Here is a 72,089-nt window from a genome sequence, read left to right on the forward strand (position 1 = left end):
ATCCAGACATTCTGGAAGGATGTGAGTGAGGCCTTGTCTAGTATTCCGGAGATCAATATCAAGGTAAGCATCTTGCTTGTTATCTTTGGATGATTAGACCCACAGCTAAAAACCACCAAGAATCAGGCAAGGTTGATCTTTTATTCCATATTATTGGCATGCAGAGAGATATGTAAACAATGGGTGGCCTTGGCCCCTCCCAGATATGATGACCGGATACCTTCTGTTAAGCATATAACCAGCTTGGATATGTCAGAGTTTGGAAAACATGATTTCTGGCTACCCATGCTCAGATGGTGTGAGCAACAAGAAAGAGAACCGAAACAGGGGTCTAATGATTAAGCCTACCCTGCCTCGGCTGGCACTTTCCTAAAAAAAGCAGGATGGTTTATAGAGAAAGTGTGAAACTGAAGATGGGGGAGTTTATAACCGAGGGCGGCAAAGTGTGCAAGCCCCCCATCTTCTTCTTTTGTTTCCAGCAAAAAGGTCAGGATACCCCACTCAAGGTGCAAGTGGAATTGTGTTAAGAGGCAAATGAGGACAAAAAAAAAAAGGAAACAAGACACGCCACCATGGACACAAAGGGAACATGACCAGGTATTACTGGTCTGTTTTGAAAGAGCTACAAGGAAACCAGGATATAATAGTCAAACCTTCAGATAAAGGCGGGAATATCATGATAAATGATAAGAACAAGTATATAGTAGAGGCAACAAGGCAGTTAAACAATTGCGATCATTATGGAATGTTAACAAAAGATCCAACTAAAGCAATAATGCAGATTTTTCATGACAGATTAAGAAAATGGCATAACTGAAAACTCCTTGATGATGATGAATAGAAGTATTTAAGAAATATGCTTTCAATATTACTCACCATTTACTTTATTCTGAAAGTGCATAATTACACCAACAACCCACCATGTCATTCCATTGTTAGTTCCTGTGAATCACTGTTAGAGAACACCTCCAGATCTGTGTATGTGTTTTTATTTCCATACGTGTCCAGCCTTACGTCCTATATTAGATATTCAATTGACTTTTTAAACAGAATAAATGACATTCCTTGGAAACAAGACTATATCATGGCAACTGTAGATGTTGCATCTTTATACACATTTATAAAACATGAAGATGGACGGGCGGCAAGCAGACATTATTAGAGATCAAGATCTTTAAGCCTGATGGAACACTCAGAAATGTTGCTTGAGATCATGGAATTCTGTCTCAACAACAACATCTTAATATTTGAAGGCAAATTCTATATTCAGGAACAAGGAACAGCCATGGGCATATGGTTCGCCCCAACATATGCAAATCTAGCTATGGGCTTCTTGGAACCCAAAACTATTTTGACAGAAAGAAATGCTGAACAATTGAAAAAAGTAGTTCTATGACTAGGATTCATTGATGATTTGTTTTTAATCTGGGAGGGAGTTCAAAAGGAATTGGAAGGTTTTTTTTTTACAGTCTTTGAATGAAAATCCCTAAGATGTGAGGTTCATGTATATAACGAGCAACAGTGTCCTTACTTTTTTAGACATTGACCTATATATTGAGGAAGATAACATCTGTACAAAAATCTTTGGAAAACCTCCAAGTGGAAATAGCCTTCTTTTTGCGAACAGTGAACACCCAGCTTCCTTGAAATGGAGCATACTGCATGGACAAATCTGAAGAGTGAAAAGGAATTGCTTGGAGGATAAAGACTTTGATCAACAGTCAAGAGAGATGACACAAAGGTTCATAAGATTTTGCTGCATTATTTCAGTTCTAGCTGAGGCCCTACAAAGAGCAAAACAAAATAATAGACATGATCTTTTGATACCAAAATAGAAAAAGGATTCAAAGGAAAATAGAAAAAACAAACACATCATGGATTTCAATTAATCTGAAAAGGAGATAAAGACACTGATTAAGAGGAACTGGAAGATATTTGAACAGGATGAAGATCTAAAAAATCACTTTCAGACTCATCCAAATATAACATATCGAAAAATGGCATAATTGGGAGACATTTTGGTTCCAAGCTTCATGACCAACCAGAGGAAAACATCTAATTGGTTACCCTCAAGAAACATGGCTTTTACAAATTTAAAAAATGCAAAGCCTGCAAATGGGGTGACAACAGAACCACCATCAATTTAGTAGATGGAAGGACTAAAGATATCAAGGAATACATACACTGTGAAAGCACACATGTGATTTACATACCAGAATGTGAATGCGGCTTGAAATACATAGGAAGAACCATTAATAAATTGAAGCTTCAGATTCTGGGCAATTAAGAACAAAGACTTTATCTATGCTATTGAAAAACACATGTGGGACAAACACAATGGTGACATGAGTACATTTGTATTTTATAACATCAAACAATTGTCTTGAAACCAAGAGATGTAGGCCGTGAATTGAGTATATAAAGATCAGACTCAAAGTGGATTATAATGACTGCCACATAAAATCCAAGGAGTTTAAATACAGATGCTGAACTCCATTTCCAGGTAGAAAAATTAACTGAAAAGTATTTCAATATAATAACACCTCACATTTTAAAGGATGACTCCAACCAGTTTTGTATTATATTTTAATATGGCATTGTAAGATTTTATCGTTTTAGGGCAATATTAGGCAATGGTCAATTTGCATAAAGTTCCTGCACATTAAAATAAGGGAACTATATTAAGAACAACGGAAAATAGTAATTAAGTGAGTCAAGGACTTGCAAGACCTGTACAAATGCAAATTCTGAATAAAACTAAGTATATACCACCTTTTATGATGTAAATTAAGGAATGTACTTTTGTGTATTGATTTTTATTGATTATATACCTAAAATAAATAAATACAAATAAATGTCCATCTTTAGTTTGCAGAGCCACCAGATGACAGGAACAATTGCCCTTCCTTTTAGAAATTTGAACTGATCAATGGATAATAGAGATGAAGATGCGGCATGTGATATAGATACTTGCATTCAGTGGTCCTCTTGAATGGTGTTTTAGCAATATTTTCATGAATGTTTTATATCGTCGAGTCTTTTCCTTATCGAGTCAGCTTTTTTTAATTGAGTCCGTATTTTTATGATCGACTTTGGATTGATTATAATTAAGTATTGCGAATTTGGTTTTTTTTTGCGTGTTCGCAAGGGTTTTTGCCAATTCGCGAGGGTTTTTTACAATTCGGGAATGCGAACTTACATGTGTGGTCGCAATGGTCACGACCATGTTTTTTCTACGTGTCCAGCCTGTTTGCGACCCTGTGGTTCATCGCGGCCACCCTCCGGTTCATCACTGCCACCCTCTGGTTCACCACTGCCACCCTCTTGTTCACCATTGCCACCCTCTGGTTCATCACTATCACCCTCTGGTTCACCACTGCCACCCTCTGGTTCATCACTGCCACCCTCTGATTCATTACTGCCACCCTCTGGTTCATCACTGCTATCCTCTGGTTCATCACCCTCTGGTTCACCACTGCCACCCTCTGGTTCATCACTGCCACCCTCTGGTTCATTACTGCGACCCTCTGGTTCACCACTGCCACCCTCTGGATCATCACTGCCACCCTCTGGTTCATCACTGCCACCCTCTGGTTTGCCACTGCCACCCTCTGGATTATCACTGTCCCCCTCTGGTTCATCACTGCCACCCTCTGGTTCATCACTGCCACCCTCTGGTTCATTACTGCCACCCTCTGGTTCGCCACTGCCACCCTCTGGTTCATTATGCGTTTGCGAGTGTTTTTGCGTACTCGCGGGGGGAAAATCATGCAAACTTACCCACGCGGTCCTCAATGGGCGTGGCCATCTTGTTTTTCATTCATTGCTAAGGTTCTGTGCATGCTTTCTAATCCTCCTTTCATCTGTGCAATCCTTTGTTTCTTTGGACTTTTTTAAAAATCTTTTCTACTCTATATCTATCCCTCTTTTTTTCTAGATCTATATTTCGTGTTTTTTTCAACTTTTCGTTACTTTTAAAGCTACTTTTTTAAAAAAAAATGTTACTTTACTTTTTCCCTATTCTTTCGTTTTTTTTTCTTTCTGCTGTACAGGACCATGGCAAAGGGAGCCGGGAAGGAGAAGGGGAAGGGTCCTGCACCCCGTACCCGGCTCCCATGCGGGCGATTGCGGGGGGAGCAAGTCACAGTCCGGGAGATCTTCAGCGCGGAGGAGGTCGCCACACTGGTTTACTATGGGCAGATCCGCCTCCCCAAGACCATTGCGGCATCCGGTAGGATCGCTAGCTGGTACGGGCTCCTGGAGCGTCGGATGCTGTGGGAGAAGGCGTCCCGGGCCATGTACAAACACTCTCGGGTCCGGCGCACCTACAACCAGGCCACCCACCGGTGGTCCGACCTCCTGGACCGTGAACACGACCTGCTTGACCTGCTAGGCGTCGAGATCCCCGGGCTTGGTGAGTAGTAGTAGCTGTTTAATCACTACTCTGTTTTCTCCTGCTCTATGTGTTATCTTATTGCAATGTTTTTTTTCTGAAGAGCAATAATGCTGCTGATTACATTGTAGGTAAATTATGTTTCAAAATGTTCTGTGATTGCATTTCAGGTGCACTGCTCTCCTGCTCAGTGGCGGTGCTACTGTGCTTATTTGTTTTCGATTTTTTGTGCTCATTTCATTGGCCTGACTAATTATGTATGAGTGTACTTTACAGAACTGCGTAATGCTAGACACTAAGGGGCAGATCTACAATTACTGGCGCATCCCTGCAAATTAGCAGGGATGCGCCAGTAATTGTGTGCCACGCCTTCACCACCCATGGTGCACCGCATTTACAATGCGGCGCACCATGGGGCAAAAACGACACAGAAGCGTATAGCATCTGTGCCCTAACGGAAGCACATTGCTGGAGTTGCGTCGCCCCCTTGATCTGCATTCCTCAGCGCCGGGACACCCCCGTTGGGGGTAGCTGTGCGCTTAATAAATGTCTTAAATAAATAATAATAACCACGACGCAGCTCCAGCAATGCTCTGGGGTGCCCTATCTCCCCAATGCTGCGTCAAGTCGTACGTCTGCTTCAAGCAGCCGCAGGGTTTCGAGTGACGCAGCATTGGCCTAAAAGTGACTGAGTGAAATCTTGTAGATTTCACTCAGCCACTTTTAGGATGCGTTCCTGCGCAGGAACGCCCTCCCTTGTGCCTGAACGCCCCCTGATGGCGCTGGGCTTTACAACGTGATGCATCTCCCAGACGCCTCAGATTGTTAATATACCCCGCACCATGGCGCCTCTTTTGCGCTGCCGCTGCGTTACAAAAGTCACGCAACGACGGAGCAAAAGAGCCACAAGGGACTTGTAAATCTGCCCCTAGAGACTCAAGTCCAGTCCTTCCTTTTTACACCTGCCACTAAGAAGAGATAGTGGTGGTGGATTGATAGTTTGAGTATTTTAATGACTGGTTATGTTTAAGAAACTTACTTTTTAGTGTTCTCACTGGTCTGAAATCACGATGGACTTTGTCTGTCACTTCGCGTGCTGCGTAGTGCTGCCTGCCAGTCCTAGTCGAACCTTTTTGTAGTTGGTTTAGTGAGTTACATAACTTTTCAAGTCGACGGTCCGCGAATCCAGTAATACTAATATCCTAGTAGACCACATCAGATAGGTCAATAAATGTAGTGCAATTGTTGTCTATTTGCTATTTCCCCGAAATAATTTGTTATTGTTCTTTTGAAATGTTTGATTTGGTTGACAACAATCATCCATGTTTGGGTCTTTCTTTCATGTTGTACATCAGGTTCCCCCAGGGGCAAGAGGACAGAGGAGGAGGTAGCGGCGCCGGTGGAGGAGGACCAGGAAGGCCAGGATCGGTCCGGCGAGGGCTCCTGTGCTGGCCCCAGTAGGTTTTTATGTTAATATTAATAATTATACTTCCCTATCTTTTAGAGTACCTATTTTTTTAGTAACGTTCCTCATTCAATTTTTTCTAAATCGTCTTTGATCTCCTTGTAGACAGTTTCTAAATTCTTATCCTGCCTCTCCTATGACTCCCTGTGGTACTACTAGATTATTATTATTAGTCTGTCTGTGTAGCTAACTAAGCTTGCACAGTTGGCAAAAGGTGTTAAACGAAACTCCCATTCTATTCAGCAATAGCTCTATGCACTGAGTGCAGTCCTCTGGGCTGTCCATAATGTCTTTTGAGGTCTTCTAAATGTTTATGCTTTGACAATTCCCAACAATAAACTGTCAATAACCACCAAGAAAGAATAAGATACTATTTTACTTTTTGATTGGATAGGAGGACAATCCATACTACTATTGTTGCAGGGACAATTCTGCACAAACAGAACTATGGACACTAAATAGTGCATTGTTCATCAATTATAATAGGCGCAGTTAGACTTTCCACATACCTCAGTCATAACAGAATTTGAACCCCCAATCTCCTTACTGACTAGCTAGTGTAACAGAGTCAATCAATTCAATTCAATTCAAAAGACCTTTATTCGAATTTCATAAAATCCATAAAAGTACAGAGTCATTTAGCTCCCTAATTCATCAATGATTGATCCCCAATGATGATTATCCAACCCAGGACATAAGACTACAGAGTCAGAGTCCAGAACTGTCAGAGCCACGGACTCATGCTTGCAAATTGCAAACCCTTTCGCTCACTCACTCATGACTAAAAACCACAGAGTCTATGTAAGTTTTAAAGCTTTATTAAAAGTAAAAACATTTACTAAAATCAAGTTCATCATACAACATAAATGGTGGATTGAAAATGGAAAAGTGCTTAGTGATTTCAAACATTAATTGTGGGCGAGCCCTCACCTGGTTGGAACTTCAAATCTTCTTTGTGGTGCTGAATCGTTGCTGACTCCGTCTTAGTGATGATGATCTGATCTTGCTCTGGTTCTTAGAAGGGAATCTTCTGTCTGTTATGAGAAAAACTGTGCCTGTTAAAAAGTAAGCATTCATCAGTTGTGCCAAAAAGTGTAGCAAGACAACACCCATCCCTGAAAAAAGTGCAATTTTTAGTTTTGACTAGACAGTCAAAAATGATTAAATTTGTTTGTGTAGTCGTAGTGAAATTTTTTCATTCCTAGACAAAATACTAGGGAGTGGTGTATATAGCATCTAAGAATCTGAAATGTATTTTCTAGGCGGAACATCGGCACAACCATCCACCAGTGCCGGGGCCAGCGCGGAGGTGGTCACTCCTGGGGCGGAGGTGGTGCAACAGCCAGCGGAAGCTGTTGTGGGGGATGCCACGGTAGTGGCGGACAGTTGTAAGCTATTATATTCCTTACTTATTGAGATTGCAGACTGCAGAGTGTGCTCTCTGCACGGGTTTATATGTTGTACAGTACAAGTATACTATACTGTTAAGAAGACTTACAAATTTAGAACTAAGTTTTTATCAACCAGGTAGTAGCCTCCTCTAAATTGACTTCAACTCAGCTGTGAAAGTTTTTTTGAGAATCCAAGTCAGATCAGAGATGAACTTAATGGATGGGATTAACGAAAAGGGAAAGAAGGGTGTAAGTAAGTGTGGAAGGACGAGCAAGTTAAAAGTAATGATGACTGGCAAAGAATGATACGTGTTTTTGAATGCTGCCCGAGGTGGCTGGGAATATGATGCATGGCCGGTTGAAGGATGAAGCAAGGATGGGTGGAAGGAGAAAGGGAAGTGGACTGCCTGGGTGGGTGAAACAGAAACTCTATGTGTGCGCAATATATCCTTTGGTTGAAATTCAAATGCAAGTCAAGCACGGATGCATGGCTTGCGGTTTACAAAATAAAATGAAAATGTTGTTTTCCCGTGAGAAAAAGTAAGGTTTGTCCAGTTGAGACATTAAGAAGAATGATTGACATTTACTTTGAATGGATGGATGCCTGGATCATGGTACTATCTGACTCATAGATAGCATATGTGTATGTTGAGAGAGTAGACGGTCACTGGATGAACTAAGTATTACTTTGAAGAGCATGTAACACCGCACCCGCACGTCCGTTCCAGTGTAGGAAAGGCAAAGAAAAGAAGTTGTAATTTTTCCGAATACTACCATGAATAGTAGCAGTAGTTTGTATTGCAAGCACAGCATATATCCGGCGATTACGGGGGCCACTCAATACCTCTGTTAATAATGTTAGTACAACTCTGTCATTCATGTGTGGCCTATCAGTGTTCACTCAATAAAAAACAAAGCACCTAAAGTCATCCCATATGTAATCAAATGTATATCCTGTGAAGGGATAGATAATCATATTATTTATCTTCTTCATTTTCATTTTCTAGTAGTCATTGGCACTGTAGGGTGAAAGTTAAATTAATTAAGCAGTAGCCCTTGTAACAGAGTATTCTCAGTGCCACCGGTAATAGAAAAGTAAGAGCTTCACCACCTGCATGTACTGGACGGGTACAGTAACGCAAGCCTGTGTCATCATGGCGTGCGTCTGTTTTTCTCAGGTGCAAGTTGAGTGCGCTGGCATTATGCCGGCTTCCAGAAGTTTACGTACCAATTTCGCTAAACAAGAGAGAAGAAGAAGAATAAGACTGGTGTACTGTCATAGTCGACTCTAATGTAGTGAGTCCATAGTGCTCGTAGAATTGATTGCTGAAACTCCTCCCACTAATGTTAGAGCAAGGCTGAAGAAGTGGGAGGTTAGATAGATACAGGCCACAAATGTTATGTACGGTGCTTGCGAGTTGCTAGTTCTACTGTGACACAACTTTCTGCTGAATTATTTTGTGTTAATCTTAAAGGGCATTGGTTACAGACTATGTTTTTCTTTCTTCATATAGATGCTCCTTTCAAACTGTCACGGAAGGAGCTGGCTAGACGGGCCCGGCAACGGAAACTGGAAGCGACTGTCGCCAAATATCGGCGGCTGGTGGCCCAGGAGGAAGAGGACACGCAGTCGACCTCCACAACATCCACAGCGCCAGCTGCATCCCCCTCCGCGCTCCCTGGGTCAGCCAGTCAGCGCAGGCCTCCAGCGATACGGAGCCGTGGTACCGCAGCCACCCGCCACCGCCAAACAGCCAAAAAATCAGCTGCCCCCCACAGCAGGTGCAAGGCACGTGTGCACCGCCTAACCCTCAGGGTGTCCTACCTTGAGCAGGAGCAGAAGAAAATGATAAGCATGACCAGCTGGCCCAAAAAGTAGGAGAGACTGTCCCTTGCCCCTTTTTTAAAGACTTTTGGGGGTGGGAATTGGGAGTTGGGTTTTTTGGACTTTGGGGACTTTTTATTTCACGGTACATTCTTTGGGGTTAGGTAGGGGGGGTGGGTCGGGTCTTGCGACATAGTTTATTTTTGTTAGGGATATAAATAATTATTACTTTCAACTTAAACATAGCGTGCGTGTTTTTTCTGCAGTTGAGGCTGGAGGGGGGGTTTAACTGTAAGTTTGTTTTCCTGAAACTTAAGTGGCTTCTTGATTCAAATTGTGTAAGTAATTGCCCAAATGTTTACAAAAGTAAGTGCCTCTCACAGAGTTAGTGAATTCAATTGTCCTAGGACTTTACTGGTACTACCGCCAGTCTCTTGTCTCCCCCCAAATGCTTCTCTTACCTGTAATTCGTGTTTGAAAATAGGGCTAGGCATAGGGCTGGCTGCATGGCAAATGGCGATTAAGGTTGGCAATCCTGGGCGGTTGAAATGTCATCATTGTGGTGGTACTAGTGGTGGTACACAGTGGCAGTTGCAGCATATGAAAAAAAAGAAATTGAAACCTTGATTGGCCTAAGCGGAGCATGTGAGAAGTTGGCCTGATAGGTGATGTTTCCAATTCTGGAACCACCTGTTATCAGACCAAACAATCCCTTATGGTGTCTGGTTGTAAGTCAACCTTATTAGACAAGCTATCCTAGGGGTAGCATGGACTAAGCAGCCTAAAGGCTTAACTTAAGAGGTCGTGTTAAGCGAGCTGTTTTACCACATACAATCCTGTAATATCAAATGAAAGGACACCACACAAGTATATATTATAAAAATATATGTATTTATTACTAAAAACAATCCCCAGTATTCTTTATGAATAAAGGGGCACAAGCGTTAAATCAAAAGCACAGTATAACATACAAACTTGCACAAATATGGATGAGGGCGAGGGGCCACTCAGACCATATACTAAAAAAATGGTATAAGAGATACCAATCGATCAGTGGTTAGGCCTAGGGCCTAGGGAATCGCTGGGAGCAGTCGGGACAAGCAATGCTGAAGTCGGGAAAAGCCCGCGGGGTTCGGGTGCAGTGCAGAAAGTGCACGCATGCATCAATGTTAACCAATGGTGCGTAAAAGTTACAAAGTTAAAGTTTAAGGACACTTCCGCTGAACCTAGAGGAACAAAACTTAAGACACAGACCCTAGAGGTGTGTACCAGTGTGGGAACACCGGCGTTGCAATGTTACCTCACCCACAGGAAGCGGGTGCACAGGGTCGAAGTTGAGTCGGGTTTCGTCACGCAGGCTCTTGGTCCTTGAAGCTGAAAGGGCTGTAGGCAGGGTGAAAGAGAAGTGTCCGGTGGAGTCCAAGGGTGGACCCAAGTCGAAAAGTACCTGAAAGCAGAGGGGACAGAGTCTGGGTCACTCAGCAGTGACCAGGGTGGAACCAGGACGGAACCAGGCAATGTCGGGGGCAATCAGGTGGTTGTCGAGGAGCTTCTCTCCATTGTCACGTGGGCTCTGGGGCATCTGCGACGTCCAGGAGCGGGTCACGATCTGTCCCACGCAGGTTCTCGCTGTCGGCGCTGTCGGCTTCAAGATTGGAGCAAACAACACTTGGCAAAAGCAATCCACGTGGAACCGGGAGATTGCTTCTCACTGGAACCAGGAGGGTCAGAGTGGGGGCTCCTTTTCAGGGGAGCTGGTGCAGATCTGGAGCAACCAGAATCGCAAGTCGATTTTCAAGTTTCGTCGGCACAGGGGCCACTAGCCGGCTGGCAAGTGACCGGGCCAACGCGTTGAGCCAAAAGAAGCAGAAGGGCCCCACGCAGCACTCGTCAAGTGTGGAGGGCTGAACTTTGGTGCAAGAGTGGCTCGGGGTTGGGGATTCTCAAACCCCGGTGTACAGCTTCGAGGGTCACTTGTGGGCTGCACGTTCAGCGTCTCGTGGTCTTTTCAAGATGGCGTGCCCCACGCTTTCGGTCGCCTCCACGGGTCTCAGCTCTGCAGGGACTGTGGATTGGGCTGTGGGAAGGCAGGCAAGCTTAATCTCGTGGATCTCTGTCGCTCGAGTTCTGGCGGGAACTGCAACAAAGCAGACATTGATGGCTGGATGGTGCCTGTTTGCACAGGGTGGTCACTCCTTGACCACAAGGGAGATTCTTCGGGCTTCTACATCGAGTAAGATGTCGGAGGGTCCAGAGTTTCGTTTCTTATGTTTCATCAGGATAATCTGAAGTGCATTGGCACTGCTCCCAGTCTTATACTAATTTTGGGGGCTGGATTACATGCTAGGTCCCCTCCTACGGGTGGGACCCAGGAAGTGGGTGGATACACCCCCTTCCTTTGATCCAGGCCACCCTGGCACGAGGGCCGGAGTGCCCCAGAACCGGTTTGGCCGGATTATGCAAGGGGCAGCCTTGTGCTCCCCATGCAGTGTCTGGTTTCTTTCAAACCTCCCTGCTACAATCCACTATCTCCTGTCTGGGGGGGTGTAACACCTCCCTGCGACAGGAAACCCTTTGTCCAGGCCCCATTTGGCTGAGTTTCGGTCAGCTTCAGGGGGTCAGACTAGTGTCTGTGGCAGAGGCATCCATTTTGTGGATCCAAGGTCCTTTTAGAAATTAACCGCATTTAAGTAAAGTAACATGTCTTACCCCTCTAGAGAGGTGGAATGCTATCCCCGTCGCCAGAACTGGCGAGGGGATAGTATTCCAAATCGTATGACACCTTACACGACATGTTTTGATAAAGCCAAACCAAAGTTGCTATATAACCGCAAGGATTATAATGCACTTAAGAGTATATGGTATGGCATTATCCTGAAACAGCTTAGGGAGTTGTTCCCGACAGCTGCAGACAGGCTCAGCTCATGCTAGAGCTCCATCTCACATTAAACCACGCACTCTGCCTCCAGGATTGATGAGGCCTTCCATAGGAGTGGCTCACAGGTTTATATGTGTCCAGATATAGGTTTAGATATAGGTATACTATATCTAAGCAAGGGGTGGTTACACCACCTTACCCCAGCTGAGTGATCAGCCAGTTGTGTCAATTTAAGAACCAGCCAGGGGTGGCAAAAGATATGCTGCAGCCCCTGGTAGGCATTGGTGGCCCCTATGCCCTGGGCACCTATAGTGCATTATACAGGGGCTGACAAGGAGTCCATTTCCAATTGTGGTATGTGCCTATAGCACATGTATCATTAATTTAGTGAGAGAACAGCAGGCTGTGGGTCTGATCAGCAGGCCCACAGCCTCAGTAGTCGAAAACCAGTGAAGCAAAAAGCAAAAATTTGGGGTGACCATAGGATAGCAGACCCTACTCTCCTACAGAGCATTAGAACGGTACGATAGATACTATAGCATGTGACAGTACACTAGAACAGTGCCATAATGTAGCCTTACAGATGCTAAAGTATTGAAAGTATAACTACTACTTGCGTGGAATTTGACATTGGCTACTACTACAAGAAATAGTACTGAAGGTGAAGGACACAGCAGCGTAATCATTTGCCACGTGTAGGAGGAGGATGTTCTTCATGATCAATCCAGTTGACGGCGCCCATGAAAATCTGCTTTGATTTGCCAATAGTCATGGGTCTGTGTCAAGCTGAGTAAGAATATATCCTCAGATTCCTTCACCAGCCTTGAAATGTAATTCATTTTCAGTTGCTATGACCTTATCCTCCCCAGCAAGTATGTGGAATTATTGCTGTCATTTACTCACACATCAATGAAAACCACATAGCCCGGGGGAAGAGGGTTAGGGTTTGGAAATTGGATGGGAATGGGGTTTTTTGGGAAAGTTTTGTTGAGGGAGGAAAAAAAACACAGCATGGACAAACAACAAATGAAGATAAACAAATCTTTGGATACGAAGATATCCATAAATATTTGAAGGGACATAAAGGAAGTGCATGCACTGCTGCAGGCATGAAGTTGATTGCTAAATGGATTGTTACGTTACTTCAACTAAGTAGTACGTTCTAATGAATGAAAGAATGCGACAGTACAGGGCTGCAGTAATTACGCGTTTTCACTTGCCTCTCTCTGCACTCAGAGAAACACTTTGTCCATTAAATTAGTTTGAAAAAATAGCAAAGTAAAACTATACAATGGCTGGAGGGATGAATTTAGAAGCAGACAGCAAAGAAATGCAGAGTCACACTCATAGTTCACAGCAATAACATTACTTAAAAGATAAGTAGAAATGAATGGATACTGTTACTGTATGTTGTTGTACTTGTCTTGTTGAATTTGGGAAGTTGCATGCATCCAGCCATTCCTCTTATTTGCGGTACTCCTCGGTTCCATCTGACGCTCCATCGATCAATGTTGGTGACCAGAAGACACCCTGTCCACTGCCTGCCTGGCGGATGCTGAATTGCGGCTCGCTAATGTGAAGCCTGACTTCATCCTTTTCTCCATTGCACAGGGTGAAAGCCGCCCTGTAAATGTTGATGGAAAAACAGGAAGTGATATTAAAACACCACTGAGAAAAAAATATAAGGTACGTACGCTGTGTAGTGCAAAAAGTCACACTTTCAGTTTCAGAATCAACAGTACAATAGTTTCGAAAGGGCGTACTGTGAGTCTCCTTTTGAAGGATAAATAAGTATGGGTGAATTTTGCGGATCTTTCCCCTCAAGCTAGGTGTACTGTAAACTACAATTTTAGAACAACATTAGACCTTCCCAGCAGTGCTCCCAGACCCTTAAACACAGACACTAAAATGTAGAATACCCCCAATCAGACCCAAAAAACGTGCGATACTGCTACCTGTCTGAGGCCTAGTGGAAAATGGTGACAAAATGTACTTTTAAAGTAAAGTAGGCCCAAATCCCCCCTTTCCCACCATGGATTTTCTTCAAACCACTTGCAACAAAAATTAGACATTTCTCGACAAGTGCTCCAAGAGTAGACCCCAGAACATAGTTGCCAAAATCTCGAACACCCCCAAACACATGCAATACTGCTAACCCTAACGAGCCCTAATTTAAAAATAGTGTCAAACGCTTTCTTCAACTAGGCCCTAACTCCCCTTTGCCACCATGGATTTTCTCAAAACCACTTGCAATCAAAAGTATCCATACCCAGTGGTGCTCCAAGACTCCCCAAACAACCCCCCCCAAACACCAGGAACCCCCCCAAGCAGGCCCCCGAAAACACAAAAGTGAGCGAAAACTCTGAAAAGTGAAAAACTTTTCCACCATGGATTTTTTCCAAAACACTTTTATCTGGAGAGACCATCTGCATTACCATGGTCAGTCCCTGGGCGGTGCTCCACTGTAAAGTCCATCCCCTGTAGGGAAATGGACCACCTGAGCAGTTTGGGATTTTCACCCTTCATCTGATTGAGCCACAAGAGGGGCTTATGGTCTGTCTGAACTAGGAAGTGAGTTCCAAACAAGTAGGACCTCAGCTTCTTCAGGGCCCAAACCACAGCAAAGGCCTCCCTCTCAATGGCTGACCAACGTTTCTCTCTGGGGGTCAGCCTTCTGCTAATAAAAGCAATGGGCTGGTCTTGACCATCTTGATTAAGTTGTGAAAGCACAGCTCCCACCCCCAACTCAGAAGCATCTGTCTGTACAATGAACTGTTTGGAGTAGTCAGGACTCTTCAGGATAGGTGCAGAGCACATGACCTTCTTCAGGTCCTCAAATGCCTTTTGACAGCTAACTGTCCACTGAACCTTTTTTGGCATCTTCTTGGATGTCAAGTCATTTAATGGTGTCACAATGGACCCATAGTTTTTCAAAAACTTTCTGTAATACCCAGTCAGGCCCAAGAAGGCTCTGACTTGTGTCTGGGTAACTGGAGGAGCCCAGTCCTGGATGGTCTGGATTTTGCTCTCCAATGGTTGAACCTGACCCCCACCTACTAGGTGGCCCAGGTACACAACCTTACTCTGCCCTATCTGGCACTTAGTAGCCTTGATAGTTAGGCCTGCCTTTTGCAGAGCCTCCAAAACATTCTTCAGGTGATCAGGTGATCCTCCCAGGTGGAGCTAAAGACAGCAATATCATCTAGATATGCTGCACAAAAGTCATCCAACCCAGCAAGGACTTGATTCACCAACCTTTGGAAGGTGGCAGGTGCATTCTTCAAACCAAAGGGCATCACCACAAACTGATAATGCCCACTGGGGGTAGAGAATGCTGTCTTGGCTTTTGACTCCTCAGCTAGTCTGATTTGCCAGTAGCCAGCTGTCAAATCAAATGTGCTCAGAAACTTGGCAGAAGCCAATCTGTCAATGAGCTCATCTGCTCTTGGAATGGGATGTGCATCTGTCCTAGTGACAGCATTGAGACCTCTGTAGTCCACACAAAACCTCATTTCTCTCTTTCCATCTTGGGTATGAGGTTTTGGCACAAGGACTACTGGGCTGGCCCATGGGCTCTCTGATGGCTCAATCACTCCAAGCTCCAACATCTTTTGCACCTCAGCCTTGATGCAATCCCTGACATGATCAGGTTGCCTGTAGATCTTATTCTTCACAGGCAGACTGTCACCAGTGTCCACCTCATGGGTGCACCAGTTAGTCTGGCTGGGTGTGAGTGAAAACAAATGCCTGTGTGCCTGCAAAACTTGTCTGCAGTCCATCTGTTGCTGGTCAGTGAGGCTGCCTGCCAAGGCTACTCCATCAACTGAACCATCATCAGGGTTCTGAGAAAGCAGGTCTGGGAGAGGGTCACTCTCTTGATCCTGTTCCCCATCTGTGGCCATGAGCAAGCTCATGTCCTCCCTGTCCACAAATGCTTTCAAACGATTCACATGGAGTACCCTGTGGGGGCTCCTAGGGGTTCCAAAGTCAACCAAGTAGGTGACTTCTCCCTTTTTCTCAATGATAGGATAGGGTCCACTCCATATGTCCTGGAGTGCTGCTGGGGCCACTGGCTCCAGTACCCACACCTTCTGTCCTGGCTGGAACTCGACCAGAACAGCCTTTTGGTCATGCCAAGCTTTTTGTAATTCTTGGCTGGCCTCCAGGTTTTTGGATGCTCTTTCCATATACTCAGCCATCCGGGAGCGGAGACCAAGTACATAGTCCACTATATCTAGCTTAGGCTTTTTGAGAGGTAACTCCCATCCTTCCTTCACCAAACATAAGGGACCCCTCACAGGGTAGCCAAACAAAAGTTCAAAAGGGCTGTAGCCAACCCCCTTCTGTGGGACCTCTCTGTAAGCAAAGAGCAAGCAGGGTAAAAGAATGTCCCATTTCCGCCTAAGCTTCTCTGGTAATCCTTTTATCATTCCCTTGAGGGTCTTGTTGAATCTCTCCACAAGCCCATGGCACTGTGGGTGATAGGGTGTGGTAAACTTGTAGTTTACTCCACACTCCTTCCACATTGCTTTCAAATAGCTAGACATGAAGTTAGTACCTCTGTCTGACAATACCTCCTTTGGAAAGCCCACTCTTGAAAAAACTGCAATGAGGGCTTTTGCCACCACAGGTGCTGTGGTGGTCCTCAGGGGAATAGCTTCTGGATACCTGGTGGCATGATCCACTACCACCAGTATAAATCTGTTCCCAGATGCTGTTTGAGGATCTATGGGACCCACAATATCTATTCCAACTCTTTCAAAGGGTACCCCCACCACAGGTAGTGGTATGAGGGGGGTCTTTGTTGTGCCACCTGACTTACCACTGGCTTGGCAAGTGACACAGGAGCGACAAAACTCCTTGACATTTTCTGACATATGAGGCCAGTGAAAGTGTGAAACAAGCCTGTCCCACGTCTTGTTCTGGCCTAAGTGTCCTGCAAGGGGAATATCATGGGCCAAGGTAAGAAGGAAACCCCTAAACTTCAAAGGTATGTACCAGGCTTGGGGTCTCTAGCCTCTGAATAAAGGGTCCATCCTCCCAATACACAGTATGGGTACCTTGGGCATCCCCAGCAGCCTCAGCAGCAGCCTGCTGTCTGAGGGGTTCAAGGGAAGGGAAATCTAATTGAGCCTGCCTCAGGTCTGCCCTTGAGGGTCCCCCTGTCCCCAGAAACTCAACCAGGTCAGGTTCAAGCTCCTCAGAGACAGTCTCCTCTTGGACTGCAGAATCAGTTTCCTGTGAAACCTGATCCTCAACCTGGGGCAAGGTGGAAGGCTCAGCCTTTCCTCTCTTGCTCCTTCTCTTGGGTTGTGGTTGGTCTATTGTTCCAAGATCCACCGCTGGTTCAGGAAGGCACTTCTTAGCCTGAGTCCTTGTCACTGCAAGGACATGTGCTGAAATCCCTAGCATTTCTGCATGAGTCCTGTACTCCACTTCTGACCAAACTGAGCTTTCAAGATCATTGCCTAACAGACAGTCGACTGGGAGGTCTGCACTCACAACAACTTTCTTTAGGCCATCTACCCCTCCCCAGGAGAAGTTCACAACTGCCACACTATGGGAAGTAGTGGAGTTGCTTGCATTGGTCACTAGGTAACTTTCACCTAGTACAATCTGTCCAGGGTCCACAAAGTCAGGTGTCACCATTGTGACACTGGCACATGTGTCCCTGTAGGCCTGAGCCAGTTTCTCATTGATTAAAGGCGTCTGCTAATATTTGCCCAGGTTACTGGGACTCACTGTAGTGGACAAAGCTAGGTCCACATCATATAGGAGAACTGCCTGAGTAGGGATTCTGACTAGGCCAGATCCTACTTCAGTACCCAGGGTTAACCCTACTACACCCTTTGGCTGTGTTCCACCACTGCTTACTGAACTAGGGGGTGCAGGTGCTTTAGGAGCTGCAGTGGTGGGGACTGGATTTGTCTTGGTGCATTCACTGCCCCAGTGTGAAACTGATTTGCAGGTATTACACCAAGGCTTCTTTGGGCCATTATTCTTCTTTTTCTTGTTTCCATTTTGGGAACCACCCTCCTTATTACTAGTTTGGGGGCCTGAAGACTTCTGGTCCTTTTCTTTATCTTTCTGATTTCCACCCTTCTGGTCTGTTTTCTTCTGGTCACCACCTTGGTTCTGGGGTTTCTGCTTAATCCTTGTTCTGACCCATTTGTCCGCCTTCTTTCCCAATTCTTGGGGAGAGGTCAGATCAGAGTCAATAAGGTATTGATGCAACAGCTGGTTTGTACAGTTATTAAGGATCTGTTCTCTCATGATAAGAAAGTACAATCCTGTATAGTCTGAAACTTTACTTCCCTGCAACCAACCCTCCAGAGCCTTAGTGGCACAATCTACAAAATCAGTCCTGTCTTGAGTCTGTGCTTTTTGGGTGTCTCTGAACAACAACCTGTATTGCTCAGTGGTTAGGCCAAACCCTTCAATAAGAGCACTCTTCAAGACAGAGTAGTTTTTGGCATTCTCAGGTCTAACTGTGAGGAGCCCGTCCCTCCCTTTCTCTGAAAAGGAGTACCATAAAATTGCAGCCCACTGATCCTGAGGAACCTGCTGTACCATGCAGGCTCTCTCAAGAGTAGTCATCCATTTGTGGATGTCATCCCCTTCCTTGTAGGGGGCCACCATTTTTGTCAGGTTTCTATTATCATAGCTCCTGTCTTTTTCTCTAGGAATATTGCTGCCACCAGTGGCATCTAAGCCACACAATTTCTGCTCTCTTGCCAAGGCAAGTCTAGCTTGAGCCAAGGCTACCTCCTCCCTCTCTATTTGGAGTTTGACAGCCCTCATTCTGGCCTTATGCTCTATCTTTTGAGAGGCAGTCATACCTCTCTGAGATTCCCTCGAGGCACTAGAAATATGAGAGTCCCCTGAGGGAGATCTCACTCTTCTGTTGCCTGGGAGAATGCTCTGGTGTGATCTGGGGAGGTGCTGCCCCTCTCCATTCCCAAGTAGGTCTAAGTTGGCCTGGTTAAGCCTGGCAACTAAGACGTGGCTACCCCTCTGATCCTGTTTTTCTGGGTCCTCTATATCTGAGTCCTCCTCCTCCTCCACTTCCTCCTCTTCTTCTTCCTCTGGAGGGGTATCAGTTACAGGGGGGTTCACTCCATCTCCTGACTCTAAGGGAACTGCATTCGCCTTTTCTAAGTCATCCTGTTCTAGAATGGCTATCAGGGAAGGACTGGTGAGACTTCTGCCCCTTTTTAACCCTCTTGAGATGCACAAGGCAACCAAGTCTTTGTGGGTTAGTTTGTCATAGCTGGAAGTTGCCTGGGTAAGGTCAACTGTCACAGGAGCAGACCCTGAGGCTTTTCCTGTGTCAGACATGACTCTAGTGTGGTGTAAGTGATGCACCTACCTACACTAAGTGTTTCCCTACTGTACCTTGCTAGTGAGTTGTAGTCAGGGTGTGCTAATCCCTTTAATCTACAACTACTAAATTCAGTAGAACTTAAATATGCTAAGCTTTTGATTTATATGTACCTAAGGTACTTGATGTGATCTTTCAATTTGATAAAAAAGATTGCAATGGTAAAACAAACAGCAAGCTCAAATCCGCACCGCTGCTCACCAATGTGAGAAGTTGGCCTGATAGGTGATGTTTCCAATTCTGGAACCACCTGTTATCAGACCAAACAATCCCTTATGGTGTCTGGTTCTAAGTCAACCTTATTAGACAAGCTATCCTAGGGGTAGCATGGACTAAGCAGCCTAAAGGCTTAACTTAAGAGGTCGTGTTAAGCGAGCTGTTTTACCACATACAATCCTGTAATATCAAATGAAAGGACACCACACAAGTATATATTATAAAAATATATGTATTTATTACTAAAAACAATCCCCAGTATTCTTTATGAATAAAGGGGCACAAGCGTTAAATCAAAAGCACAGTATAACATACAAAGCTGCACAAATATGGATGAGGGCGAGGGGCCACTCAGACTATATACTAAAAAAATGGTATAAGAGATACCAATCGATCAGTGGTTAGGCCTAGGGCCTAGGGAATCGCTGGGAGCAGTCGGGACAAGCAATGCTGAAGTCGGTAAAAGCCTGCGGGATTCGGGTGCAGTGCAGAAAGTGCACGCATGCATCAATGTTAACCAATGGTGCGTAAAAGTTACAAAGTTAAAGTTTAAGGACACTTCCGCTGAACCTAGAGGAACAAAACTTAAGACACAGACCCTAGAGGTGTGTACCAGTGTGGGAAAACCGGCGTTGCAATGTTACCTCACCCACAGGAAGCGGGTGCACAGGGTCGAAGTTGAGTCGGGTTTCGTCACGCAGGCTCTTGGTGCTTGAAGCTGAAAGGGCTGCAGGCAGGGTGAAAGAGAAGTGTCCGGTGGAGTCCAAGGGTGGACCCAAGTCGAAAAGTACCTGAAAGCAGAGGGGACAGAGTCTGGGTCACTCAGCAGTGACCAGGGTGGAACCAGGACGGAACCAGGCAATGTCGGGCGCAATCAGGTGGTTGTCAAGGAGCTTCTCTCCATTGTCATGTGGGCTCTGGGGCATCTGCGACGTCTAGGAGCTGGACACGATCTGTCCCACGCAGGCTCTCGCCGTCAGCGCTGTCGGCTTCAAGATTGGAGCAAACAACACTTGGCAAAAGCAATCCACGCGGAACCTGGAGATTGCTTCTCACTCGAACCAGGAGGGTCAGAGTGGGGGCTCCTTTTCAGGGGAGCTGGTGCAGATCTGGAGCAACCGGAATCGCAAGTCGATTTTCAAGTTTCATCGGCACAGGGGCCACTAGCCGGCTGGCAAGTGACCGGGCCAATGCATTGAGCCAAAAGAAGCAGAAGGGCCCCACGCAGCACTCGTCGAGTGTGGAGGGCTGAACTTCGGTGCAAGAGTGGCTCAGGGTTGGGGCTTCTCAAACCCCGGTGTACAGCTTCGAGGGTCACTCGTGGGCTGCACGGTCAGCGTCTCGTGGTCTTTTCAAGATGGCGTTACCCACGCTTCCGGTCGCCTCCACGGGTCTCAGCTCTGCAGGGACTGTGGATCGGGCTGTGAGAAGGCAGGCAAGCTTGATCTCGTCGATCTCTGTTGCTCGAGTTCCGGCGGGAACTGCAACAAAGCAGATGTCGATGGCTGGATGGTGCCTGTTTGCACAGGGTGGTCACTCCTTGACCACAAGGGAGATTCTTCGGGCTTCTACGTCGAGTAGGATGTCGAAGGGTCCAGAGTTTTGTTTCTTATGTTTCATCAGGATAATCTGAAGTGCATTGGCACTGCTCCCAGTCTTATACTAATTTTGGGGGCTGGATTACCTGCTAAGTCCCCTCCTATGGGTGGGACCCAGGAAGTGGGTGGATACACCCCCTTCCTTTGATCCAGGCTGCCCTGGCACGAGGGCTGGAGTGCCCCAGAACTGGTTTGGCCGGATTATGCAAGGGGCAGCCTTGTGCTCCCCATGCAGTGTCTGGTTTCTTTCAAACCTCCCTGCTACAATCCACTATCTCCTGTCTGGGGGGGTGTAACACCTCCCTGCGACAGGAAACCCTTTGTCCAGGCCCCATTTGGCTGAGTTTCGGTCAGCTTCAGGGGGTCAGACTCGTGTCTGTGGCAGAGGCATCCATTTTGTGGATCCAAGGTCCTTTTAGAAATTAACCGCATTTAAGTAAAGTAACATGTCTTACCCCTCTAGAGGGGTGGAATGCTATCCCCGTCGCCAGAACTGGTGAGGGGATAGTATTCCAAATCGTATGACACCTTACACGACATGTTTTGATAAAGCCAAACCAAAGTTGCTATATAACCGCGAGGATTATAATGCACTTAAGAGTATATGGTATGGCATTATCCTGAAACAGCTTAGGGAGTTGTTCCCGACAGCTGCAGACAGGCTCAGCTCATGCTAGAGCTCCATCTCACATTAAACCACGCACTCTGCCTCCAGGATTGATGAGGCCTTCCATAGGAGTGGCTCACAGGTTTATATGTGTCCAGATATAGGTTTAGATATATGTATACTATATCTAAGCAAGGGGTGGTTACACCACCTTACCCCAGCTGAGTGATCAGCCATTTGTGTCAATTTAAGAACCAGCCAGGGGTGGCAAAAGATATGCTGCAGCCCCTGGTAGGCCTTGGTGGCCCCTATGCCCTGGGCACCTATAGTGCATTATACAGGGGCTGACAAGGAGTCCATTTCCAATTGTGGTATGTGCCTATAGCACATGTATCATTAATTTAGTGAGAGAACAGCAGGCTGTGGGTCTGATCAGCAGGCCCACAGCCTCAGTAGTCGAAAACCAGTGAAGCAAAAAGCAAAAATTTGGGGTGACCATAGTATAGCAGACCCTACTCTCCTACAGAGCATTAGAACGGTACGATAGATACTATAGCATGTGACAGTACACTAGCACAGTGCCATAATGTAGCCTTACAGATGCTAAAGTATTGAAAGTATAACTACTACTTGCGTGGAATTTGACATTGGCTACTACTACAAGAAATAGTACTGAAGGTGAAGGACACAGCAGCGTAATCATTTGCCACGTGTAGGAGGAGGATGTTCTTCATGATCAATCCAGTTGACGGCGCCCATGAAAATCTGCTTTGATTTGCCAATAGTCATGGGTCTGTGTCAAGCTGAGTAAGAATATATCCTCAGATTCCTTCACCAGCCTTGAAATGTAATTCATTTTCAGTTGCTATGACCTTATCCTCCCCAGCAAGTGTGTGGAATTATTGCTGTCATTTACTCACACATCAATGAAAACCACATAGCCCGGGGGAAGAGGGTTAGGGTTTGGAAATTGGATGGGAATGGGGTTTTTTGGGAAAGTTTTGTTGAGGGAGGAAAAAAAACACAGCATGGACAAACAACAAATGAAGATAAACAAATCTTTGGATACGAAGATATCCATAAATATTTGAAGGGACATAAAGGAAGTGCATGCACTACTGCAGGCATGAAGTTGATTGCTAAATGGATTGTTACGTTACTTCAACTAAGTAGTACGTTCTAATGAATGAAAGAATGCGACAGTACAGGGCTGCAGTAATTACGCGTTTTCACTTGCCTCTCTCTGCACTCAGAGAAACACTTTGTCCATTAAATTAGTTTGAAAAAATAGCAAAGTAAAACTATACAATGGCTGGAGGGATGAATTTAGAAGCAGACAGCAAAGAAATGCAGAGTCACACTCATAGTTCACAGCAATAACATTACTTAAAAGATAAGTAGAAGTGAATGGATACTGTTACTGTATGTTGTTGTACTTGTCTTGTTGAATTTGGGAAGTTGCATGCATCCAGCCATTCCTCTTATTTGCGGTACTCCTCGGTTCCATCTGACGCTCCATCGATCAATGTTGGTGACCAGAAGACACCCTGTCCACTGCCTGCCTGGCGGATGCTGAATTGCGGCTCGCTAATGTGAAGCCTGACTTCATCCTTTTCTCCATTGCACAGGGTGAAAGCCGCCCTGTAAATGTTGATGGAAAAACAGGAAGTGATATTAAAACACCACTGAGAAAAAAATATAAGGTACGTACGCTGTGTAGTGCAAAAAGTCACACTTTCAGTTTCAGAATCGACAGTACAATAGTTTCGAAAGGGCGTACTCTGAGTCTCCTTTTAACCACTTGGCTGCTAAGGCACCTGAGGCACTTCCATTGACTTTCCATTGAAATCAATGGAAACTCCATGACGAGTTACCCTTGTCATTAGCACTGAAGGGGTTAAAGGATAAATAAGTATGGGTGAATTTTGCGGATCTTTCCCCTCAAGCTAGGTGTACTGTAAACTACAATTTTAGAACAACATTAGACCTTCCCAGCAGTGCTCCCAGACCCTTAAACACAGACACTAAAATGTAGAATACCCTCAATCAGACCCCAATAAAATGTGCGATACTGCTACCTGTCTGAGGCCTAGTGGAAAATGGTGACAAAATGTACTTTTAAAGTAAAGTAGGCCCAAATCCCCCCTTTCCCACCATGGATTTTCTTCAAACCACTTGCAACAAAAATTAGACATTTCTCGACAAGTGCTCCAAGAGTAGACCCCAGAACATAGTTGCCAAAATCTCGAACACCCCCAAACACATGCAATACTGCTAACCCTAACGAGCCCTAATTTAAAAATAGTGTCAAACGCTTTCTTCAACTAGGCCCTAACTCCCCTTTGCCACCATGGATTTTCTCAAAACCACTTGCAATCAAAAGTATCCATACCCAGTGGTGCTCCAAGACTCCCTAAACCCCCCCCCCCAAACACCAGGAACCCCCCCAAGCAGGCCCCCGAAAACACAAAAGTGAGCGAAAACTCTGAAAAGTGAAAAACTTTTCCACCATGGATTTTTTCCAAAACACTTTTATCTGGTATTAGACCTTCCCAGCAATGGCCCCAGACCTGTCAACCCGGGTGGAAACAAGTTTAACACCCACAAACAGCCAAAAAGCAAAACCGCAAAAAGTGAGACTTAGCAAATTTCGGGCCTACCTGGAATTCAGTCCAAATGCGCTCTGCAGCTAGGCCCTAACTCGCCTTTTCCACCATGGATTTCCTGAAAAACAAATGCAATCAACATTAGACTGTGCCAGCAGTGCTCCCAAACCCCAACCACGCACAAAAACCTAGAAGCCCCCAAACAGCACCCCAAAGACAGGCAAGTGAGCAAAAACGCAAAAACTTTTTCACCTCCAATTTTCTCCAAACCACTTTTATCCGGTATTAAACCTTCCTAGCAATGCCCCCAGACCCGTCAACACAGGCGGAAACAAGTTTAACACCCCCAAACAGCCAAAAAGCAAAACCGCAAAAAGTGGCACTTAGAATTCTATGTCAGGACTGGAGGCGAGGATTATGCCTTCTTTCTCCACTTTATTTAACAGCAGCGAAGATATCAAAGACTACATTTCGCATGGTTCCACAGGGACATGTAGTCCAACAAGAAAAAAACAGAAACACCTGGTAACAACCAATAACATGTCCAGACTCAATGTCCAATCAGGGCACTGGAAGCCCTCACATAGTCCCTCCACAGTGTCTTTTCCTCCTCTTTCTTCGCTGCTGCGCAGCAAGATGAGTACCCTTCAGGCTTTTCCTTTGTGGTGGCTGTTTCAAGGGTGTTTGATTTGTCTTTTTAAACAAAGCGCTGCTTTTGTTTGTTGATATATGGCTTCACGCTGTGTCAATTGATTGTGGATTCACGCTGTGTTACTGCTTTGTGGCATTGGTTATGGTAATTTAGCTTCACGCTTTGTTAAACACTTCCCGACAGGATTTGCGCTTCGGTTTCAGTGGCGGGTATTTCTTTTTTTTTACCGCGTTTGTTTTTTCTCCCTCTCTCGCAGCGGGGGACCCGCGGGGAGAGGTCGTGCTGTGGCTACGGGTTTCCCCGTACCTATACGGCGCATACTGGCAATTGCTCCCTGGTCCTCCCGCCCTTAGAGGGCGCGGCTGTGGAGATGGGCGCTGCGCGTCGTTTGATCTCTCTTCAGAGAGGTTCAAACGCCGCACGCGCGTCAGTTGGGAGCCCCGACTGAGGGAGAACGCCTGTGCGGTGTATCGGCGGTATTTCAAAGCGTTTACTGCGATCCTTGTGCCCACGCTCTGTTCCTAGGTTTTTCTTCTTGTGTGCTATCGGGCAGAGCCTGTATTTGCAGCTGTAGCTGTCACGCCTGTTTGGTCTGTATTGTGAGGGGCACAAGTGTGAGAAATAAAAAAGGGACATTACCCAGCCGGTTGCCGTGCTCAAAGAAGGGTGATTAAAATCCTGTTGCCAGTTGTCCCTGGGCTTGGACCCATTGATTGGCGGTTCTCTGCTACCTAAATGTGTTGGCTGCCACCCAGCCTTTGTTAAGCCTTTCTGTAGGCCAGGGGTGCCCACCCGATTAATTACTGCGTCATGGAGTACTATGATGATTATCAGGAGGAGGAAGAGGACCCCCTCGCTGACATGCCCTGGGGGAATGCCTTTTACGAGGCAGTGGATACATTCATTTATAGGGCAGTTGACCAGGCCATTTCCCCTCTAGAGGATAGGTTAACACGCCAAATTGACCAGGCTTTTCCTAAGCTTTCCCAACAAATTGCGCCTAACCCCTCCCAGGCTTCTGCTCCTTCCCCCCAGGACCCCCTTGGCCCCCCTCCGCCTAAGCGTTCTTGCGAGGGGGGCGTGGATGGGGATGCTTTTGACCGCCTTAGGCAGGCCTTTATGGCCAGTAGGCCAAATGCCCTCCCCCCCTCGATTCCAGGTCCGTCTCCCTCTCCCGGTCAGGTTCATCCAACCCCAGTCCCTCAAGCCGTTCCAGCGACATCCCAAGAGCCCCCTAGCACAGCGGATATATTGGATCCCAACGACATAGTCCACCCGCGGTCCTCAGAGTGGTCCCCTGCTGATAAGGTGGCAGCCTACGTGGCCGCCCATATCCGGCGCCCTCTTGAAAAAGAAGCTCTCAACTGTTTGCGGGCGGAATGCCCTTGCCCTTCTCTTGATGACAAGGTAACTCTTACACCAGAGATTGACCATAGGATGGGCACTTTTCTTCAGAAATTTATTAGAGATCCTAATAAAGGCATCGATCGATCCTGGAGGGCCTGCCAGGATAAACTCCTGGACGCCTTGGGACTAATTACAAAAATTCTAGATATGGCCGAGGAGGCTAAAGATTCCGGTTCTATCATTTCCCCAGAAACCCTTTCAGGCTGGGCACAACGAGTGGTTATTTTTATGGGCAATGCAAACTGTGCCCTGTCCACTGAGCGCCGCCGGTCGCTCCTTATCAAAATCGATCTAAAGCTGGGGGACCTGGCGGATTCAGAGGCGGGCGCTGTCGCCCAAGGGGGCCTGTTTGGCGAGCCCTTCGTGAAGGAGCTCGGTAAATTTGTGAATACCTTCACATCTCTTGACCGTGCTCAATCGACAATTAAGAAGGTGTTTCCCCGTGTTTTTCGCGGGGCCGGCCGAGGACGGGGCCGCTCGGCCGGTCGCCAACAGCAACACCAGACGAACCAGAAAGGCTTCGGAAACTACCAGGATCAGTCCAGATTTGGAAATTTTTATCCCACACGAGGGAAAAGGGGTAAAGGAAGAGGATACCGTGGAGGAGCTGCAGCCTCTAGCCCAGGTGAGAGTTCTCCCTTCTTCCCCACAAGACATAGGAGGGAGGTTGGCACAATGTTTTCAAGTGTGGCTTACAATCACGAGTGATGCATGGGTTCTGCACACCGTGAGGGGTTTCCACATAGAGTTCGAGGGAACTCCAGTGCAAAGTTCCTTGCTGTGCCCTATCCATTTCTCCGCGCAAGACAGCCTTCTGGTGGACGAGGAGGTTTCCTCCCTCCTCCGAAAAGGCGCCATTACACGCACCTCTCGGCATCCCCGGGGGTTCGTGAGCAACATTTTCTTGGTCGACAAGACCGATGGGGGAAGAGACGGGTGATAAACCTTTCCGACTTCAATCAATGGCTTGTTTATCGCCATTTCAAGATGGAAAGGATCCATCTTCTCAGAGATGTCCTCAGGCCTTTCGATTGGATGGTCCGCTTGGACCTCAAGGACGCCTACCTGGTGGTTCCAATTTTTCCTCCCCATCGGCGATTTCTTCAGTTCCTCTGGGGTCCACACACTTACGAGTTCACTTCTCTCCCTTTTGGTCTCTCGTAGGCCCCTTGGTGCTTCACCAAGGTGCTCAAGCCGGCGGTGGAGTTTTTGCGTTCCAGGGGTGTCAGAATGATCGTGTACCTCGACGATCTTCTCTTGATGGCGACTTGTCCGCGCCGTGTGTCGCAGCATCTGCAGATGGCGGTTTCACTCCTTCAGGACCTCGGGTTTGTGATCAACGAGAAAAAATCTCTGTTACAACTGACCCAGAACATTACATTCTTGGGATTCGTCATAGACTCCACGGTATCCACGCTCAGTCTTCCAAGCAGGAAGGTGACCAAAATACGTCACGAGTTGCGGCGGGTTCTGTCCAGACCCCACATCTCCCTCCGTCAGCTGGCTCTGGTGGTAGGCCTTCTGTCCGCCTCTATTCAAGCAATTTTCCCAGGCCCGCTTCATTACAGGGCCCTCCAACGCCTCAAAGGGTACTTCCTTCGGAAAGGGTATCCGTATTCTCACAAAGTCAGCTTGTCCGCAGAGGCTCGCTTCGAGATCCAATGGTGGTTAGATCACATGGAGGCGTGGAACGGGAGAGCAATCTTCGGGTCCGCCCTGGACATGATTATAGAATCCGACGCCAGCAGACTCGGTTGGGGAGCCCGATGCGGAGATCTTTCTACAGGCGGGTTGTGGTCACCCGACGAACAGAAGTTACACATAAACTGTTTGGAACTTCTGGCGGGATCTTTCGCAGTGCGGTGCTGGACGAAAGATTCAGTACAATCTTGTGTGATCCTCAAGATGGACAACATCTCGGTGGTTCGTTATGTGAACCATTTAGGGGGCACAAAGTCAAAAGCCCTGCCAGATCTGGCGGCCAGTTTTTGGCAATATTGCCTCGACAATCAGGTCTCAGTCACGGCGGATTACCTTCCAGGTCAAGACAATTTGGAGGCAGACTTCCAGTCATGCCACTTCCGAGACTCCAGTCTTTGGCATCTGGATCGGTCGGTGTTCAAGAGTCTGAGCGACCTATGGGGTCCTTTCTCGGTGGGCCTGTTTGCTTCCAGGCTAGATCACCAGGTGCCTCGCTTCTTCAGTTGGAGGCCGGATCCACTAGCTGCGGCGACAGATGCGTTTCTCCAGGACTGGAGGACAGAGCAGGGTTATGCGTTCCCTCGCTTCACCATGATCACGAGAGTGGCGGCGCAAGTTCGCAGACAAGCGGCAGAGTTGGTAGTGATCACCCCGTTATGGAAGTCGCAAGTTTCGTTTCCAGTTCTTCTGGAACTTTCTTGGGATTTTCCAATCCTACTCCCCCTGTTTCCTTCCCTCCTCCTGAGTCCGAGCGGCTCTCCTCACCCCTAGTATCCTCGGGGTCGCTGAAGCTCATGGCGTGGCGGATTTCAGGGGTCGATGGGAAACCCCTGGCCTTTCGCGAGAGGCTGAGTCCCTTATCTCTAAGGCGTGGGCGGACAGTACTGTCAAGAGATACAGGTCTGGACCCGTTGGTGTCTGCGACGGGGTTTCGATCCCTTGTGCTCGGACGTGGTCCACCTAGTCAATTTCTTGGCCCAACTGGCCTCTGAGGGCCTGGCTTACCGATCTATCAACACTTTCAGGTCGGCTATCTCTTCTGGTCATCTCCCAGTGGATGGGGCGCCGGTGGGTGAACACCCGTTGGTTTGCCGATTGTTATGGGGCATTCGTCTTTCCTTGCCTCCGCAGCCACGATATTCTGCGCTTTGGGACGTTAATCTTGTCCTCAACTTTTTTTTATCCTGGCAGCACAATAGATATCTCTCCAGGAAAGAGTTGTCGGCGAAACTGGCCATGCTCTTGTGCCTCATTTCTTGTAGGCGAGTGTCAGACGTGCGTGCTTTGGATATCTCTAGCAGAGTTTTCTCTCCAGAGGGAGTGACGTTTACGTTGCTCAGGCGCACAAATTGCCATACTAGGTCTATTTCCTATCCGCAGTTCACGGATTCCCCGAAGCCCTGCGTGGCAAATTGCCTCAAGGCTTATGAAGAGGCGACGGTGTAATTCCGTCCTCCAGGTGAGAGACAACTCCTCATTTCATTGTGAAAGGCCTTTAAAGCGGTTTCTTCCCCCACTATTGCCAGGTGGGTTCGTGGGGTGATGCAGGAGGCAGGCATCAGCCTTAGCCAGTTTGGAGCACACTCCACGAGGGGTGCTATGGCTTCGAAGGCCTTCAGTCTCGGGGCGCGTCTTGAGGACATTCTCAACGCGGCGGACTGGTCTTCAGATTCCACATTCAAGCGGTTTTATTTCAAACCGATCTTGAATATGGCACATTTGGTTGTGGGCAAGCTTTGAACAAGCATAATCCTCGCCTCCAGGCCTGACATAGAATGAAAAATTTCCTAGCTAACGTAACGGAAAGTTTCAATTCTATTAAGGACTCGGAGGTGAGGATTATCCCGCCCTGGCTTCCTGGAGGAGACCCCTCCCCGTATGTCAGTAAGTAAAAGGTTTATGCCTGTTCTAATTGATTTTTTTGCAATGTGTTGACTTTGTTTGCGTTCCTCTGTACTTCCTCTGGTAATATGGTTTCCTCTTACCATCAGGCTTGGATTCCAAGCAAAACGCCTGAAGAGATGAGAGTGACTGTCTACGCGCTCAGAAAGGGGAGGAAGAGGCACTGTGGAGGGACTATGTGAGGGCTTCCAGTGCCCTGATTGGACATCGAGTCTGGACATGTTATTGGTTGTTACCAGGTGTTTCTGTTTTTTTCTTGTTGGACTACATGTCCCTGTGGAACCATGGGAAATGTAGTCTTTGATATCTTCGCTGCTGTTAAATAAAGTGGAGAAGGCATAATCCTCACCTCCGAGTCCTTAATAGAATTGAAACTTTCCGTTACGTTAGCTAGGACATTTCTCATTATTTAGCCCTAGTTCCAAAATCACTCCATAGGCGCTCTGCAGCTAGGCCCTAACTCCCCTTTGCCACCATGGATTTTCTCCAAACCACTTGCAATCAAAAGTAGCCATACCCAGCGTTGCTCCAAGACCCCAACCCCCCCCCCCACAAACACCAGTAACCCCCCAAACAGCCCCCCAAAAACGGTAAATGGAGCTAAATGTCTGAAAAGTTAAAAACTTTTTCACCTCCGATATTTTCTCCAAACCACTTTTATCCGGTATTAGACCTTCCCAGCAATGCCCCCAGACCCGTCAACCCGGGTGGAAACAAGTTTAACACCCCCAAACAGGAAAAAAGCAAAAATCCAAAAACGGGGACTTAGAAATATTTAGCCCTAGTTCCAAAATCACTCCATGGGCGCTCTGCAGCTAGGCCCTAACTCCCCTTTGCCACCATGGATTTTCTCCAAATCATTTGCAATCAAAAGTATCCATACCCAGCGTTGCTCCAAGACCCCAAACCACCCCCCACCAACACCAGTAACCCCCCAAACAGCCCCCCGAAAACGCTAAATGTCTGAAAAGTTAAAAACGTTTTCACCTCCGATTTTCTCCAAACCACTTTTATCCGGTATTAGACCTTCCCAGCAATGCCCCCAGACCCGTCAACCCGGGCGGAAACAAGTTTGACACCCCCAAAAAGCCAAAAAGCAAAACCGCAAAAAGTGAGACAGCAAATTTCGGGCCTACCTGTAATTCAGTCCAAATGCGCTCTGCAGCTAGGCCCTAACTCCCCTTTTCCCCCATGGATTTCCTGAAAAACAAATGCAATCAACATTAGACTGTGCCAGCAGTGCTCCCAGACCCCAAAACCCACCCACAAAAACCTAGAAGCCCCCCAAACAGCACCCTAAAGACAGGCAAGTGAGCAAAAACACAAAAACTTTTTCACCTCCGATTTTCTCCAAAGCACTTTTATCCGGTATTAGACCTTCCTAGCAATGCCCCCAGACCCGTCAACCCAGGCGGAAACAAGTTTAACACCCCCAAACAACCAAAGAGCAAACCCGCAAAAAGTGGCACTTAGAATTATTTAGCCCTCAATCCCAAATCACTCCGTGCGCGCTTTGCAGCTAGGCCCTAACTCCCCTTTGCCACCATGGATTTTCTCCAAACCACTTGCAATCAAAAGTATCCATACCCAGCGTTGCTCCAAACCCCCCCCCCCCCCACAAACACTAGGAACCCCCCCAAACAGCCCCCCGAAAATGCTAAATGGAGCGAAATGTCTGAAAAGTTAAAAACTTTTTCACCTCCGATTGTCTCCAAACCACTTTTATCCGGTATTAGACTTACCCAGCAATGGCCCCAGACCCGTCAACCCGGGCGGAAACAAGCTTAACACCCCCAAACAGCCAAAAAGCAAAACCGCAAAAAGTGAGACTTACCAAATTTCGGGCCTACCTGGAATTCAGTCCAAATGCGCTTGTAGTTAGGCCCTAACTCCCCTTTTCCACCATGGATTTCCTGAAAAACAAATACAATCAACATTAGAATGTGCCAGCAGTACTCCCAGACCCCAAAACCCACCCACTTAAACCTAGAAGCCCCCCAAACAGCACCCCAAAGACAGGCAAGTAAGCAAAAATGCAAAAACGTTTTCACCTCCGATTTTCTCCAAACCACTTTTATCCGGTATTAGACCTTCCTAGCAATGCCCCCAGACCCGTCAACCCAGGCGGAAACAAGTTTAACACCCCCAAACAGCCAAAAAGCAAAACCGCAAAAAGTGGCACTTAGAATTATTTAGCCCTCCATCCCAAATCACTCCGTGCGCGCTTTGCAGCTAGGCCCTAACTCCCCTTTGCCACCATGGATTTTCTCCAAACCACTTGCAATCAAAAGTATCCATACCCAGCGTTGCTCCAAAACCCCAACCCCCCCACAAACACTAGGAACCCCCCCAAACATACCCCCGAAAATGCTAAATGGAGCGAAATGTCTGAAAAGTTAAAAACTTTTTCACCTCCGATTTTCTCCAAACCACTTTTATCCGGTATTAGACCTACCCAGCAATGGCCCCAGACCCGTCAACCCGGGCGGAAACAAGTTTAACACCCCCAAACAGCCAAAAAGCAAAACCGCAAAAAGTGAGACTTACCAAATTTCGGGCCTACCTGGAATTCAGTCCAAATGCGCTCTGCAGCTAGGCCCTAACTCCCCTTTTCCACCATGGATTTCCTGAAAAACAAATACAATCAACATTAGAATGTGCCAGCAGTGCTCCCAGACACCAAAACCCACCCACTTAAACCTAGAAGCCCCCCAAACAGCACCCCAAAAACAGGCAAGTGAGCAAAAACGGAAAAACTTTTTCACTATGGATTTGGTCCAAAACACTTGATTCCGATATTAGACCTTCCGAGCTATGCCCCCAGACCCCTGCAGCCACCCGTAAACAAGCAGAACACCCCATAACAGGCAAAAAGCAAAAATGCAAAAACTCATGCTTAGAAAATTTTCAGCCAACCAGTCAACATCGGTCCAAACGCGCTCTGCAGCTAGGCCCTAACTCCTCTTTCCCACCATGGATTTTCTTCAAATCACTTCCAATCAAAATTATGCTATCCCAGCAGTGCTCCCAGACCCCCACACCCTCCCCCACAAATCTAGAACACCCCCAAACAGCCCCCCAAAAACATGCAATACTGGTATATTCAAAACATGGTAAATTGTGCTGTTCACAAAACATTGCTGTTTTCAGCACTTCCACTACTTCGATCCTCTTGAAACTTACCTGGACAGTCACTTGTTCCAGCGATTCACAAGAATCTCAGCAAGGCAGAACAAAATCGAACCACTGCACTCTTTGAAGAAGAAGAAGAAGAAGAAAAAGAAGAAGGTCTACGACTAGTTTTCACTTAGTTTTCACCCAAACACACGCGCCCGCAAAACACCCAAAAATGCCAAAATTCTGCCAATTCTGGACCAAAGAACACCATACCCCCCTAAAACATTGCCAACATCATTATGAACGAGCCTGCATCGGGCCCCGAGCCCTAGAATCAGCGTGAACCATACCAACTTAAACCCAAAAACTCTAGTAAATCGCACTGAACCCTAAACCGTAGATATGCTTTGTCTGTCTGTGTCAAAGTGCATAGGTATGCTACATCAGGAGGATGCTTCACTCAGTGGTGCCTGCCTTGACCGTCTGCATGGCCCTGCCGCAAGCATGGGCCAAAAATCCGTTCCGCTCAAGAATTTGCGATTTTTCAGTACTTTTGCGAGATTTGCGAAATACCGAAAAACAGCAAATTTTGCAAACATATCGGATGTTTGGCCCAAGCTTGAGACAGTGCCAGGCAGAGGGTAAAGGCAGGCACCACTGAGTGAAGCAACCTGATGTAGCATACCTAGGCTCTTTGTCAGACAGACAAAGCATATCTAATTGTATGCAGCAAGCCACATAGCCCCAATTTAGTGGCCCCTGAATTTGAAGTACAATTTTAATTAAACAAGGTAAAAAAAACAGAGTTGTTGACATGAGTTACAATTACTGTGTGAAAGGTTAAATAATAACTAAGACAAGATATATGAATCATAATTTAATGCACAAAAAACAAACAGCATTTGGTTTCATCAGAGCCAGACAGCCATTGCTGTCCACTGCATGCCATCTTCTCAATTATTCATTACCAGTTCTACTTTTTGTCCGTATCTTCTTCGGAAAGTGAGGACCCACAGGGCATCCTCTCCTGTCAATATCAGAAGTAAATCTGTCAGCAATCAGCAAGCATGTAGTCAGTCAGTAATTTCAGTCCCACTTGAGGGGACTCGTCGTAATCCATCCATCTGCCTTGAGGGAAATGGATAGGGGGAGTCTGGAGGAGGAGTATAAAGGAGCATGATTGAGTTGTGAACTTGTGAACCTCAGGAATGCAGACTGCGGCACCTTCAAATCAATAAGGAATATAAGATGAAGACAGTGCTCCTGATGGACTTGTTGTGATTAGGTGATTAGAGTTTTGTTGTGGTAAAAGTTGCAAAACGAAGAAAGACACACAGGAATAAAAGTGAATAAGGACGAAAAAAAGGAAGTCATTTTCGGGGCTCGCTGTCAGGGAAGTAGAGCTCGTCCTCAAACTCCATCAATTGAGACGGGAGTAGGTCAGGTAACAGAGAAGAACTTCCGTCACATAAGTCAATGTCCTTTTCTTCCTGCGTGCATTCACGTACTTTGTAATCTGGTGGTATCAAGTGCTGATTCATGTTGATCAGTGTTAACCTCTCCACATTTTTGGCCGAGAGGCTGGTCCTTTTTGAAGTTACAATGGCACCAGCAGCACTGAAAACACGTTCAGAAGACACACTTGCGAGTGGGCACGACAAATAATTTATAGCCAGGTTGGTGATCAGTGGCCATTGAGCCATTTTCCTGTACCAATACAGCAATGGGTTCGTATTAACAAAGACCTCTGTTGGGTCATCCAGATAGGCCTGCACCATCAACTCAAGGTTCTCCACGGTTGCTCCACTTTGCGTACCATCTGTGGCCTTCGCAGCACTGGAACGAGCAAACCCTTGCTGAGTTAGCCAATCCACTTCCGACAATATTATGGCTGGGCCTGGTGCAGGTGAGGATGATGATACGGTTGCTGCTGGTGTCGTTAACGGCTGTGAGGGAAAGTGACTCCCTTCGCCCACAGATTCAGAAGTGGAACTTGACGCTGGATGGCCTGCTGATTAAGTTGGACTTCTGCCGGCTCCTTGAATTTTCTGCCGCTCTTTTTCGAACCGACTGGCTGACACAGCTAGCCAATGTTTGTACTTTGAAACATCTGCTTCATCAAAAGGAATGAATGCTTTGCTGGCCACTGCCTTTTTGTACCGTGGATCCAGAATAGTGGCACAAATGTAATGTTGTCCTGTATGTTTGTTTGTAAGCCTTTCATTGGCAACTAGGCGGCTAAATAAGCTCTCCGCCAACTGATATGCGTCTTGCTTTTTTTCACCAGCATCTCTGAACGTTGAAGACACCGCCTTCAGTTGATGCTCTAGCATGACCAACAATGGGATAGCTTTGCCCAAAGAACAGTCCTCCCTGCTGACTTCACGCGTGAAGACCTCAAAAGGACGAAGCATGTCTGTCAGGCTTTTAACTAGCTTCCATTCCTCCAAATCTAGCCTCTTGTCTTTATGATCAGAACCTAGTTGAAAGACATAGTCATTGATTACCACGCCCTGCTCAGACAGATACTCAAGCATGGAAAAAGGTTGAGTTCCAACGTGTTGCCACCTCCTCGATGAGTCCTTTGACTGGCACTTTACGTTCATGTTGAATGCTCCTCTGCTCCTTCCGGGCCTTAAAAGAATGGCTGAAATGTGTGCAGATTCTTCGGCAGGTGGTCAGTAAATTCTTGACTGTGTTTTCAGTTTTCAAGAAATCTTGCACAACCAGGTTTATACAGTGCGCCACTCTGAAATATTCACCTTGATGCATGGCATTAACTATATTACTGCCATTATCTGTGGAAACATAACCAACTATGCGATTTCTTGGTTGCAGCCATTCAGAGACCTTACTGTTAAACTCCTCCAAATTTTTTTTGCAGTATGAGATTTCTCCATGGCAAACATGGCTAATGTTGCATGTTTCCGAGTAGCTTGAAAAACTGTGTCCAGGTCAACAACTGCACTTGACTTGTCTCTAACCCCTACAAAAGACCCTGCAAAAGAGACCCAGTGTGCAGTGATGCACATTAATCAAGGGCTTTGCAACTGGTCCACATGTCTGTTGTCAAGTGAATAGTGTGAACAGCACTCTTCTGCAAAGCTGCCCCAATCATCTCCAGCACATCTTGATGTAGTGCTGGAACCGCAACTCTGGCAAAATAGGACCGGCTAGGAACCTTCCATTTAGGGCAGACTTTTGCCACTAATTCTTGAAACCCCACCCCTTCCACGAAAGAAAAAGGGAGAAGGTCCAGCGCTAGCATTTTAGCCAGCTTTGCGTTATACAGACGTACCGTTATGTGGTTGCGTTCAAATGGCGCCTCCGACCACAACATTCCGCGAATGGTGGGCTGGATCATTTTACATTATGATGATGATGATGAAGTCTTCAAACCAGTTAGGCCCAGTGATGTAGTTTTTCGCATTGGTGTCTCTCCCATACTCTTAGTGTGCCTCATAGATGTTTCAGGGGTAGAGTGTGTGGGCGATACCACTGCAGTGCTGCTGCCAGCAGAACTGGGTGTACCAGAAAAAATGTCTGTTGCTTCTTCACTTCCCCCCTGCATGATCAGCCTCTCGTCATCATCAGATGCAATATCAAGGGATACATTTGGATTTGTTTTTCTTTTGCCTTCCTCGATCTTCCTCATGTGTGCTTCCCAAATGATAGTGTGGTGTTGCTTGAGATGACCTCTCTGGCCTCCGGTACCATAGTTGGTACCAAGCTTACCCCGACTAACTATTGTTTTACAAATCGAACAAACGAACATGTTTTGCACCCTTTGGCTAACAGTATAGAAGTCCCAAACTGGGGACAGGTGATGTCTGCTGAAGGTGGAAGTGCTACTTTGACTTTCAATGCCAGATGAAGTGGAGGATGGGCGTGGCTGAATTTGTTTCTGTTGTTCACTTACAGCACCAGTACTTGAGGTCGAGCTGGATGGAGGTCCATGCCGGCCCTTGTGACTAAAAAAGATGGAAGCTGTAGGTCGTATTGGTGTTGTAGTTAACGATGGTGATACCAGTGCCACGCCGCCCATATCCCGCTCAGCAGCCATTCGGTATAGGATCAAAATGTGTGTCTGCTGCATGCCCGCTTGGGCTGGAGTGACGACTGTGATGACTGGGTCATCGTCAGACTGTTCATCAGCAGCAGAAGACATCACTTCTTGTTCGTCGTCATCACCCATAGGTCGAAGCTTTGCGGGAGCCTTCCTTTTAGGCTTAGCTACCTTTGTTGGCTCATGGCGTGACTCACTCTCAGACTGCATGGCTGGGTTCCAATCACGATCAAGGTCATCAGAATCAAGGGGGCTTGAAGAAGAACTTTTAGTAGTAGTAGTATCCCTCCTTGACCTTTTTCTTGCTGGGGATCTGGAAGACAATGGATAATCATCATCAGGAGGAGTGGCTTCCTCGGATGATACCTCCTCTTGAATATCAATTTCCTGATGTGCCCCTACTTCTGGAGGAACAAACGTTGTAGGCAGTTGTGCCGCTCCATGAACCTCTAGTTGCACCTCTCCATTCACCTGTCCATGCGCCTCTCCTTGCGGCTCTACTTGCGCCGCTCCTTGCGGCTCTACTTGCCTCTCCTTGCCCATGTACTTGCGCTTGTACTAGTTGCACCTGTGTTTGTGGCTGTGGTTGTTGAACACTCGTCAACTGAGTTACACCCAGCGTTGATTGGATGGTACTTTCTTGTGATGAGCCAAGATCACTGGTCGATGGTGATTGAACAACCAAAGTGGCTGCTGCAGCAGCACTCATGGTCTTGGACCTAACTTGGTGTGGTGGCACTGAGCCCAATGAAGCGAAGGTGCTGCTTCCAGCTTGGTCCCCGGCGGACACCGCTGCTGCTGCAGGCGTAGTTTTTTTTCCCCAAAAAAGGTGTCAGTGGGCACACCAGTCTCCTTGGTAGGTGGTGCCACTTGCTTCTTCTGCTCCTTCTTACTGGCAGTGGCACTGGCAACTTTTTTCGCTGAGGTGCTACGGCCAACTTTCTTTGGGGCCATCTTCTTGAGATGTCAGAACAGCAGGCCGCAGTTGTATGAGTTGCAGAGTTGTCTTGTCTGTGGCCACACGTGACGTCACATGAAGTTGTGCTGCACACACCGCTGCAGGACTTCTTCCTGTCACTGGTGGTTCTCTTGTGCACCTAAAAGCAATGAAAGCCAGAGGAACATCAGTTAAACACCCCAAAAAGTAAAAAAAACACTCAAAAATCACCACAATCCCATGCCATCCATGCCCTCAATGATGTTTAAATTCAAGACACCCCACAGAAAGACTAGGCCCATGCACCACTGAGTACCCCTGGGCATAATGGTTGAAAGCAAGGCAAACTGGGTGCAGGCCTGAGCACACTGCCTGGCTTCAAAATAGCCCCTTGACCCCCACCACATGGCCAGGCCCTGCCTGTACCAGGCCTCAAAATGGCCCCCGCCCACATGGCCAGGCCCCAACAACACCCCAAACAGTCAAAAAACACATACAAATCACCACAATCCAATGCCATCCATGCCCCCCTCAATGATGTTTAAATTCAAGACACCCCACAGAAAGACTTGGTCCATGCACCACTGAGTACCCCTGGGCATAATGGACGAAAGCAAGGCAAAATGGGTGCAGGCCTGAGCACAGTGCCTGGCTTCAAAATGGGCCCTTGACCCCTAGCCACATGGCCAGGCCCTGCCTGGACCAGCCCTCAAATTGGCCCCCACCCACATGGCCAGGACCCAACAGCACCCAAAAAGTAAAAAAACACACAAAAATCACCACAATCCAATGCCATCCATGCCCTCAATGATGTTTAAATTCAAGACACCCCACAGAAAGACTTGGCCCATGCACCACTGAGTACCCCTGCGCATAATGGATGAAAGCAAGGCAAACTGGGTGCAGGCCTGAGCACTCTGCCTGCCTTCAAAATGGCCCCTTGACCCCCACCACATGGCCAGGCCCTGCCTGTACCAGGGCTCAGAATGGCCCCCACCCACATGGCCAGGCCCCAACCACACCCCAAAAAGTCGAAAAACACATATAAATCACCACAATCCAATGCCATCCATGCCCTCAATTATGTTTAAATTCAAGACACCCCACAGAAAGACTTGGTCCATGCACCACTGAGTACCCCTGGGCATAATGGATGAAAGCAAGGCAAAATGGGTGCAGGCCTGAGCACAATGCCTGGCTTCAAAATGGGCCCTTGACCCCCAGCCCCATGGCCAGGCCCTGCCTGGACCAGTCCTCAAAATGGCCCCCACCCACATGGCCAGGCCCCAACAGCACCCAAAAAGTCAAAAAAACACACAAAAATCACCACAATCCAATGCCATCCATGGCCTCAATGATGTTTAAATTCAAGACACGCCACAGAAAGACTTGGTCCATGCACCACTGAGTATCCCTGGGCATAATGGATGAAAGCAAGGCAAACTGGGTGCAGGCCTGAGCACACTGCCTGCCTTCAAAATGGCCCCTAGACCCCACCACATGGCCAGGCCCTGCCTGTACCAGGCCTCAAAATGGCCCCCACCCACATGGCCAGGCCCCAACAACACCCCAAAAAGTCGACAAACACTCAAAAATCACCACAATCCCATGCCATCCATGCCCTCAATGATGTTTAAATTCAAGACACCCCACAGAAAGACTAGGCCCGTGCACCACTGAGTACCCCTGGGCATAATGGTTGAAAGCAAGGCCAACTGGGTGCAGGCCTGAGCACACTGCCTGGCTTCAAAATGGACCCTTGACCCCCAGCAACATGGCCAGGCCCTGCCTGGACCAGGCCTCAAAATGGCCCCCACCCACATGGCCAGGCCACAACAACACCCCCAAACCTCGAAAAACACACAGAAATCACCACAATCCAATGCCATCCATGCCCTCAATGATGTTTAAATTCAAGAAGACACCCCACAGAAAGACTTGGTCCATGCACCACTCACTACCCCTGGGCCTACTGGCTAGTGAGGCTTTACAGGCACCCTAAAATTAAAAAAAAATCAGCATATAACAGTGAGCTAAAATTCCATGACATAAATGAGAATTAAGTGAAAAAAAATCACAGAAACAGTTGTATCATGCACCCATGACTAACCCTGGGCCTACTGGATACTGTTGCTACCCACCGCAATATATATTTTGTTAAAGTTATGAAAAAAGTTTTAGAACTGGAGTTGCCTCAACTGCAATGCCCCAAACAAACAACACAAACTTACTTGTAAAATCTCAAGTCCAATAGTGATCCAAACTCCAAAGTCCAAAAAGTCCTCAAATACAAGTATCCAGCAGCAGCCACAAAAAGTAATCCTTCCAGCTCCACAGCCAAATGAAAAGTGACCAGGACATGGACAAAGCACTAGGAGGAGCTTGCTGGACAGGAACAGGAAGTTGGAGACTCTGGGGCACTTTCTTCCTCCCACCCCACCCCAAAAAATGGACTCCTGCACCAAAAAGTGCAGCCAAATGTCAATCTGAGGAGTTATTCTGATCAAAAAAATCTTTTTCACAAGGTTTATGCTTACTGCGGTGGATTTCTTGTGCAGAATTGCAATTTTTGCAATTCCGGGAACGCGAGCTGTTCAAATCACCCGCCGGAAGTCAGCTGCGCGCCGCATCTACATGTTCGGCATTGTTTACTCCCGCAATGCGTGATCGTGGGCCTTTATGACATACTCGCGTTGTCAAACTCTCGCTGTGCAAGATGGCAAGCGGCGATAACGTAATTGCGTTCGAAAAACTCTCGCGCGATCACGCAGCAAGACCAAAAATGGCGCAGCACACGCAAAACCGGGAGAAAAACAACTCGGCGGACTCAGAGTCAACGCCGCGCACGCAATATTGTATTTTTCAAGCGCGACCATGCAAAATAATTCGTAGCTTGCAAATTTGCGGATTATTGGGAAAATTTGCCCGATTCGCGGATCGCGAAATTGTAAAAAGTCCGCAAATTCACCCGTGAAACGGATTTTACGCCCACGCTTAATTATAATATTTGGCCCAACCCTCAGAGGACATCTCTGTACAACAGTATGAAGCACAGCACAAATTGAACCCTGTTTTAAGCTTGAGAGTAGAAATGTTGAACTGATTATGGTTGTTTTAGAGACAAGTTGGGTTTGCAGAGAAAACATTTGTTTTCCAACTAGCTTATGTTTACGCTTGCACATATGAACTGAAGTTGCACAATGTCCATATCAAGATTTTGCATTGAGAACAGTTATGTATTATCCAGCCTATGTTTACATATGCGAAAATTAATTGAATGTGTATAATGTTTATAATAGGATTTGCACAGAGAATGTCTTTTACCTACTAGTCCATGTTGACCTCTGCACTATCCACAATAGGATCTGTACAGAAATCATTCGTTCACGGACTAGCACATACTTATGCTTTGCACATCTGAGTGAAATGTTTACATGGTTAATGGAGTCAGCATAAATTAATTTAACGTGCATAATTTTTACAACAGGATTTGCACAGAGTATCTTTCATTTATCAGTTCATGTTGATCTTTGCAGTTTCCTTAATACGAACTGTAGAAAAATAATGGCTCAATATTGTAGGCCATGTACATGTGTTGCACATAAAGGTGAAATGTTTATATGGTTGATTGATTTCTGAATAAGGAGTGTACCTACCAAGCCAACTTAATTTATTTCAGGTTGACTTGGTTGGTATTTTACCGATTCAAAGCTGTAATACTGTGCCTTGAGTGGTAAATGATTCAGAAAAGGGGGTGGTGATGAACAGAGTGTCTGAATTAAGCAGACCACTCTTACCCAGTCCAAAGATCAGGGCTTGATCCATCACCGTTATTTAGCTCACTGCCCCATACAAGCTCAGAACCTGGCTATATGCAAATTAGTCTGTCCCTGGCCCAGTGCATCATGGGAACAGGGCAGACCAAACTACCAAGCCAATTCTTCACCAGAAAGGAGACAAGCTACCGGGGACCGGTTTCTGGCATTTCAGCCTCGTCGGCCCGGCTTGCTTGAATCCTGATGGAGCAGTGAGCAAGGGACTCATGTCTGAGTATACCCTGCCACACCTATAGTGGCCAAAAACGATTAAGAAAAGGGGGTGGTGATGAACAGAGTGTCTGAATTAAGCAGACCACTCTTACCCAGTCCAAAGATCAGGGCTTGATCCATCACCGTTATTTAGCTCACTGTCCCATCCCAGCTCAGAACCTGGCTATATGCAAATTAGTCTGTCCCTGGCCCAGTGCATCATGGGAACAGGGCAGACCAAACTACCAAGCCAATTCTTCACCAGAAAGGAGACAAGCTACCGGGGACCGGTTTCTGGCATTTCAGCCTCGTCGGCCCGGCTTGCTTGAATCCTGATGGAGCAGTGAGCAAGGGACTCATGTCTGAGTATACCCTGCCACACCTATAGTGGCCAAAAACAATTCAGAAAAGGGGGTGGTGATGAACAGAGTTTCTGAATTAAGCAGACCACTCTTACCCAGTCCAAAGATCAGGGCTTGATCCATCACCGTTATTTAGCTCACTGCCCCATCCCAGCTCAGAACCTGGCTATATGTAAATTAGTCTGTCCCTGGCCCAGTGCATCATGGGAACAGGGCAGACCAAACTACCAAGCCAATTCTTCACCAGAAAGGAGACAAGCTACCGGGGACCGGTTTCTGGCATTTCAGCCTCGTCGGCCCGGCTTGCTTGAATCCTGATGGAGCAGTGAGCAAGGGACGCATGTCTGAGTATACCCTGCCACACCTATAGTGGCCAAAAACGATTCAGAAAAGGGGGTGGTGATGAACAGAGTGTCTGAATTAAGCAGACCACTCTTACCCAGTCCAAAGATCAGGGCTTGATCCATCACCGTTATTTAGCTCACTGCCCCATCCCAGCTCAGAACCTGGCTATATGAAAATTAGTCTGAACCCTGGCCCAGTGCATCATGGGAACAGGGCAGACCAAACTACCAAGCCAATTCTTCACCAGAAAGGAGACAAGCTACCGGGGACCGGTTTCTGGCATTTCAGCCTCGTCGGCCCGGCTTGCTTGAATCCTGATGGAGCAGTGAGCAAGGGACTCATGTCTGAGTATACCCTGCCACACCTATAGTGGCCAAAAACGATTCAGAAAAGGGGGTGGTGATGAACAGAGTGTCTGAATTAAGCAGACCACTCTTACCCAGTCCACAGATCAGGGCTTGATCCATCACCGTTATTTAGCTCACTGCCCCATCCCAGCTCAGAACCTGGCTATATGCAAATTAGTCTGTCCCTGGCCCAGTGCATCATGGGAACAGGGCAGACCAAACTACCAAGCCAATTCTTCACCAGAAAGGAGACAAGCTACCGGGGACCGGTTTCTGGCATTTCAGCCTCGTCGGCCCGGCTTGCTTGAATCCAGATGGAGCAGTGAGCAAGGGACTCATGTCTGAGTATACCCTGCCACACCTATAGTGGCCAAAAACGATTCAGAAAAGGGGGTGGTGATGAACAGAGTGTCTGAATTAAGCAGACCACTCTTACCCAGTCCAAAGATCAGGGCTTGATCCATCACCGTTATTTAGCTCACTGCCCCATCCCAGCTCAGAACCTGGCTATATGCAAATTAGTCTGTCCCTGGCCCAGTGCATCATGGGAACAGGGCAGACCAAACTACCAAGCCAATTATTCACCAGAAAGGAGACAAGCTACCGGGGACCGGTTTCTGGCATTTCAGCCTCGTCGGCCCGGCTTGCTTGAATCCTGATGGAGCAGTGAGCAAGGGACTCATGTCTGAGTATACCCTGCCACACCTATAGTGGCCAAAAACGATTCAGAAAAGGGGGTGGTGATGAACAGAGTGTCTGAATTAAGCAGACCACTCTTACCCAGTCCAAAGATCAGGGCTTGATCCATCACCGTTATGTGGCTCACTGCCCCATCCCAGCTCAGAACTTGGCTATATGCAAATTAGTCTGTCGCTGGCCCCGTGCATCATGGGAACAGGGCAGACCAAACTACCAAGCCAATTCTTCACCAGAAAGGAGACAAGCTACCGGGGACCGGTTTCTGGCATTTCAGCCTCGTCGGCCCGGCTTGCTTGAATCCTGATGGAGCAGTGAGCACAACTGCGTCATGTGATCAAGGCTCCACGAGAGCCGAAACGCGTCGTGGCAAACTGGTGTTGGGCAAAATAAATCTCTGAGAAAACACCAAGAATTGGGTCTCGTCTCGTCTGTTACAGAAATTGGCTGTTGGCGCTACATACCGCATATATATATATATATATATATATATATATATATATATATATATATATATATATATATATATATATATATATATATATTTTTTTTTTGGGACAATGGAAAGAGTAAGGCATGCTAAATAATGATGAGTATCTCTTCCTGCTTTGCGAAGAACCAACTTTACCCACATTCTACCACTTTCCAAAAATTCATAAACATTATAAAAATCCACCAGGAAGACGTATTGTGGCCTCGAACAACAGCCTTTTGGAGAACACGGCAATATATGTGGATTCATTTCTATCTCCCTTTGTGAAAAACCTGGCGTCATACATACAGGACACACAGGATTTTCTTAGACATATAGAAGGGATTAGATGGGAAGAGAACTTATTGCTTATAACTTTGGATATCACTAGTTTATACACCTGTATTTGTCACTCCGATGGTTTAAATGCAATAAGATGGTTTCTGGGCCAAAAACATCCAAAATTCACACAGCACAATGAAATGCTTTTGCAGATGGTCTCATATTGTCTCCACAATAACATCTTTGTGTTTGACGGACAACTGTACCTACAAAATCGTGGTACAGTGATGGGTACGTGCTTCGCCCCCAGCTATGCGAATCTTTTCGTTGGCTGGTGGGAGAAGCACGTAGCCTAGGGGGAGGCCAATGACCAATGGTTAAATAGGATCGTGCTTTGGTCGCGATACATTGACGACCTGTTTATTATATGGAGAGGCGATCGACCCTCAGCGGAGGAGTATATCACATCTCTAAATAATAACAACCTGAACCTCACGTTTACAGGGAATATTAGCAATAGCGCGGTCAATTATCTGGACCTACAGGTCTACATTGAAAATAATGTCCTACTAACCCGTCTTTTCAGAAAACCTACTGCGGGTAATGCAGTTCTGCACGCAGGCAGTCATCATCCAATAAGCCTAATCAAAAGAATACCCTATGGGGAACTTTTGCGCTTAAAGCGCAACTGCTCCACCGAGGAGAGCTATATAAGTGCTAAAAATGATGCATTATCGCGCTTTTCAGATAGAGGTTATAGGAAAGGACACTTAAAAACTGCTGAAGTGAAAGTGCAGGAGATTGAGAGGAAAACACTACTATCTTCTAAAAACAAAAAAACTAAACAATCTAAAACTGAGAACAACATTGTACGAATGATCACAACGTACAATGACAGATCTGCACAAATTGTCCAGATTTTCAAAAAGAATTGGCACATCCTCCAAACCAATAATATACTAAAAGCCCACATTCCAGAACGCCCGCCTATCACATACAAAAGGTGTCCATCAATTGGAGACCATCTAATACACAGCCACTTTACTAAATCCAATGCCACACAGAACAAACTAGGAATAAATGGCTTCTTTCCTTGTAGGAAATGCAAAACCTGTAGATTTAGTAAAAAAATCACTACTTTCGAAGGTGGGCCAGGGGACCCTAGGCCAGTAAGAACAATTAATACGTTTTATAATTGTAATTCTGAGTATACCATATACTGTCTCATCTGTCCGTGCAATAATAGGTATATCGGCAGCACTAAGAACCCCACTAAAAAGCGAATATTAGAACATATGCGGGCCATTTCGAACAAAGACCCTACCTACCCCGTCGCAAGACATTTAGAATTATACCACCAAAGTAACAGGGATCTGTTGCAATATTACTGCATCGACGGGGTAGATAAACACGAAAGGGGTGGAGACAGGCTGAAGAAACTCAGAGCCAAAGAGTCCCGTTATATTATAGAGCTCCAAAGTATGAGTCCGGCTGGACTCAACAATGATAAGGAACTTTGGACACACCTAGAATAACTAGTGGCAGTGCTATACCTAGAAAGAAACAGCTTCATTGTAAGAAAAAGGATGTAATGTAAAATATGTAATTAACACATGTAAAAACACATATATCCTTGTACTCTCCCGAACCCTTTACGCTATATATTGCTGCACTATATGAAACAATAAAGATAGGAATGTCCTATAGCTGCAAGCTTTGTTAGACATATACATATAATAATGAGCCCATCCAGGGCACAATTTTGCTACCGCAACAGATTTTGCGACAATAAGAAATTGATCTAATGTTTACGAATTGTGTAGATATTAATTTGATCTTTCTTTGTTCCTGCTGTGGTTAAGATTTATAACAGGGAATATGTATTGCATGTAATGAATTTTTTCTGCTTAAAAAATTACACCTGTTTACAGAAAATGTTCTTAAATCCTTAATTTTGGTTTATATCTTTGTTAAAGTTTTCAGCACTTGCACTCTATAAATGAAATTGATATTTTTGCATTTTATTAACCCACTATAAGATGGCCACCACATAACTTATCGTTGGGGCTGGTGAAATGTCCATCTTCTGTTCTCATGGCTATGATGACGTATGGAGGGTTTAAAATGGTTGTGTCACTTAATGGCAATCGACATTGAAAAAGCCGCGATGCGAAACTCGTCTGTCGATAGGGGGGGAGAGGGCTCAAGCACCGAATAAAGCATTTTAAAGCTTTATAATCAACTCCGCGTGTGCCTTTCATTTCTGCAAGCCAGAAAATTGCCTGGCATATGAAGCAATATATATATATATATATATATATATATATGTATATATATATATTTTTCAAAAGCAAACGTCTCTTGTTGGAGAAGGAGCGGCCAGCCAGCTGGTGCAGGTGACGAGTCAAGGACAAGGCTCGTAAATTATTTGTAATTCAAGAAAAACACCGCACTCTTCTTCGGATGATTAAAGCAGATTTAATTCAGTTCAGTAAAACTTCCTCCACCTACGCGTTTCGAACAGTAAATGTTCTTGTTCACGGTAGTAACAAGTCCGTTTTTACTTTCTATTATTTATACCCTCCTTCCCACTGTGGCAATTAGGATGCATTGTGGGGGGGGGTAGTTTGTTGCATGATTACAATCCAATCTTGTATCAATTTCTTATCCACATGTTATCCAACCACTTGTTGTTATCAACCTTTACATTATGAAAACATAAATAACGTTTGTAGTGATGGGCTAAGTGCCCCACTTTGAAAACAATTTCGTTTCAATCTGTTCACTTATATATATATATATGTCTCTATGTTATTAATAGCTTAGTGCTTGTGACTGTTTGTCATTTTAGTGGCTAATGTATTGGTAAAGAAAATCGATAATAAAATACACATGTTAAATTACAGTTTGTAGACAGTCCAAAATTCAAACATAGATGTTTCGTTCATTAATTCAATATTGACCCATAGATCATTAATTGTTCTCTGCAAAATGTACTCCCTAGAGCAATCAAGGATGCATGGTGATAGCAAAAAGGAAATTCTTCATTGTATTTGCATAAGATAGTTTCCCATCTTGTCTAGTAATTCGTACTTCAGTTTTTCTGTTCAGAAGGTGTCTTATGAAGATTTGACTCATTTTTTATTTTTTATTTACATCTTACTATTTGGTTTTTGAAAATGTTCATAAATGTACATGCAATTCTTCGTCCCCATTGAGACCGATCGGGACCTTGGTCTTGAATCTTATTATTAATTTTGATTCCAACCGTCTCAATTTTTGTAAGCGATTCCCTCCTCTTATATTTTCTGGAATCATTGCGATGCCTGAGTATCTGACATTCTGCCAAGTTTTGTTGTTGTGAGTCATACACAAGGGAGAGGTCGCGGCAGAGGGAGACAGAGGGGACGAGGAAGAGGCCAATTTACAAACTTAAATCCAGGCGAAAAACCAGAAGAGCAAAACACCCCAAGGTATCCACTGCGCAATCGCACGCTCACCAGAAAATGAATATAAAATCTAATGACGCTGGTCCTGATCTAATAATAAATCTATCCGACTATACTCTAACAACAACTGAAAAGACTTTACTCAATAAAGGCTTGACATTCAGCCCGGAAAAACATTATGATAGTGTAGAAACCAAAATAGACATGTACAAGTATGTCCGGAAGTTGAAGCTGAAAAAATTCTTTGCCAAATCGACGAAAAAAACAGAGAAAGCTCCAAATACTATTGCAAGTCAGGAACAGAAAGGATATACTGTTTCAGACATTCCAGCACTAAAGGTAGCTTATGATCTGGCACATGATGACAATGATACAACAACAACGGAGACACAAGTACTTAGAGAAATGGAAATTCCAGTCAACGCACACCCAAAAACAACCTTCAAAAATCAATCAAAATTCTGTCCATCACTACACCCTGGCAACAGGATAGATGCATTTCAGGATTTGATAAACACAGAACTAGACAATATGAAAACTACCAATAACCAACAAAGAGAAAACCTCTCATGGGGAGAACGTCAAGCATTAAAATCTTTAAAAGAGAACCTAAAGATTGAAATTAAACCGGCTGACAAAGGCGGAAATATAGTGATTCTCAACAAATCAGACTACATAGAAGAAGCTTACCGACAACTTAATGAAACAAATAACTATACAAAACTGAGAGACGATCCCATGGCAAAAATGACTGAAACAATACATCAACAACTAAAACATTGGCAATCAAAGGGCTTACTTAATCAGGAAGAAACAAACTTTCTAACAGTTCACAATCCAACCACACCAACAATTTACTTTTTACCGAAAGTTCACAAGACTCTGCACAAACCACCAGCCCGGCCAATAATATCAAGCTGTGGATCGTTGTATGAAAATATCGCTTCATATGTGGATTATTTCCTAGCCCCAATAGTACCAACCCTCAATTCATTTATCAAAGACACTGGAGACTTTTTGCGCATAATCATGGAAACTGAATGGCAACCTACGTATTTACTAGCCACAATAGATGTGATATCATTGTACACATCTATTGAACATACACTTGGCTTACAAGCAGTCGCATACTTTCTCAAACAAAGACCAATTGGGGAACTCAATCATTCAGCTATGCTTCTGGACATGATACAGACGTGTTTAACAAACAATGTGTTCCTTTTTAACAATGAGATATACTCTCAGAATCGTGGAACTGCCATGGGAGTTTCCTTCTCTCCAAGCTATGCTAATCTCACCATGGGATGGTGGGAGAAACACATAGCTTGGAGAGAGGAAAACGATCCATATACCACCAAAGTGGTATTATGGTTGAGGTTCATTGACGACCTCTTCCTTTTATGGAAGGGCACAAGAGAAGAACTGCTTCAGTATATTGGGATTCTAAATACCAACAACATAGGATTGCAATTCACTTTCAACATCCAAGAAAAAGAAATTGACTTTCTTGACACTAAGGTATATGTAAAAAACAATAAAATACACACGACCCTTTTTCGAAAAAAGACCTCTACTAACAGCATTCTTCACGGAACAAGTTTCCACCCTATGTCTTTAAAACAAAATGTCCCCTACGGGGAGTTTTTACGTATGAAACGTAACTGCTCTGAACCCATTGAAATGGAAGCCAAATTTGAAGAAACAGCACAACGATTCTCACAAAGAGGATACAGTATGAAAACCATCAAATTAGGAGAGAAAAGAGCAAGACAAAAGACAAGAATGGAAACATTGATTAACAGAAAGAAAGATACAAAAGATTCAGATGATAAACCACGCCTCATACTGACATACTCCAAGGAAAGTGTACAAATTCGAAAAATGGTGACTAAATACTGGGGTGTGATAAAAAAAGATCCGGATATTGGCAAAATCATTGGAGATGCACCGCTAATTTCTTTTAGAAAAGCACCATCTCTTAGAGACACCCTAGTCAATAGCCATTTTGTAGACAAAAAAGAAGAAACTTGGCTACAGAAAAGGCAAAAAGGGTTCACCAAATGCATATCATGCAAAGCGTGCAAAATCGGAAAAAAACTAAAATCCTTGATTGATCCTAAAGGTCAACCATTCGAAATAAAACACAAAATAACATGTGAATCACATTACGTTGTGTATCTGCTTGAGTGTGACTGTGGCAAACGATATATAGGTTCTACTATATGTGCTCTCAAAAAACGGATGTTGGAGCACATCAGAGCCATACAAAACAAAGACCAAGCATATGCAATGGCCAAACATCTTAAGACTCACAACAACAAAACTTGGCAGAATGTCAGATACTCAGGCATCGCAATGATTCCAGAAAATATAAGAGGAGGGAATCGCTTACAAAAATTGAGACGGTTGGAATCAAAATTAATAATAAGATTCAAGACCAAGGTCCCGATCGGTCTCAATGGGGACGAAGAATTGCATGTACATTTATGAACATTTTCAAAAACCAAATAGTAAGATGTAAATAAAAAATAAAAAATGAGTCAAATCTTCATAAGACACCTTCTGAACAGAAAAACTGAAGTACGAATTACTAGACAAGATGGGAAACTATCTTATGCAAATACAATGAAGAATTTCCTTTTTGCTATCACCATGCATCCTTGATTGCTCTAGGGAGTACATTTTGCAGAGAACAATTAATGATCTATGGGTCAATATTGAATTAATGAACGAAACATCTATGTTTGAATTTTGGACTGTCTACAAACTGTAATTTAACATGTGTATTTTATTATCGATTTTCTTTACCAATACATTAGCCACTAAAATGACAAACAGTCACAAGCACTAAGCTATTAATAACATAGAGACATATATATATATAAGTGAACAGATTGAAACGAAATTGTTTTCAAAGTGGGGCACTTAGCCCATCACTACAAACGTTATTTATGTTTTCATAATGTAAAGGTTGATAACAACAAGTGGTTGGATAACATGTGGATAAGAAATTGATACAAGATTGGATTGTAATCATGCAACAAACTACCCCCCCCACAATGCATCCTAATTGCCACAGTGGGAAGGAGGGTATAAATAATAGAAAGTAAAAACGGACTTGTTACTACCGTGAACAAGAACATTTACTGTTCGAAACGCGTAGGTGGAGGAAGTTTTACTGAACTGAATTAAATCTGCTTTAATCATCCGAAGAAGAGTGCGGTGTTTTTCTTGAATTACAAATATATATATATATATATATATATATTGGTCATCGCCAGGCTGTACTCGTTCCCTGACCTGCTGCAGTATGAGAAGATACACCTCTGCCTCATTAAAAAGGTGGTTGGCATTACCCTCTCACACAGCAATTGAACACAGGGATCGTGGGGGGAATGGTGGTGCTGCCTCTGCAATTGCTAAGGGAACTAAAGAACTAAGGGAACTAAAGACAAGCATTGGCAAGGCCAATTGATCTCGCCTTTGAGCTCTAATGACTTTTCCATTGGCTTTTTTAATGCTGTACAGCAATGCCAAAAATGGTGATGTTGTACAGCATAAACAAAAGGCCAAAAAGAAAGGTGTGATGATTCAGCATCATTTTGTAGGAGCGTGCAAGTATCACGACGCATGCGTGGAAGGCTGATACCATTTTTTTATTTACCCATCCAAGATGGATCAGAAAATAACAAAATATTAAAATGAAGGAGCATAAACGCACTTTTATTTATAAAGCAGAAAGGTTAGTAGCAAATTGATGCCTGGTCCAAAACAAAAACGATCATGAGGCAGAAACCTTCAATCAGACATTACCACTGATACCAGTACATGCACAGACTCAAGTGCCCACACTACATGCATTTTCTGGTATTTCAGGGGTTCATTTATTTGGCAAACCATGTGTGAAAATGACAGTGCATGGGGGAATTGTTACAGCAAAACCAATCTCATCTAAGACATGCTGCGCACCATTCTAAATAAGATACTTTTAAGATGCAACTCTGAACATACATCAAACACAATACAGCTCAAACATTCAACTTGTTATCATAATATCCAAGAATACATGCATCCACCAGCTGCAAAACAGATTTACAATCTGCCAGGGACTGGGCATGCACGCTGATCGGCATCCCTCTTGATTCACACTAACTCATTCACACTACTGATAAAATCTCCACACATGAAATCAAACTCCAATCTAGAAAAAAACACACAACCTCACAACAATTCAGAATAATCCCTGGACGACTGAAAGTGCTGTGATGCGACAGGGATATTCAAATTGCGTACTACACAAATACCAAATCACAACAAAGGGGCCCAACTGATTCGCGAGGTATCCATATTTTGACACAGGTACAAGCTAAAAGCGTCTCGCAGCTACAGATTGACATGAACCTGACGAAAAAAAAAAAACGAAGGCACTGTTATATTACAAAAATTAAATTGAAAGCAATATTGTGTAACATGTTTCCCTTTTCAAAATAGTATATCTTTATGTCATAATTAATTTTTGGGTAATGGACATGCCTGTGGGCGAGACAAAACATCCAAGGATATATTTAGTCTTGCCCATGGGCAATGGGGTAGGGTAGGGTGACCGAACGTCCCGGATTTTCCCGGACAGTCCCTGTTTTCTGCAGACTGTCCTGGTGTCCCGACACATTTCTTTATTTCAAATACATGTCCTGGTTTTTGGGACTAAGGTCAGGTAACTGTAAGGAGAATTGAAAGTATGCTCTCCTTTCGCGGGTGTTTCAGCAGACTGAAAAAAAATGAATGTATTCTGTTTTTGTCAGGGAGCACATTGGGAGTTCGGCTGCATACTCCCAGCTGAGGAGAGACAGGGTGGAGAACATGGCAGGGGCACAGGGTGGGGGTCCTCCATAGATAATGTTTAGTAAATTAAGCCTCGTAAATGTGTGCCTCCATAAACAAGTCTACAGTATATAAATATATATATAAACACACATATTTATAGGGTTAACCCGGACAGGCCAGATATTGTATTGTATTGTAATTGCATTTGTATAAAACACTTACTACCCCTGACAAGGAGTCGAAGCGATTTTTCAGCGAGTAGCACGCTACTCCGGAACCCATAAAGGATTAGTGGTGAATTAGTATAGTGAAATATGAAAGTAATTTGAGCGGTGGATATGTTAGTCAGTGACATAATGTTTCCAATTGACACACGTGAGTATTTGCGTTTTCGGAGCATTCAATTTGAGATGGCTCCACATCATCCGAGGATCCACAGCTCTGAGACAGATGAAGTAAGACTAAAGGATTTAGACCTACTTTTGTATCTATATCTGTTCTGGCCCAGTTTTCGGTTTGAAAAATCTGGTCACTGTACAATGGGGAAACAAGACAAAAAACGGTAAAAGGGGCAGGGCCGGACTGGGAACCACAACCGTCCCTGGCAAAGTGCTCGGCCGGACCCCCCTCCCCACTGGGGGGGTTTGGAGGTGCCGCCGAGCTCTTTGCGGGGCCGGTTTTCGGCCGATTTTGGTAGAGGGCCGATTTTGCAGCTATGCTGCAAAAATGGCCCTTTAACAAAAACGGCCCCCAGGGGCCCAAAACCGGCCCCCACCCGTGCGGTGCTTCGGGGGATTGCCCGGTGCCCGCTATGGCCAGCCCGGCCCTGAATAGTGGCCAGCAGAAGTGGGAGGCGGAAGAAATAGTACTTCACTTGCATCAGGAGCAGCGGACATGCACTGATTAAGTTTAATCAATCTGTACTTGGTCTGACTCCACAGCAAGCACCAGAAGTGAAGTTTCAGCTGAATTAGCCAATTAGGGATCCTGGAATGAAGAATGCCGCTGCAGCACACAAATGGTAAACATGGGAGGGCTCCAAGACCTTTTCTGTATAATACAGCAATGTGTGCAAGTGAAACGCATGCGCTAGCACATGTACTCACAGGCTTGACCCTAAAAAAGAGGGAAGATAGACAAAATTAACAATCTATGGACAAAAAATGAAAGATAAAAGCATGAGGCCTTCAGAAAAAAATAACAAAAAGTGAAAATAAATTTGAAAAAAGGGGAGAGATGAAGAGGAATGAGGTGGATGGGCCTAAGAAACAGGGAAACACGGCTACAAAAGGCAGGAGCAGGTTGGAGTGAGCAAAATGGTCACGTACTTGTGCAATAAGGCTTGCCATCTGCACTACTTTTTGAAAATTAAATGTGCATTCGACATCATTTGATAACATCCGGTGCCGAAATAATTTCACAAAATTTGGAAATTTTGCATAATTACATGATGGCAAATTTGGGGAATTTTTCACACCTGCTGTGGGAGATGTGCGCGGGGAGTTGCCCAGATGTCTGAATATTATTGCCTTTGTCCTGTCTTGGTTTTCGTATGGACAAAGACCTGCACCCCCAGGCTATGATGGGGAATGTGAGTTTTCTACTGTAATTCACTTTTGGTGTGTTTTATTTTCTGTTTTTTACGTCACCTATTATTTGTTCACTTTTCAAATGAACAGGCATTTTGGAGATGACAGATAGTAACCAAAGAGGTAATACAAAACTTGATTTAGGGTGGTACTAGGAAGGCACTGAAAGAATCTTCAAATAAATTCAGCACGTGGTGTTCTGGAGCAACGTTTTCTGAAAGTCCCTTGGGAAACCCGCAAACCCCAAACTGGGAAGCCCTGCCGTGGTTTAATTTCGGACCCACCCCGAGCTCGTTACAGAAGTACCCCTCCCTCGCCCCCACTCCCTCCGCCCCTCCACCCCCAAATCAAATAATCCTCCATCCAAAGGTCTGACAGACGGTTTCAGTTTGGAGAGCTGGAAATGCTGTAAAAACCGCAGCTACTTAGATTATCGCAGGAAGCCACTGGGACAGGCCCGGGCCTTTGAAGTATGTATGGTCTTCGGGCACGTGCTCTCCGCAGAACAGAGCAGAGCGGTCTTCCCTGGGTGGAGGTTGCGTGAAGGAAAGAACGAATGGGTGAGGGCACGAAAGAACTGAAGGAACAATAAAGGAAAGAACGAAGGAAGGAGCGAACACATTTATGCTAGCAGGAATAAATGCAGGGATAAAAGAACCTACGAAGATACAAATTGCACAGTGAATGACTGAGCGTGTAAATGCATTAATGCATAAATGGATGGACAGAGCACGGAATAATAGCATACTTTTTTTCAGTTGCATAAATTGTAATTATGCAAGCCTAAATTGTTTCTTTACATAAATGAATAACACTGCCCAAGACAATTGAAACTTCGAGATATGCAAGTCCACTAATAGACTCCTTGCTGTGGAGTGAGACAATGCTACAGTACCTCTGCTTTTATTCCTTCATCTGGTAGTTGATGCATGCGAAAGGTATCGTCTACATACAAAAAATTTAAGATGAAGCCAATTTAAGGTTTCTTAACAAGATAGTCCAGATCGCTTCAAATGGGAATGTAGGTATCTAAGGATTTCAACTCTAACTTTAAGGGAAAGGTGCCCCATTGTGGAATCCCCGCTAACTTGACATGGGGAGCTGGTACTGCTTTTATGTGCTTTGCTACTGAGGAAATCATTTCATTACTTTGGATCTCGTTCCAGCAAAGTGTAGAGATTTTGTTATGCTACCCAGTCGAAACCGAAGGAAGGTATCTTAATAAATTCACAAGCAGCTTTGTGAAATGAGGAAAGACCGAGCTGGAGTCTGGGTCATCCTATGGGGAGGAAGAGAGAGAAAGAGGAGGTCACTATACAGTTACAGAAGCAGTTCTCAATTGTTTCCCAGGAAACTTTGTGGTCTAAAGCACATAATTCCTCTCCATACAGAAACCGGGGCAGAATTTTGGGCTAGATGTACGTACAAATGGTTGCAAAATACTGGTTGCAATTTGCGATCAGTATTTTTCTGACCAGTGTGGTAATTTACCAAGCGACCTATGTACTAACAGGTTGTTTAGAAAATTACCGATTTGTAGTGGGTCGCAATTCGACCTACCTCATGAATATTAATAAGGTATGTCGCAATTTGTGACCGACTAGGATTTGCTGCCATCACAGGGATGGTGGCCTGCTGGGGTCAGCAAACCACCATGTCTGTGATCGCTTTTAAATATAGCAATATATATAGCTTTTTTAATGGAACCCGTTTCCAGAGGCGGGAACCCTCCCCCTCCCCTCAGCAAGCCCTCCCATTCAGCCGCTAGACACCCAAGCATGAAGGGAGGCGTTCAGCGGCCGGGGGGTTAAAAGGGGCGCTTTGTTTTTATTTTGTATATTTTTAAAATCTTTTTTTTTTAAACATTCTCAAACGGGAAGAGGTCACAAGAGGAACCCCTTCTCATTTGCGAATGGGTTACCAGCAACTTTGAGTTGGTGGTAAAGTATGAATGCTTAGCGACCACATTTCGGTCAGAAAACCTTAGTACATACCACTACGATTTGGTATTTGGAAGCGATGCCCTAAACACACCCCTTCCGAATACTAAATTGTTATTAGGTCGCATACCCAAATTACGATTCAGTAATGTGTTAATGAATCGCAAGTTGGGTTTCATACAATAGAAAAAGCCTTTTTGCATTCGCAACCAACTCAATTCTGCGACTGCAAAATCCTTCCTACATCTAGCCACAGATTATTAAAAACAGTTATCATGGACAGTACTGACGAATCAACAAAGTCAGCATTACATTTCAATAATACCATGATGATGCTATGGCCCCACATCAGGTTGATTTAAGTGCTCTATTCGTTTCAGGGCTCTGCAGAAAGTTAAACCTAACGACTTACATGAATGATCAACTTCCTCCACCCTTCATCAAGTTGCCAAGATAAATTCTACATGCCTATCAAAGACGTGGCTCTTAGTTTTGTCAATGGTTACTGTCAGATGATCATCTGAACAGTAAACATATAAAGTTGACAATTTCTTTTGTAGGCCAATAAAAACAGGTCTGCCATAATGAATACATACCCACAGCAAAGCTCTACAAATTGAATAATTCCAAAGCATTTACATGTAGATGGCAGTCAGTAAAAGCATATTTCTATACACGTAATCAAATTCCTTTCTGCCATTTTTACCCCACACTATTTTATACGTAGTTTATTTTAAAATGCATGCACCATAGAGTTTAATTGTGCGTGAATTGGTACGTGGGCCCAATATTTTGCCAGTAGGCCTGTGTGCATTGGCATAGCAAGGGTGTAATCTCCACAAATCACAGTCCACTCTTAAGCTAATCAATGACAGCCGTAATTAGGGTTCACTGGCCTCTCGCAGTCCGGGACCCCAGTGACACTGCACCTGCAGCACAACTGCCTACGTGGGGATTATTTCAAACCCAGAAGGCTTTGGGCACGTCCTTCAATGAAACAGAGCCGTGGACGTTACATGTGTACTTACTGAAGATTTGCACCTTTTCTAACATATTCTGGATGTTGCATCTGGGCAAATCACAGAGGGCCAGATGTAGGTCACCCAATACCGGTCGGTAATGGCCGAAATTACCGAATTTCGGCCGTTACCGACCGGTATTGGGCTTTTTAGATGTAGGTGGCATTTTTGTAGGATTCGGTATTTTACGGAATCGGTAATTTAAGGATTCGGTAAAATACTGAATTCTTAACATACCGATTTGATAAATTACCGAATCCAGGATGTAGGGAGCACTCAAGTTAGTGCATTCCTCAGTTAAGGATTCGTTATTTACCACCAACTACAAGTTGGTGGTAAATATTGAAAACCTTTGAAAAAGCATTTTTTTTGCTTTTCCAACAGTGCCATGTTGCAGACATACATGTATGTCTGCAACATGTGGACCCATACACAATTGAGGGGTGCAACAGGGTGTCAAAGTGACACCCTGCCACCCTTCAATGTTTTCCTCCCTTTTACCGAATCGGTATTTACCGATTCGGTAATTGCCATTCATTCCTATGGGCCTCCAGGCCCATAGGAATGAATGGCAATTACCGAATCGGTAAATACCGATTCGGTAAATACCGAATTTTACAGATTCGGTAAAATTTACCGATAAATTACCTACATACTATTTACCTATTCTTAAATACCGAATGGGTATGATTCGGTATTTAAGAATAGGTAAATAGTATTTACCTACATCTGGCCCACAATCTCCCCATGCCAACCAAAAACAAGCATTTGCAATGCAATAGGTCTCGCATTATAAACGTTTGAGCAGTTGGCATTGCTAATAGGAATGCAACACTAGCACCTGACTGCCTCAAACTAACTACACAACATAAAACAGACCACATTCTTCAAATCAGCCACAATACCTGAAACTGATCACAGTACGTGAAACTAACTGCAGTACGATATCTGAAATGGACCACAACTCTTGAAAGAAGCATATGTGGTACTGAGTGGTATTATGTTGAGTGTAGTTATGTTGTATTGAGTATAGTGTAAATATGTGTTGTAAATATGTGTTGTGTGATTATGTGGTAATGCGTGTTATGATGTGGAGAGTATTTATGTTGCATTGATTAGTGTGTAAATATGTGGTTTGTAATTGTATGGCACTGAGTGGTATGAGGGGTGTATTTATGTTGCCTTGAGTAGAGTACATAACTACACTCAACATAATACCACTCAGTACCACATAATTACACATCACATAATTACACTGTATTCAATACAACATAAATACACTCCACATACAACTCAGTACTACATAATTGCACTCCACATAATTACTCTCTACTTAAAGCAACATAAATACACTCCACACAATACCAATCTGTGCCACATAATAACACAACACATAATTACGCTGTACTCAGTGCAACATAAATACACACCTTTCACTCAAGTTCATGCTATATTAAAAAAACCTAAAAAAAAAACAATTGCAATGTAATAGGTCTCACATTACTGAATCTTTGAGCTTCTAGTGTTGCATTATTTTTAGCAATGCCAACAGCTCAAACTTGTATAATGCAAGACCTATTGCATTGCATGGGTGGGTGGGTGGGTGAGGGGATGGAAGAGGTGGGTGGGATTTGTGGGTGGAGGGAGGGCAGGAGTTGATCGGTGGGAGCGGGGAGGGCAGGGATCGGTGGGTGGAGGGAGGGCAGGGGTCGATCGGTGGGAGTGGGGGAGGGCAGAGATTGGTGGGTGAGGTGAGGCAGGGATCGATGGTTGAGGGGAGGGGATCGGTGGGTGGGGTGAGGGCAGCGATCTGTGGTTGAGCGGGAGGAATCGGTGTCGGGAGGGCAGGGATCAGTGGGGGAGGGCAAGGGTCGGTGGGTGAGGGGAGGGCAGGGGTAGGTGAACCTCTACGAGAGAGCTGAGATGCGTTAACGGTTAACAGAAAACCGGAATAGACTCATTATTTAAACTGGTTTCAACCAATCACTGTTGCACTTCCTGTTTCACGTCTAAAACATGATGTCGTATATGTGTATCCTAATCAGAAAGTATAGGTTCCTAGGAGATTCAGACGTAAGAGTGTAAACAACCATGAGTTCAGTCAAACCTTCCCGTTTTACCATGCCGCTATCATCCAATAATCGTGATGCTTCCTGTATCACATAATAACGATTACGTGCACCCTATTTAAACTCCTGGTGACTAAGGAAATAATGCCGGATGTACACAACTATGATTAACGTGAAAACCGAACCCTTCTCCAATTACGCTGACCAGCATGGTCTCAAGCTGCAAAACAAAGGCTTGAATGTGTATTAGACGTGGGAGTACAGAGTGCACTAAGATACGTTAACGGAGTTAAATGGGGGAAGTCGCCACAATATTGGTCGCATATATTAGAAATCAGCATAGCCTTTGAGGCAAAATTATAAAAAGACAAGGCGCTTTGAAGGAAGGTAACTTAGCAGGACGGGACTCGGCGCGGGGTACCTCGGACATGCATGATTCCCAGCCGGCCTCCTATGACCCAACAACAGTCAGCAATGTCACGTCCTGGACATGAGGACTAATGGCACTCGTCAGCAGTGTGGAGCATTCTACTAGACAGCAATATGATCATAAATAAGCTGAAGAACTGACGCAACATCGCGGGGCGAACTCCGGAAGTCAGGCAGCCTTCGTTTTGACGTGGGCAGTGCCTGCCAAAGAAACAGGAAGGAACCGCCGGGGAGAATGTCCGAAACCCTGCAGTTTCCGTGCTGAAGTCCCAGTCCCATCAGAGGGACCAGGTGAAGAGCGAGGGCAGACTGCATGGCACCAGAGGCAACAAGGGGCTCCTGAGTGGTGAGGAGCTCCCGCGGCGTGCCAAGAGACGGCCAGGCAACCTGCAGACCGAGCCAGTGAGCGAGAGCTTGTAGGCTGTCAGAAGAAAAAGTGCGTCGCTCACTGGGCTTAAGGACATCCTGAGTTGAGCGCGCTTGCGCATAAAAAACAAAAGTGAAATTACAGGAGGCTTGTGAGGACAGAAGGGGGACAGGAGATGTGCACGGCATGTTCACATTTCCAGTCCGTCCTGCGCGTGCCCATCTCCTGTCTCCCTTCTGAGCCAAGTCAGTGACAATAGATCTCGCTGGAAGCAGCGCTTTCGCGCTGCGGTTGCCAGGCGAGACCTAATGAATGTGTACTTGTGTAAAGTAACTGGTGCTCTTATAAAGCGCTCCAATACCTGCAGGTCGAGTTTGCGCTATATAATACTGCAAATAAATAAATGACATTTATATTGGGAGTGGTTACACAAATGTTTGTTTTCAGGGGTAAGGCCTCAACAGTAAAGAAGATGCAAACATTAGGCTCAGACAGGACTTGTCTGGCCTGCCAGGTGATTAACTTAAGCAGGGCAGTGCCAGACTGGTCCCCTGTTCCTTTAAGGCTTCGATGCAGAGGAGCACGTTTCTCCCTACTAGCATCACTGAGGTAAACATCGTTTTACTGCGTTGTTCTGGAGGGCACCTCTCTCTCAGTCACTGTGTTAACAAATACTGCTCACTCGCAGGCACGTCTGCACGCAGCGTGCAGGGCTGGGTGAAGGACATCCCGGCCATGCCCTTCAAAGCATTCCAGTCGTCCCAGCTTAGACATGTATTACCAACAGAACAGCCATAACGGCTCTTTGTGGGTGGTGGCTGAAGGGTTAGATTTGGTGTGTTTAATATGGCAGAGTTTTCCCCATATTAAAGAGCTGGGACTTTAGACGAATTTTACACTTGGTGAAGAAGGTAGTGCCTCTTTGTTGGTCGAGGAGAGCGTTCCAAAGGAGAAGACAACGTTTTCTGGACTGCCTGAGACTTAAAGGCCAATATCTGACCACCAAGAATCCCTCAGCACACCATGAAGTGGTGTCATAGTTATTACGTTCCACAAAACTCTCTCTTCCCGTCGCCAGACTGTTGTCTCTCTGAAAATGGGTTTGCTGCCACTTTCAGTTCCTGGATTGTTATAGCTACTATTGCAACATCTTGATTTGCAGTTTTTTTCTTCTTATGTTTTATATGATTCTCAGGATTTGTTTTACCTTATGCTTTTTTCTCGCCTTCTTTCCCTTATACTGCGTTAAGCATTTTTGTACAAGAGATTAATTTACTTTACCTGCCTTTTCCAACATGTGTTCTGCATTGCTGTATCATTGCATCTTTTGTTTTTGCATTTTTGTATAAAACCCAATAAAGTACTTTGAAATTAAAAAAGGGCTCATATCAGTTACGTTATGGTAATTGGACCTTCAAGGGTTTTAATTGTCTTTATGTTTCAAATATTATTTTAAATATCTATAATCGTACGACCTGATATATTTGATGCCGTTAATGCACAACAACTGTGACAAATGTTTTTTAAGTCAATTTCTGTTTGTCACTAAACAGTGATCTTTTTGAGACAAAAGAGAGCAAAAGAAAGGGTGTATATGAAAGAGTATTCAGATTTAATATTTGTTACAAGGGTACATGATAGATATACAACGTTGTAAGAGAACATACAAATAAATTGATCTACAAAAATTCTCTATACAACAATTGCAAGAGCTTTTCTACCTATTTACAATCTAATTTATTATCCGGTAGAAAAAGCAAGCGTCGACGTTTCGGTCTCTATTCTTACGTTTCCGAGACCATCCTCAGGACATAAAGAATCATATCTTGGGAGACCCTCAACCACGGAAGTTCTGATTATAGTGGTAATGTGCGACACGGCATAAATCGAAATGATTGTATCTCTCTTAGTAGAATAACCTGTTTGAAGTCCTTATTCGCCTGACTTCATAGGTGTATAGAAAAGGAATTGGGCAGATAAAATATCTAAGAAAATTGTGAAAATCTCCTATTGTGTTATTCTGGCGTTTGTAGTTACAACGTTGAGTCTATCGCAGTCAGCTCTCAACAACTGAAATTAGTTTGCTGCAGCCCTTCACTTCCAAGTCAGTTCTGAACTGTAACAAATATTAAATCCGAATACTCTTTCATATACACCCTTTCTTTTGCTCTCTTTTGTCTCAAAAAGATCACTGTTTAGTGACAAACAGAAATTGACTTAAAAAACATTTGTCACAGTTGTTGTGCATTAACGGCATCAAATATATCAGGTCGTACGATTATAGATATTTAAAATAATATTTGAAACATAAAGACAATTAAAACCCTTGAAGGTCCAATTACCATAACATATCTATTGCCCAAACCCTCAAGGGTATATTGGGTTGCTCACTTTTGTGTACCATATCAGTTACAGGCACAGCAAAGGGGTAGTATAGCAGAATATTGATAGCACAAATATCCCCAGACAATTATGCAGCTTAAAGATTGTTTCGCAAACAAGCACTATATTGTTTAATTTTCTATTATTAACTTCAATGGGGTAATATCATTGTAAACAATATTTTTTAGAGACATAAAAAAAAACAATTACCCTCCCGTAATGATTGGGCTGGATTTTCAGTTTCTTGCGCTGCAGCTTCTCCTTTTAGGGCTAGTGCTATGACACTCTTGGGTATAATGCGGAGTGTCTGCGAGGTCCTGGACCATCATGGGTTCCAGTTCGTCCACATATAGTCCCATCTGGATCCTAACCCAGGACTTCGAGTTCATCTGGGGTCCCCTGAAATGGTCAAGGGGATGGTGTTCGTTCCTGAGGGGCGAAGAGCAACCTTGAGGGGGAACCTGGATTGCCTCCTGACCTCGTATTACTCCACTGTCCGTTAGTGGCTGAGGGTGCAGGGGTTGATGTCTGCGGCTGTCAGTGTGCTTCCCTGGGCTTGTCTTCATCTGCTCCCAAGGGTGATCCATCTTTTGTCCCAGTGGGCTCCTTGTTTCGCAGATTCCGTTCTTCATGTTGTTGTGTCTACACAGATACGGTCTGGTCTGGGTTGGTGGTGTCCAATCTCTCCTGAGGTCTTCCTTTTCTGGTGTCCCCTTCACAGGTGGTTACGTTCATTACCTGCATGTGGGGCTTTGGGCAAAACTGGATTCACGGTCTGTGCAGGGTCGGTAGGATGGCCTGCAGGCAGGTTGCTCGTCCTGCTTCTGGGACAAGTAGGCCGTTCCTTTGGCTTGTCTGGGCTATGCTCCAGCCCTCCGGGGGCATCCTGTTTCTAGTCTGGACAGCCATTAAGGTGGTGATGGGCTGCCTCATTTAACTGGGTGTTGCTGGATTTGCTGCCTTTGGCTCCTTGCACAGATGTATCTGTCCTGGGCAGGGGGGGTGACGGTGTTATCACTCAAGGAGATTTATCTCCTGGGGAAGGAGAACTTCAGCAGGGTCTATCCTCCCATGGCTTCCATCTCTGTGAGGGGGGCGGTGTCCCATCTGTTGCAGGCGCCGGCTTGGGTACCCGACGGTGGTTCTGTTTGCTTACAAGTTCACTGCTCCCATGCCTCGCTTGTACGCTCTCCTCCGATGCATGGGGGCGTGGCGGCTGGATGCACTGTCGTTCCGTTGGCTGCTGTTCCCTGCTTTACGCCTTTCCTCCGTTTCCTTTGTTTGCACTTGTTCTGTGCATGATCGGCCTGGATAGGTAATTTGCTCTGTTGGTGGTACTCGGTTGAGTTCACTGCCCTAGGTTTCCTCAGCTGAAGGAATTGGCTGTCCTGGAGTGCTTGGCATTCCTGAATCTTCCTTCCCCATTGCGGGGCCCTCCGTTTCCTGTGGGGGATTCTGCGTCGTCTTTAACTTTGGCCCTGGCTCTTATATTATTGAGCCTGCTGTCTCAGTGTTGCTCCCTAGAGGTGGTGGCGTTGCTTCAGGGCTCTCATCGTGCGGCTCCTCTTCTGTCTTATTCTCACCATTGGGGGTCATTTTCTCAAAGGTGTGTTTCTAAGGGTTTATTGTGGCTCCAAGGGGGGTGTTAGCTTTCTTTTTTCTGTTGGCTTTGCCTTGGGCCTGTCCCCTTCTACTCTTCAGGCTCAGTTGGAGGCCTTGTGGGTGTTCCGCAGTCCTCTGTTGGTCAGTTTGGATCCTTTGGTGGCCGGGTTGCTATGGAATTGTTTCCTGCAGTGTCCTTGGGCTATTTGCCTTCCGCCATCCTAGGTTCCTCTGCTGGTGTTCTGGGCCCTTCCAGGGGGTCCGTTTGGGCCCCTGGGGCCTGTGGCTGTCAGGTCCTCACCATGAGGCTGGTATTTTTGATGCCATTGTGTCTGCGGGTCGGATAGGGGAGTTGGTGTCCTTTCTGCACTCCCCTCCATTCTTGTGGGTCCTGCCGGACCATATTGTGTTGTGTCCAGATCCTAAGCTTCGGCCCACGGTCACTTCGGTTGTCCTCCTTTCCTTCGATGGGTGTGTTGCCGTCTTTCCCTCCGGGACTGGTGTGGATTCTGCTCTCTCGCTGTTGGTTGTCCGACGAGTGGTGATGCTGTATTTGGAACGGACTGCATCTTTTTGCTGCTGTGTCATCTTTTTTGTCACTTTTGGGTCCTGTGCAGTCTTGTCGTAAGCCTTCTCTCTCCACCCTGAGTGGTTTGATTTGACTGACTGTCTTGCTGGCCTTTGGTGCCCAGGGCTCTGATGTTTCTGACTAGGTGCAGGGTCAGTTTACCGAGGTCTGTCTGTCTCCAGGGCCTCGTTCAAGGGGCTCTCTGCTGGGACATCTAAAGAGCCACTACCTGGTCTTCCCAGCACATGTTCATGGTTCAATACCAGGTGGTGTTGAGTGGGCCTTCTGTGGGGGACTTTGCTGAGGCGGTTCTCGGGGCTGGTTCATCTGGCTCTTGTTGATTGCGCCTTCTGTGCTTCTTCTTGGTTCTCGTCCAACTGTTTTGTTTTTTTGGATTCAACCTATTGTTTTGCATTTTTCCATTCCCCGTAATTTCTTGTGAGTTTCCATAAAGACGCTGGGCTTGGGTATGTGCTCACTGCATAACTTTGGTGGTGAGGAAGACTTACAAAGATGTAATGCCTCGGTTACTTACCAGTAATCTTCATTACTCTGAGTATTGTCTTCCTCGCCACATAAGTTCCCATCCATCCCTCCCTGTTTGGTTATCGGCTTCATGTGGTTCTTGGGGCTTGGTAGTTCTACTGGAAGTGGGAAGGGTCGACCCTCCCCTTATACTGGGCCAAATGTGACTAGGGTTAGCCATGTTGGGGAGGGATGGGAGGCATTGGATACTAATTTGCTTTCGAGGGTTTGGTGTGGAGCTAAAGCTCACTACGTAACTCATGTGGCGAGGAAAACAATACTCAAAGTAATGAAGATTACCGGTAAGTAACCAGGGCATTAATTTATGTAATAGTAGGATACAAATGTGGTCAGATTTTGCATACGTTAGATGAAATTATCATTGGACTGTTTGAATAACTTGCCTTGCAATAGCAACACCTACACCGAAGATGATATATATTTTGCACAAAAGAAGATGCAAGTTTCTCTGTTTAAAAAAAAAAAATGTTGTGACTTGATATATATACTAATTAGTTGTAAAATAGATGTGTCAGTCAGTTCAACCTTTATTTCAGCTCCTGGCCATAAAGGCACATAAAAACATTAAAATATAAATAAATTAATAAAGCTTAAATATACAGGTAAAAATACCATACCATATTATTACAACCTAATAACACAATAACCTTATTTACAGTGGTTGGCAATGGACAGAAGAGTATACTATTCACAGTCAAATTGGCAGAGAGGTGGGTGGGCAGGGGCAGTCAAGTGTGAACTTCCAAGACCGAAACAGGAGATGCCTAAACATAAGATTGCACAATATTTCACGTTCCAACATTACTGTAGGTTGCATGCCAAAAGGTGGCAGATTTTTTGCCCTAACCCTCCACATGGCCATCAAGTAACTGGTAAGGGCAAAATCAGGGGCTTGGTAATCTCTGTAGCTAGTATCCTAAGAGCAACTTTATACTCTCTGGTGGCAAACTTCCGGCAAATCGGTAGTATCCAGCAGTGCCTACAGATCTCAAAAGCCTTGACAGAAGAACAGAGCATGTTCTGAGGGTTCCGTGGGAATACCATAGACCGGGCACTGCCAGTCTTCAGCCCTGGGAACGTAAGCCCACCTAGCAGTAAAGGAGTGAATGGGTAGAGTCCTGTATCGAAATTGTAGAAACAAGCACCTAGCTAAGGGAGGTTGAATCTCATCCAGAAAGTGTTTTCTGCCCAAAAAGTGTTTGACTGTGAGAAATGCATCTGTCAGGTAACCTCGGCTTAACTGGAAATGTGATGTGGAGTCTTTGTGCTGCCAGTAGGCTATCTTTATGTTGTTCTTAGATATCTCCACTAGGTCCACGGGGGTGCCCCACAAGGTTATCAATCTATCAATCAGAGTACTTGTAAAGTGCACTACTTACCCGTGAGGGTCTCAAGGCGCTGAAGGGAGGGGGGAGCTGCTACTGCTCGAAGAGCCAGGTCTTGAGGAGCCTTCTGAAGGTGAGTAGGTCATAGGTCTGCTGTAGGTGGGTGGGGAGGGTGTTCCAGGTCTTGGCGGCGAGGTAGGAGAAAGATCTACTGCCGAAGGTCTTTCGTTGGATGCGGGGGACAGCGGCGGTGGCGAGGCTGGCGGAGCGGAGCTGGTGGGTGGGGGTGTAGAAGCTGACTCTGCTGCTCAGGTAGGCTGGTCCGGCGTTGTGGAGTGCTTTGTGTGCGTGGGTGAGGAGCTTGAAGGTGATCCTCTTGTCGACGGGGAGCCAGTGTAGGTCACTTAGGTGGGGGGTGATGTGGCTGCGGCGCGGGATGTTAAGGGTCAGTTGGGCGGAGGTGTTTTGAATGCGTTGTAGTCGACGCAGGTGTTTGGCTTGGATTCCTGTGTAGAGAGCGTTGCCGTAGTCCAGCCTGCTGCTGACGAGGGCCTGTGTCACTGTTCTTCTTGTTTCGGTCGGGATCCACTGGTAGATCCTGCGGAGCATGCGGAGGTTGTTGTAGCAGGAGGAGGAGACGGTGCTGACCTGCTTTGACATGGAGAGGGAGAAGTCGAGGACGAAACCTAAGTTGCATTCATGGTCGATGGGTGTCGGTGCTGTTCCCAGCGTGGTCGGCCACCAGGTGTCGTTCAAGGCCGAGGGGGTGGGTCCGAGGATGAGAACCTCCGTCTGAGTTCAGCTTCAGACGGCTGTTTCTCATCCAGTCGGCGACGGCCTTCATTCCCTCGTGGAGGTTGGTTTTGGCAGTGTGAGGGTCCTTGGTGAGGGAGAGGATGAGCTGGGTGTCATCGGCATAGGAGATGATGTTGAGGTCGTGTTGGCGGGCCATTTGTGCGAGAGGGGCCATGTAGACGTTGAACAGCATCAGGCTGAGCCCTGGGGGATGCCGCCGATGATGTCGGTGGCTTTGGATTGGAAGGGTGATAGGCGGACGCTCTGGGTTCTGTCGGAGAGGAAGGACGTGGTCCAGTCGAGGGCCTTCTCCTGGATTCCGGCTTCTTGGAGGCGTGTCTTTAGAGTGTAGTGGCAGACCGCGTGAAAGGCGGCTGACAGGTCCAGGAGGATGAGGGATGATGTTTAGCTGTTGTCTAGTTGGCACCTGATGTCGTCTGTGGTGGCGATGAGGGCTGTCTCGGTGCTGTGGTTTCGTCTGAATCCGGACTGGGAGGGGTCTAAGATGTTGTTGTCTTCGAGGTGGCGGGCCAGTTGCATGTTGACTATTTTTTCGATGACCTTCGCCGGGAACGGGAGTAGGGAGATGGGCCGGAAGTTCTTGAGGTCCTTGGGGTCCGCTTTGGGCTTCTTGAGGAGGGCGCTGATTTCGGCGTGCTTCCAGCTTTCTGGGAATCTGGCTGTTTCGAAGGAGATGTTGATGACCTTTCGTAGTTGGGGTGTGATGGCTGCGTCTGCTTTGTTGAATACGTGGTGAGAGCATGGGTCTGACGGGGATCCTGAGTGGATGGAGTTCATGACCTTGCATGTCTCATCGTCGTTGACACTGGCCCAGGAGGTCAGACGGCTGGTGTGGGTGGTGTTCGCAGGGGGGGTGGAGTCTGGCATAGTCGGGGCGGTCGTGGTGTTGAAGCTGTCGTGGATGTCAGCGATCTTGCGGTGGAAGAAGGTGGCCAGTGAGTCGCACAGTTCTTGTGAGGGCGGGATGTCATTGGTGTTGGCGCTGGGGTTGGAGAGTTCTTTCACAATGCTGAAGAGCTCTTTGCTGTTGTGTGTGTTATTCTCCAGGTGGTCTTTGAAGGAGGATCTCTTGGCTAGTCTGATGAGGTGGTGATGTCTGCGGGTGGCGTCATTGTGGGCTGCGTGGCTTTCCGGTGTGCGTTCGTGGAGCCATTTCTAGCCCCAGTGTCCGGCATGCACGTTTGGAGGTCTGGAGCTCATCGGTGAACCAGGTGGCCTTCTTGCTGGTGTGACTGTTGGAGGGTTTCTTGAGCGGTGCGAGGGTGTTGGTGCAGTCGTTGATCCACTGTCTGAGGTTGCGGGTGGCGGCGTCTGGGTCGGTGGGGTCAGTGGGTGGGTTCTGGGTGAGGGTGGAGGTCAGCTGGTCTTCGGTGACTGCCACAGCGGCGGTGGGGCAGCAGTTGGGTGCGGTGGTGCGTGGTTTGTTTCTTGAAGGTGAAGTGGATGCAGCGGTGGTCGGTCCAATGGAGTTCGGTGGTATGGTGGTAGGTGACGTGGGTGCTAGTGGAGAAGATGGGGTCCAGTGTGTGTCCGGCGGCGAGAGTGGGTGCAGTGACGAGTTGTTTGAGGCCGAGATTGGCGAGGTTGTCGATCAGGGTGGTGGAGTTGGTGTCATTGTTGTTCTAGAGGTGGAAGTTCAGGTCCCCGAGGAGGATGTAGTCTGTGGAGGCGAGTGCGTGGGTGCTGGCGAGGTCGGGGATGGAGTCTCTGAACTGTGCCCGGGATCCGGGGGCCTGTAGATGAGTGTTCCTCTAAGGGTGGTGTTGGGGTTGGTGTGAATCCGGGTTATAAACCCAATCGCCTCCACGGTGGCTTTCACATACTGTACCCAGGGTATTTTACAGGAACACACAAAACTAAGTATATCTTCTAGACCCGCCCGATACTAATGGAGCTCAGAGGTAACCCAGCTACTCCTACAATAAAGAACAGGGTGTAGGCCATTTCTGTCTGATAGTGCTCTCAACCATTGATCGCGTCTAAGGGAGAGCAGGGGATTGTTCATAGAAACACCTACTTGCTGACAAATGAAGCAGTTTGCCACAACATCTAGTGTAGATGCATCCAAATCACAATTCAGCACCATACAATGCTGTCCCCAGAGCTTGCAGCTGGTATACCTGTAGGGCTGACTGGGCAGGTCGAAAAAGCAAGCTATGTGCCATATTCAATATGCCTCCTGCAACTTGCTCCAGCCATAGCCTGCACTGTGTAATGTGTGCCCGCCACCCCAGATGGTCTGTTAATGTTATGCCCAGGTAAGTAAAGGTATGTATTCTTTCAAGTGGGGTCCCTGCTAGTATCAGACTGGCCCTCGTCAAATGCCCTGGATTTAGAATCATGTACTTAGTCTTGCCCACGTTGATCTCAAGGCCCAACACCTTACAGAAGTGTTCAAAGTGGTCCAAGAGTTTTTGCAGGCCCATGGGACAATAAAAGGGTATTTTCAGCAAACATGAGGGCATAGATCATCATGTTAGCCAACCTAGGGGCATCATTATTGTTCTGTCCCAGGAAGTCTATGAGCCCATTTATATAAAGAGAGAAAAGCGTTGGGCGAGTACACATCCCTGCCTTACCCCCCTGCCTGGGGGCTCAGGCAACTCACCAGCCTGGCTGCACCTGACCTGTGCGTAGTTATTTTTATGCAACCTCACAATGATATCAAGCAAGTAACTAGGCATCTCGAACTTCTGCAGTACCCACCACAGGGTCGGCCTGGGGACTAGATCAAAGGTGGAGCTTAAGTCTGCGAATATGACGTAAAGGCGTCCACCCCTCAACGGGACCACCTTCCAGTACACTATCAGGAACTGGAACACCTGGTAAATCTCACTTGTTGCTTCTCCAAGGCCTGCCTGCAGGGGATACATAATGTCATTACAAGTATAACTCTAAAAAGCAGCTTTTGAGAGGTGTCAGTAAGACTTATGGGTCTATAGTTGTCTTGTGATTCATGAGGACCCTTTCTAAACATGCAAAATATTTCGGCCCCTGCCCTCGTTCGGAGCAGGGGAGCCCCTTTCAGGAAGGCTGTGAATAGTGGTGCCAAATCACCACTCCAAATATCTGCCTCCCTCCGAAACACATCCCCAAGGATTTTATCTAAGCCAAGCGTTTTATTGGGTACAGTACCCTGAATAGCTAAGCATATACCCTGGGCTAGAATTCTCTGACCATTAAAAACACCGTCTAGGGCAGGTGCTTCAACGCTATCCTACAACTGGCTTGGGCCCTGGGTTCTTTGCCCCCAAATCCCTGTACTCGTAGGATCAATAACAATAGAAGGACAGTTCACCTTTATGCGCATAAAAGCTCAAAAGATGAGCCACCCAGTGATTGGCTGGGATGTTAGCTTCAATTGACCTGAACCCTTCCTTACTGCCAGTTGATACTATGTTCCACAATGTCTGTTGGTCTTTTATTTTTAGCTGCAACTAAGAGGCTTTCCCATCTTCCCCTCTCCCATTCCTTTTTGGCACCCAAGAGAGCTTTTCTGTGTGAGCCCCTAGCAGCTTGACTCAGGGTCCCATCTTGTTTTTTATTGCTTTGACCAATTTGATCCTAGCATCCCTACAGAGTTTATTGTACCAGGTCAGTGAGTACTTCCTCTCAGGCACTCGCCTGGCCTCAACAAAAAAGAGGTTCCTCAGTTTTCCAAACAACCCTATATCGATGTCAGATAAAGCCCCTAGCGATTCTTCTGGGTCCCCTATCCAGAGCAGGGACACAATTCCGTCTAAACTGTCTGCCACCAAATTGAAAATCTGGCTAAGGGCATCCTGCGAGTTCTCCAGGCTGCACCATTTGGCCCTACGCTTATTACTAGTGATTCCCAATCTTCTATCCAAAAGGGCTCTAAAATTACCAGATGTACCTTTAACATTTAGATTGAGCTTGAGAGCCAAGGCATTGTGATCACTATCCAGGCGTGGCACTACTAATATGTCCTCCAAGTATGGCCATAACTTAAGGTCCAGAAGAATATAATTAAATAGGTCGGTGGAATTGGTGAGATTAAATATATGAGACCCTGTCCAATTGAAGATGGTTCTATCATTACAGGCTTGTAGCCCCTGATTTAGAGTAAGCGCATTCATTTTATTTGCAGTCGAGGACCACTTTTTAATGGGTTGAATCTCAAGGGCTGGAATTGACAAAGGTCATCGTCATCTGCCAACAGGGTTGTGATTTCAGAAATTAAAATCACCCCCCAAAATGTTCTTAACATTAGGTGGCTGTAGGGCTAAGTGTGCACTTAATTGATCTAAAACAAGCCATTCCCCATTGCACCCAGTAGGTCTAAAGTACACATTGTAAATGTAGTAGGTTACACCCAGAGGGACTGATAGACATACACACAATGAGTCTGGAGAATCCATCTCAACCTCTGCCAGGGAGCCTAACAGTGTTATCTTCACCCATATCGTAAGGCCCCCTGAGGGCCTACCCTTCCCTACTGTAACAGCTTCCTTAGAGAAATTTACATA

The sequence above is a fragment of the Lissotriton helveticus genome, chromosome 1_1 (assembly GCF_964261635.1).
Source record: "Lissotriton helveticus chromosome 1_1, aLisHel1.1, whole genome shotgun sequence".
Taxonomy (NCBI): domain Eukaryota; kingdom Metazoa; phylum Chordata; class Amphibia; order Caudata; family Salamandridae; genus Lissotriton; species Lissotriton helveticus.